The sequence below is a fragment of the Papaver somniferum genome, chromosome 6, assembly GCF_003573695.1.
Source record: "Papaver somniferum cultivar HN1 chromosome 6, ASM357369v1, whole genome shotgun sequence".
NCBI classification, from domain to species: domain Eukaryota; kingdom Viridiplantae; phylum Streptophyta; class Magnoliopsida; order Ranunculales; family Papaveraceae; genus Papaver; species Papaver somniferum.
Window position 1 is genome coordinate 148,788,339 of NC_039363.1, and position 72,089 is coordinate 148,860,427.

Consider the following 72,089-nt stretch of genomic DNA (forward strand, 5'->3'; position numbering starts at 1 on the left):
TTATTTCTTAACCATTAAACTTTGTAGATAAGACATCGCCATAATCATTTGAATGTTATTGTGATTATGTATGAGTATGAGGTGAGGATTTCATCCTAGGGAACAATGTTTACATGTGTTCTAAGGAAGTAAGTTCATAAACTTATTTGTGGACCGAAAAGGAAATTGCCATGTGTTATTGGTTTTGTTATTCATTGCATATCTTATGAACAACCAATATGTGTGATAGAGTATAACCTCTCACAACTTGTTGTGTTCTTGGTAGAACTATTTACAAAGGCCTGACTTATCTATTGGAATAACTTTTATTAGTAAAACCGATCTTAAGTAATCACCTGTGGTATGATCGGATTTTGTATGTCTGACCAATTAAAAGGAAAGGGGAACTGATCCTTGTAAGGGGTGCAGTACATCAAAGGGAACCGATCCTTGTATGGGGTGCATCAAGGTTTATAACAGAAAGGGGAACCGATCCTATGGACATGTGCAACACATATAAGTTAGATACCATATATATGTGGGGAACCGATCCTAGTACCTAGTCAACCGAAGTTTTGGAAAGCTAGTGTGACTATGCACAGTACTCACATGGAGGTGGAACTGAAACTTGTTTTGGTAGAACCGTAAACCCAAGATTGTGATTGAATGTTGGTTTGATCAATCACATATTTCTTGAAAGTCAGATGAACCAATGATAAACTTGTTTCGAAGTATGGAAAATCGGTTTCAAGGTTGTAAGTGTGAAAGAGAACTTACAAAGTAAAAATGTCGACAAACTTTGAACACGTGCTGTGAATGTTTATTGCTTTAATTGTTCAAAGATATTCCTTAAGGCTAAGGGAAGAGAATCCCAGGATCGAAACATATTTAAGTTAAGAATCTTTTAATTAAGGTTATTAATCTCATTTTTTAGGAAAATTACATAATTAGTAATGTACATTTACTAATTAGATTTTCCGAGAGATTTCGATCATTATTTTTGGACAGAGCATTTCCAGGAATTATGAAAACCGAATCTGTGCCTTAATGAATATCTTGAGAATATTTTCGGTTTTGTAAATTCCTTGGTGTCCAAACTTCCTTGTCTATAAATACTCGAAATTTGCCTTTCTGGCAAACTAATATTTAGTAAACAACATATTTACTCTTTTGTTGTTGTTACTGGTGTAGCCGCCTATCCAGAGAGGAGAATAACCTAATTAGACGAAATCTCTTACGACCGCTCAGTTTAAAGTCTTCTTTGGGATTGAAAATCTCTACAGTGTACCGTTGGTGGGAAACTAGATAATTGCGGTTTATCCTTGTGGTAGATTGGATTGGTTAATTGAGTAGATCGACATCAACAAGATTCTTCGGATTAAAGGTGTTGTTGGCTTAATCTTAAACGATTACCTTTGGGTGATTGAATATAAGATAGATCTAAGGACCTGACGAAGGATTTTATGTTGAGATAAATGGAAGAGCCTTTGTCCGACTCGTATCACTTGGTTGAATTGAGTTGATACTAAAATATTTGTTGTTCCTTTACTGTTTGGAATACGAACCAAAGGAATTGTTCCAAGTACGTGACTTATTTATAAGTTGGAGGCGTGGGAATACAGAAGGAACTAGGTGAACTATATGGTTAGTTACTTGGTCTCAACTATACGAAGTTAGTGTAATTTTGTGTAGCGGCTTAATCCTGAGAGTATTCAATTGCGGTTTCCTCGTTAACAAAATCTTGCTGTGTCATTTACTTTTATATTCCGTATTATAATTGTTTTATTAAAATTAAAATAAATTACACAAACGTTAATTCCTATTTACTTGATAAGAAATCCTATTGTGTTTGGTTAAGTCCGAACCTTTGTATCAATTAAACATACTTCGTTGTTGTATTGTCTCGATCTCGTATCCATAGACGATCGCGCGAAGTGTGATCTGATTAGTTGTATTGTCTCGACTCAGTCCATAGACAATCACTTTCGGAGAAAAGACTTATAGGTAGGAAAAGTTTTAGCTTGAGGTATATTTGGGTACCCTCGCCTTTTCAATTGGTATCAGAGCAGGCAAACACGAAAAGATCTAACAATCTGTGTTTGGTGCGATCCAACCTATAAGAATTGAATCTAATGTCCGATTCAGTTAACGTTATGCAAGATTTTGAATGGTCAAAAGTTGAAGATGTTAATACTTCGTTGACTCATGATCCAGGAGTTACGAAGACATTTATGTCTTTTTCTGAGGAAAAGAAGATGCTGACAAAGAGTTGGTAAAAATCCTAAAGCCTATACAATCTTTGTCTTCTAAAGTGTTTATTTTAAAGACAGAGTCAAATCTTCTTAAGAAGGAGGTTAGAGAAAAATACATTTCAACTGAACTGTCTAGCCAAAGAGAAAATGGATCTCGCTGTCAAACTAGAAGCTCTTGGTAAATCTCTTACAGATAAAGAGACACGTCATATGATTCTGACTAATGATGCTGTTGTGATTTCTTCTGATAAGGAAACTAAAAGTCCTTGCTCGACTTTTACAGATTGTGACAAAACCGGATTAATCACATCTGAAACAGATCAAGATGATGGTAATTTGCCTAACTACATCAAGTTAGAGGAGGATGAGAAACCAGTTTCTAGATCTACTGATGATCAAACGAAATCTTGTCCAAAGGAAACTTTGAACCGATTCCGTGATGACTCTAAGGAATACAATTTTCAGTCACTTGACAGGAAACTTATACTTCTTCAACATTCGGTGGTAAAAATTTTGATAAAAGTTTCTTGTCTTAAGAAACTAAAAGATTATTCCTCAGTAGAAAGACATATTATACTACATCCCAATAAGATCAACTCAAAGGAGTCAGAGGAAAGAGTTGATAATCGCTTCTGTAAAAAGGTTCCCCCGCACCCATATCGAAACAGTTCTGGTTTTGATGAGGAACGACTTCAAAAGGAAGGGAAAGAGCGAATCTCTGCCAAAAGAAACAATCAGGATTTTCCGATAATTTTTTCAAATGATCACACTAATGTGAATAATAAGGAAGTCCTTAGAATGAGAAAATATCATGAAAATCTCATTGAAAGAATTAAGAGAGATCTAGTTGTCTCCGAGAATTCTCACATTAGTACATTTTCTCCACATGATCATATCTCTAGAGTTAGAAAAGATCATCGTCTTGGGAAAAAATATTTTGGGCAGAAATTCCCTAAAAGAAACATGAACTATGTTTCTGATATTCACTGTAAGCTAGAAAAATCTTACTCCGATGCAACTTAGTTGTATCATATGTTGTGCTTTCTCATCTTTTCGTGCTCATAATATTTGATGGGAAAAGGCACAATAAAACAGAAGCACATGTACCTTGTGTAGTAGTTTATCAGAAAAGCTCTGTGATAGTATATGGGTTGCTGCGAATCCATGGAAGTCTAAAAAATGTTCATGTTTAAACATGTTTCTCCAAATTGGAGTTATTTGGAATTTTCGGATGTTTTTAATAAACCTTCCAACTTAAGTTTCTCGGATTAAGGGAACAAAATATATTGTTCTATATTTTCGGATTTTCCAGAGGTCTTTTGTCCGAAAGTTGTCTCTTTTAAGAGGAGAAACTTTTTCTTGTCTGTATTCGAAACCCTGAGAAATCCTTTATATTTGTTCTTAACCGATCATGCCTCCAGTAGCTCGCAGTGTCTCAAAGACTAATAAGGAGGAAGCTCAAAAGGTTAAGGGTTATCAAGGAATCAATACAGAGATAAAGAAGAAAGGAATTATGTCTGGTTATGACTCTGATAGTTCAGTCTGATCACAAGATGAGTCATGTCTGTTGGCTTACAACCTTCAAGATCCAATCAAAACCAAGTGGATTCGTTCTGATAGTATGATTGACTATATCCAAGGTTTTGAGGAACTAAGAACCAATCTCATTACAATAGTTCGAAATCAAGATTGGCTCAAAGACAAGATTGATGAAACAAAAGATGATATATCTGATATGAAGATTCAAGTTTAAAGACTTGAGAAACAAGAAGTGGTTGCAGACAAGTCTCTTGAGACATGCGTTAATATTTTGAACACTGAAGAGACCTCGGTGAACAACAATAGCACCACTAGAGATTAAGTTATTTGCTGTAATACTTAATCTAGTTTAATAGACATCAATATTTGATTTCTTTCATTGATTGTAATGGTCAATTATGAATAGAATTATTTGATTAGTAATTTTTCTTGTAATAGTTTTCGGTTTACATAGCCTGTGCTTAATTGCTTTTATATTATTGCTATGTATGTTTATGATATGTTTGATTTCGGTTTTACTACCTTAATATTCGATCTCATATACTGTGAACCCTTATGGTTTGGGTGACTTTTTGATTTAGCGGGATTAAGTTCTATCCCTAGTAGGTAGGCTTTATCAAAGGATCATGAGGGGTTCCGATAGAAACAATATGTGAAAAAGTCACAATATGTTGAATCAGTTTTGGTTTAGCATAAAAGCATATGTATTTCGACGGTTTTCAACTTTTGCTTGCAATTGTTAAAACCGGTTTTCAACCTTTCTCTGGTAAAGGTTGAGGTGTGTTGTTATTCTTTTGTTTATGCATAAGGATGACAACGTGGTGATATTTCGATATCAATTCTCCCTGGATGAAGATGCTATCATATTGGAGAAGTGGATGCGAAATTTGAGGTAACAATCTTGTTAGTTAATTGTTTTCCTGTTTAAGAAAAGCCTAATTTTATATTATAAATATTTGTTGCTTTTTTTTAACAAAATTTCGGTTCAATTAATATTTATTCCATGATGTGTGTGTAGATGTGCGTTTCAATTGGTTTCGGTTAAGAAAAACTATTGTTATCTTGCTTTATTGTGTGATATCAATTGTTTAGGCTTACAAAATTTTGGTACAATTGATGTGTGAGTGATTCAATTGGTTCCGGTTAAGAAAAAATATTGTTATCTTGATTTTGTATGGTATCAATTGTTTAGGCTTACAAGATTACGGTGCAATTGCGGTGCTTTTAATGTCTATGTTGTTTCAATTGCTCCCGGATGAGGTGAATAATTATGCAAGTTGATTTATTTTGGTATGTATGAATTATTTATGGCTTAACGAAATAATTTGTGTACGGGATGAGTTGTTTAGTCCAATTCGATTCCGGATAAGAAACTAAGTTAATTCTAATCTTAGTTTGTCTTATCAAAGTGAGGTTTCGATTATTCAAGTCTAATCGAATGCATAAACAAGGAATGCTAGTTAACTAACCTAGTACTTGTCTTGTTTAAAATTGAAAGGTCTAAGTTTATGGATAATTAGAACCTGATGAGAAAAATTGAGTTTATGTTTATTTTGGCCTTATCGAATTAAGCTGTTCTTTTTGAACAATCGGTTTAGCAAAGGGACTAATGTGCTTAGTTGTTTTTGGTTTGCTAAACTAAATTGGAAAAATTGTTTTGGACAGTTGTTTCCTTGGTAACATATCAAAATGAGACTACTTGTAGTTTCGGTTTTGATATTGGTTATCAGAACGTGATGTGTGAAACCCTCGTGCCTAATTCTACAGGTTTGCAAGTCTATTCCGATATTTGTAAGATTATTTTCGTGTTGTCCTTTATTTTTTCGTTTCTTTGTCATTTTTGTGACAAAAAGGGGGAGAAATATATGGAGTAAACAGGTGATGTTGGCATTGATTTTATATTGATTGGCATCGCTAGGGAAAAGAACATTGGTACTTGAAAGTTTTATCTAACGAAAGAGTGAAAGCACAGACTAAGGGGGAGTAACATGTCATATAAATTGGTATAACAAAGACGTGCGGATTGAATATCTACCTATCTTCCTTAGGGAGAGTATTAGCTTTGTTATTATAATGTCAACAACGACATTTTCAAGGATTGAATGTAAGCAATTTTACTGTGCTGTTGAATCGGGAATCAAGCGGATTGTAATGAATTATTGTAATTTGTTTATCAATATGATGTAAGATTTATATCACTAAAACTGACAAAGGGGAGATTGTTAGAGCATTACTCGGTTCAAACCACCAAGCGTTGGTATGTCAAGTTTGGTTGTCATATTTTAGTAAATCAAAACTCATGTTAAGAGTCGCTTGATTAAGGTTATTAATTTCATTTTGTAGGGAAATTACAGAATTAGTAATGTGCATTTACTAATTAGATTTTCCGAGAGATTTCGATCGTTATTTTTGGACAGCGCATTTCCAGGAATTATGAAAACCGAATCTGTGCTTTAATGAATATCTTAAGAATATTTTCGGTTTTGGAAATTCCTTGGTGTCCAAACTTCCTTGTCTATAAATACTCGAAGTTTGCCTTTCTAGCAAACTAATCCTTCGTAACAACAGATTTACTCTTTTGTTGTTGTTACTGGTGTAGCCGCCTATTCGGAGAGGAGAGTAACCTAATTAGGCGAAATATCTTACGAACGCTCATTTTAAAGTCTTCTTTGGGATTGAGAATCTCTAGCGTGTACCGTTGGTGGGAAACTAGATAATTGCGGTTTATCTTTTGTTTTCGATTGATTTGATTGACTAACGGTGGTTGAAATCTGATTGCACCTAGTTTGTTTATTCTTGAGAATCTTCTGTTCTGATATAAGATTCACTCAAACTAGTTCAGAGTTTCGACATGGATCTTTAGACTGTTGTTAGTTCTAAAGACGATCTTGTGATAATCCATTGTTAACAGACTCCGTTCTGTGCGTGATAGATCACAAGAGATTCAAGTGATTGTGTGCAGGTTTTTATTGAAGATTTAAGAAGATTTGATGAAAAAGAAGATATTGAAGATCTGACTCGGGCTTTATAATATTTGGTGTGCACAATACTTGTTTCGGTAAAAGAGGATCCAATTAATAATCGGTTTATCTTTGTGGTAGATTGGATTGATTAATTGAGTTAATCGACATCAACACGATTCTTCGGATTAAAGGTATTGTTATCTTATTCTTAAACGATTACCTTTGGGTTATTGAATATAAGATAGATCTAAGGACCTGACGAAGGAGTTTATCACTTGGTTGAATAGAGTTGATACCAAATAGATTTGTTGTTCCTTTACTGTTTGGAATACAAACCAAAGGAATTGTTCCAAGTACGTGACTTATTTATAAGTTGGAGGCGTGGGAATACAGAAGGAACTAGGTGAATTATAGGTTTAGTTACTTGGTCTCAACTATACAAAGTTAGTGTAATTTTGTGTAGCGGCTGAATCCTGAGAGTATTCAATTCTGGACTAGGTCCCGGGTTTTTCTGCATTTGCGGTTCCTCGTTAACAAAATCTTGTTGTGTCGTTTACTTTTATATTCCGCATTATTATTGTTTTATTATAGTTAAAGTAAATTACACAAACGTTAATTCCTATTTACTTGATAAGAAATCCTATTGTGTTTGGTTAAGTCCGAACCTTTGTATCAAGTAAACATACTTCATTTTTGTATTGTCTCGATCTCGTATCCATAGACGATCACACGAAATGTTAAACGATTAGTTGTATTGTATCGACTCAGTCCATAGACAATCACTTTCGGAGAAAAGACTTATGGGTAGGAAAAGTTTTAGCTTGAAGTATCTTTGGGTACCCTCGCCTTTTCATTTACAACTTAGTTGAGGATTCCTTTTTTCTTCTTTATTTGATTTTTGGTAGGATTCGACTCCTACTAGCTACATGGTAGCTTGGTTTCCTAACTTGCCAAGGTTTGATATCGACCAACAAGGATCGAGAATTTGTGTAGGCTCCGTTTTAGGGCGAAAACCTAATTTTGTAAGCTGACATAAAATTATGTCAAAATTGATTTTTTGCGAGCTGCCACAAAATAAATCAATTTTAGTGAATTTTGCGCATTAAGACAAAATTACTAATTTTTGGCTACTTTTGCAAGTAGCACGTTTCTCGGTGGAACGACTTGCAGTGCGTCTTATGTATATTTTAATCTGAACATTAAGAAAACTCATGCTTTCAACTAAGAATGAACACAAATTTAATGTCAGTTATTTAAGAGTTCAGTCGGGAACACAACATAAGATAGACGCTCAGCAAAACCTGCATTAATGAATAATGCAAGCAGGAGCTTCGACAAAATATACAGAATATTTGTGATTCTGCAATCGACACTATTCTATTTAAATTTTGTGTATAAATAAACTGAAATTCTAAGTACATATTGGAAGCAGAGTGGCGTAAGCGCTCGTAAGCTTTGATTATATCTTACTTCTTTGCAGAACAAGAGTACATGAATTTAAGGTATTACTATTTTAGCCCTGAATTGAAAACCACCATCAACAATAAGATATAAAAAGTAATCACAAAGCTCTTCGTCTCATTCATTGTGATTCCACAATAACTTGTTCTACTACTATATAGTTTAGTTATTGTGAGGTGATTGATATTTCTAGGTTGTTCTTCGGGAATATAAGACCGGTATACCAATTGGTTCCTGTTCAACTTGATTTATCAAAAGACGAAACAAAAACTTCGTAGGTATTTCTGTGGGAGACAGATTTATTTATCAGAATAGACTTTTCTGTAGGAGACAAATTTGTTTATCAAGTCTTCGACTTTGGGTCGTAGCAACTCTTAGTTGTGGGTGAGATCAACTAAGGGAATCAAGTGCGTAGAGTCCCGATGGGATTCAGAGGCGTAAGGAAGGCGAATGTACCTTAATCGGTGTGAGACTTGGTTAGGGCTCAACTACATTCCGGTCTAAAGTTAACTTGTAGTAGGCTAGTGTTTGTAGCGGATTAATACAGTGTAGTGTTCAAAACTGGACTAGGTCCCGGGATTTTTATGCATTTGCGATTTCCTCGTTAAAAAAACTTCTAGTGTCTGTGTTATTTATTTTCCGCATTATATTTTCTATATAATTGAAATATCACAAGTTGTGCGTAGTTCAATCAGTTGATGAATCCAACCTTTGGTTGTTGATAGAAATTGACCGATACTTGAACATTGGTTTTTGATACCGTTCAAGTTATTTCTCATATATATCAGGCCCACGGATTTCTATCTGTTCGATTGCAGATTGTATTGAGAAATTGAGATATAACTCTTGGATGTTTTTCCTTGATTGAGTTTGACTGTCTAGTTGATTCTCTTGGAATTATATTGGAGTTAGTCCATACAGATTGTCGAACGAAATATTGGGTGTGGTTGTTAGACCCCCGTTTTTCAGAATGTCTTGCAAAATATTCTTATTCTTGTTATATCTTGCTGAATTTCCAGAACTGATGTATTGTCAATGTACCATATCAATATTAAAGCATCGTTTATATTCCCTTTGAAATACTTTAAATATACCGAACATGCTCTTGGTGCTAGTATAAATTAGAAGAGATAAGGTAAGGGGATTTTAAGCTTGGTTTTAGAATATTTGTAGAAGAACGAGTTGTCTCTTGTTTGAATCTTATTTGCGTTCTCTAGGTAGAATTGGGTCACAATCAAAGTTTCGCAATGCATACATAGACACAAATCGGAATGTATAAAACACAATAAGATAGTTAGAAGTTCTATACAGGTGCGCTAGTGTAATAACACAAGTACGTTGTTCGGCTATGCTTATTCCATAGAGATATTAAGTTTAGTTTTCATTATGCATGGAAAAGTATTACAAGATGTTGACTTTCGAGTAAAAGGAAAGGGAAGGAATATAAAATCATTTGGTTCTCTCTATCTATCTTTTACGTTCTCTTCCTATCTATCTGAGTTTGCCAACCCTCTTCCATTGGTCGAGTGGGGTATCTATAGAGTTTCAGTTAGGGTTCATCTCTGTTTTAACTGTCACACACCACTCCGCTCTATATACTACAGTTGACTTTCCATCATACATCATCAGACTGCGCTAATCTACTACAAGCAAAATTCTTCTCCGTACACCCACATCTAAGCTAACCACACAATGGATACCACGTACTCTATCTTTCGTACTTAATGCCGGTAGGTGGCTTATTAATTATTATAGGTCAGACTAGTGAAGCGCAAAGATTACGCAATACATCATAGCCGGCCAAGTCGGTGATCATCAAAGATGACGCGACACTGTATGGACTGTTAAGCACTAAGATAACGGGACCCTACATGGCCAAGCGCAAAGGTGGTTCTACACTCAAAATTCATTGGCTAAGCAATGAAGCTTATTGGCCGACACAATGAAGCTTCATTGAGGGAAGACAAGACAAGGCCAAGTTGACAAATGCAACATGCAATGTTGGCATTGATGCATATCCATGGAATTAAGTTTTCCCAAACTAAAGGATGATGCAAGAGTGTATAATAGGCCAAGAGTTGGCCTATGCATTAGTTCAAGGCTGTCCAAAGCTTGGGTAGTGCAAACAAGCCAGTAATGCAAGAGTGCGTATTACTATTGTCAAGCAAGTTGACCAAGTGAAGCATATGACGCATGAGTAACTAGAATGAGCTAAGGAGATGACCGAGATGATCGTAGCACAAAGTTAGCTGTACATTGGCTTAGGCAAAGACACTGTAGTGCGTATTACTATTGTCAAGCAAGTTGACCAAGTGAAACATATGACGCATGAGTAACTAGAATGAGCTAAGGAGATGACCGAGATGATCATAGCACAAAGTTAGCTGTACATTGGCTTAGTCAAAGACACTGTAGTGCGATGTTGGCCGTGCATTAGATCAATGCCAAGTTCAGTTAAGCGCAACAGTGGCGCATTATGGCTTAAGAGACGGTTAAAAGTAGGTCATTGGCTTCACAAGTGTGCCAAAGGTGTGAGACAAGGGAGAACGGTTATAGAAGAAGTTTATAGCCTAAAAAATATTTTTATAACTACTTTGGAACAAGTGTTGAAGGTTGGGACAAGTTAGGAAAGCAAGTGGCCAACATGCACATTTATTGGCGTATATGGAACTACCTTATGGTACACATGGCTGTTGTATACATGTACAATTGTTGTGCATGGTTTTTGGCCATTGTAACCACTGTATAAATAGTGTAAAGGCATTAGGAAATTAGTAGGATTAAATAGAGAGAGTTTTGTAGACATGTAGTCTCATACTTGAGAAAATAAGGCATCACCAAGAGGGTGATGGCCTGTTTAGTCCATGTGGTGTACATAAGTTTGTAATCTTCCTTTAGAGCAATAAAATAGTTTGTTGCAGTATGTCTTTGTATTAATTCTGTTGCTGATTTATGTGAGATTGTTAAATGGAATTGACGCATGGTAAACCTCTTATGCTTATGGCGGCATAAAGGGTTAGAGAGAAATAAGAAAGACTTCCATTGCGTATTGCCTTAAGAGTGAAGGCAGATGCATACTTTGATGGAAGTGTGCAAGGATGAGTACTTGTGGGTGAAGTTGATTCACTGAACCACATAGTATTTCTGGTCATGTCCCATGAAAATTGTAGGCCGTTAAATGGGCATGTGACAACAGGTATCAGAGCTGTGTTTGGGGACACAATTCTTGATTTTTCTCTCTTTTACTCAAGTTGGTGTCATTTGTTTGTAGAATTCAGTGAAGCATTGTTTGGATTTCGTTATTATGTAGACTAGAAGAAGTTGGTCTTGTGTGTAAAGATCAATTGGAAGGAACTTTGAAGCTTGAGGTAGCAACATGCTATGAAAGTTTATGACAAAGGCGTCAAAATTCCCGCCCAAAGTCTTAGACGAATAAGCAAAAATCATTGGAAACTGGGTTTTCAAGTGATTGCATGACAAAACTCAAGAGTATGCTGACTTTTACGGTGAAGGTCAAAAGTTTAAGCCCATGTTTCTCACAAGTACGCGAAGATTATGCATTTGGAATGAATGTCTTCCTAGTGTTATCAGTACCAAGTACATTATAAGTAGTAGTGGAAATTTTACGAAAATTCTTGAACTCAAAGATGATGTTGGCCTTTGCAGTGGAAAAGAGAAGCGAGAACCTATCTATGCGATAGAATTGAAAATGTCTCATTATAGCCAGTTTGGTGGAAGATTAAAGTTATCTCTCTCGATGCATATACCTTGGTGGTAATGCGAAGTATGGTTTCGAACCAGCATTTTTGTGGAAATGTGATGCCATGAAAGAATAATTGGATGGCCAATTCTTATCTAGCATGAAGCTTATGAAAAGGCTGAAGAAATAAACTTAAGTTAGGGAAAAACTGATACACCACATACTTGCTTTGCATATTGTTCTTAGTTGATGCTAGATGTGCAAAAGGAGTGTGTTTGCACCTGGTTTATGAAAGTGGGATCAATATGCTTGGACAAGGATGTCCAAAGACCTGCATTTGATCATAACCATAAGAGGATGTTCTTGTCGACTAAAAATCAATATTGCTACTAAAGCTGATTTTGGAGAAGGAGAAAGACAACAGTAAACAGTTGTGCCTGGACAGTAAAAATGACTTCCAAACTAAATAAAAATGCGGCTTGATCCAAGGAACATAGGTAGTGGGTGCCTCATTTGCAAGGATTATTGCCTTGTTGAGATTTTCCAAAAAAAAATTCCGCGAAAGTCATTTAGTAATATGACTTGCTGAGTTCTATGGTGATGCTCAGAATCACCAAGTTAAGAATTGTGCAAAGGTGCGCAAGTTTATGTCAAGAATTTGGGTGTTAACTAGCATAGTGGATATGCAACATTAGCATGCGCCAAATAGGATTTGGGCATGGCCAAGATGCATGATGCGCTTGGAGATGCAAGTTAGGAGAATTGTAGTGCATGGACAAAGAAGGAAAAAGTAGTGGTGATACATAAGGATGAATTGTGTCATTCTTGAAGAAATCTTCATGAAAGCTAGAGCAACATGATAGCCTCAGTTTTAAGGAGTATTCAACTAAGTGTCAATCATATTTTGCTTTGTTATGGGAGTGGAATAAGAACGTTGATAGTTAGAAGAGTGCATGTGAAAATGCGATTTGCAACATTGGGGACAATAGGTGCTATCTCGCTTCCTTGTTTGTTGCTTAAAATCGAAGATGAAATCAGTATTGCAAGATTTGTTAGGTATTGCAAGTTCGCAATCAGTTGGTCAAGTATTTGCTCAAGTTTGAGTATACTTTCAGTTTGGGTCGAGTGGATCTTGGTGTTGGGAATTGTCTATGTAAGGTAGTAGTGAATGAGGGTATTTGAGACGAGAGTTCTTGTCTCTTTCGCTCAAAGTAAAGATAGTTCACGTGGAAGATACTACTGTTTCTGGGTGAAAACGGTTTCTGCTGATTTTGGTAAATTCGTGTGTGTGGATGAGAAACGAGTCTAAACCCTAAATAATGTACTGCACAGGAGTACTTTTGATTCGATAGATCAATCTGTACAAATCTGGTCTAAACCAAGAAATGGCCGTTCCAAAGTTGCTTCGGTCATAAAGTGAAGGAGAAGGGTTGGTCTTAGGGAGGGAAGCGAAGAAAGTGTTGAGACCAGAATCGTCGTCCTGGAAGTGCGGGTGTTTTGTGACTTGTATCATAAAATTGGAATGCCTAGCTGAATAGAAAAGCTATCAGGTGATTTCTGGATGTTGTATTGTTCTCCTGACCAAAATTTATCGTTTGGTGGAAATAGGTGAGACCTATTTATACAAGTCGCAACAAAACGTACCCTGGTCTCGTAGGAAGTGGAGACGATTGAGTAGTGGAAGAAGGGAGTAACGGATAACGCCTGGAATTGATGTTTCCATAATGAAGGATACGTTTCACCATTACTTCTTGCCATTACTAACCGCCCCGCTTTATGACACTTTCTTGTAACAGGCGTATTGCACGCCGCATGCTGTAAACCGCCAGACCAATACCCTGATGAGTATCCCCCAGTTTGTGACATGTTTTGATGTCTCGATTGTTTTCGTGGAAAACATGTAGCACTTTGCTACGTGTAGAAAGTTTAAATTGAGAGGCTTGCCGCAGGTAAATAGCATGTGATGCTATTAGGCTCGTCTTGTCTGGTCGCCTAAAATTTTCCACAAGCTCGCCGGCTTGGTAGCGAACTTCGATGGCTGAGATCGCATATTATGAAATAAGGGTAGCCGTTGATTGTGGCTACCTTGTGTTGGCGTCTGAAGATGGCGTAGTGGCATTTTTGGTGCACACCAGTAGCAATGCGACATGGATGGCATGGCTCGTGCATGCCAGTGGCACGGTGTGGCAAGTGGCGCTTTGCGTAGCCATGGCCATTAATTTTAGGCGGTTGGTCTCCTGAAAGTTGCCACAAGTCTGTCAGCTCGGTGGCGAACTTGGATGGTTGAGATTGCATCTCATGAGGAAGGATAACCGTTGATTATGGCTACCTTTAGTTGGCACCTGGCAACTTTGTCTAAATTAGGGTTTAGCATGCCGAAACCCTAATTAGCGTATATGGCATGTCGTTTGGCATGTGCGCCTGGCAAGCGCGTTTTTGGCAAGTTAGGCATGTCGTTTGGCATGTGCGCCTGGCATGCGCGTTTGGCAAGTTAGGCATGCCGATTGGCATGTGCGCCTGGTATGCGCGTTTGGCAAGTTTGGCATGCTGCTTGGCATGTACGTCTGGCATGCGTGTTTGGCATGCTGCTTGGCATGTTTGGCATGCCGATTGGCATGTGCGTCTGACACGCGCGTTTGGCGGGTTTGGCATGCTGCTCGACATGTTTGCCATGCCGATTGGCATGTGCGCCTGGCATGCGCGTTTGGCAGGTTTGGCATGCTGCTTGGCATGTTTGGCATGTCGATTGGCATGTGCGCCTGGTATGCGCGTTTGACGGGTTGGGAATGCTGATTGGCATGTGCGTCAGGCACGCGCGTTTGGCGGGTTTAATTGCCTAGTTTGGCTAAGCATAGTTTTTCGACCAACGGGGTCTAGTGTATTGCGCGGGGCGCGAAACCCTGATTTTGCAAATTAGTCGGGTTTATGAGTTTTTTGTGAGTTATCACAATAATTGGATGGATTTTGTATGCTTCCACAAAAATCCTTATCTACAGAATGCAGTGTGCTTTCCGTCTGAGCATTTCGTGCGATGGCCTTAACTTTGGTACTTGGAGGTTCATGCTACTCCGCTACGAGTGAACATAAATCCGTCATGTCATACCGATATTAAGGGTTCTGCCGGGGAACATAGCACATGAAAGTACTCAGTGAGTCTTGTATTGGCGAGATGCCGAAATTTACAGAGCATTTGAGACGGTTGCTACATTCGCCAGTCTGGATAAATTTCATGTAAATATATTGAATGGATCAACAAAAATGCCGGTGGAGAGGTTAGCACTCACTGCACCATTTCCTTGCAGAGTGATGTCACACCAGATGCAAGGTTTTACGATTTTAACCCTAAGCTAAAAACCACCATCAACAACTACATAACATATTAAGCCAAAATATGCAATAGAATACGCTGAAAGTGAAAGAAGCAAATAGAGTTGGTGGCGTAGACGAGTTTCCTATTGAGAGTTATGTGGAAATGCGACAGCAAGTTAGCAGCGACAACATGGAGTAACGCAACAAGAATGTAGTAGTAATTCCACCAATTAAAATGAGTTGATATTGACCCATGACGTGGAAGACTATGATGTTTTCTAATACATTAAAGCGTAGCAGTTTGAAAGAACAGAGAGGCATGTTGGTTTCTGAAAAAGCGGGGGTCTAACAACCACACCCAATATTTTGCTTAGAAATCTGTATGGAAAAACTTCAATATAATTTCTAGAGAATCAACTAGATAGTCAGACTCAATCTAGATAAAAATTATATCAAAGAGTTTTTATCTCTATCTCTCGATTTAAATCTTAATCAAGCAAACTGCGAGTCTCAATTTAAATACAAGAGAGATAAACTTGGTTGGTACCAAAGACCAATATCCAAGTGTCAATCAATTTAAATCAACAACCAAAAGGTCGGATATTCTAATTGATTGAACAACGCACAACCTGTATTATTTCAATTATATAAACAAATATAACGCGGAAAAGAAATAACACAGACACCAGAAATTTGTTAATGAGGAAACCGCAAATGCAAAAAAACCCCGGGACCTAGTCAAGATTGAACATACACTGTGTTAAGCCGCTACAGACACTAGATTACTCCAAGCTAACTTCGGTCTGGACTGTAGTTGAACCCCAACCAATCTCACACTGATCTAAGGTATAGTTATGCTCATACGTCTCTGATCCCAGAAGGATGCTAGGTACTTGATTCCCTTAGCTTATCTCACTCACAACTAAGAGTTTTTACGACCCAAAGACGAAGACTTTAATAAACAAATATGTATCACAAAGAAAAGTCTATGATAATAGATAAATCCGTCTCCCACGAATATACCTATGAGTTTTGTTCCGTCTTTTGATAAATCAAGGTGATCAGGAACTAATTAATAAACCGGTCTTATATTACCGAAGAACAACCTAGTATTATCAATCACCTCACAATAGTAATAATCAACGTAACGAAAAAAGATATTATGGAATCACAAACGATGAGACGAAGATGTTTGTGATTACTTTTTATCTTTCCTATCAGAGATACAAATCTCAAGCCAATTATTACAATTGTACTCGTACGATAGAAACAACAAGATCAGATCACACAACTACAACAAAAGTAATATCGGTCTGGCTTCACAATCCCAATGAAGTGTTTAAGTCGTTAACCTGGTTTAGAAGAATAAACCAAAGGTTAAAGGAGAATCGACTCTAGCTTAGCACAACTAGTTTCACACAGAATGTATGGGGATTAGGTTTCCCAGTTGGTAGAGTTCTCCCTTATATAGTCTTTCAAATCAGGGTTTGCAATCAATGTTAGCTTAGTAACAAAGCATTCAATATTCACCGTTAGATGAAAACCTGATTAGATTCAAGCTAATATTTATCAACCGTTAGATCGAAAACATAACTTGTTATACACAAATGAAATACACGTTCCTGTGATTGTGTAACCATACCCAAACTTGTACATTAGTTGGTTCAACAATAGTTAACCAAATGGTTAGCCATATGATCACTTTCATATCAACCATATTCTTCTTCACCATAACTAGTTGAAATGACTCAAATAAACTAGTTAGAGAGTTGTTCAATTGAAAGGAAATCTTATGTACTACACAAGACACAATTGAAACAAAAACAATTTAATTTACATGAATCGGTTCATGAACTCTATAGCCATGGTTTGCAATTGCATTCCTTAGTTTATAAAGATAAGTTCACTAAACAACGTTTTTAGACATAGCCTACTCAAGTTCGCGGACTGGGTTCGCGGACTTAAGTTCCCGGATGGAGTTCACACACTCCAGCAGAAATTCTCGGGTTTGAGAACTTTGCCAGTTCGCGGACTGGATTTGCGACTGAGTTCGCGGACTTAGCTCATGCACTTCTCCGGTTCACTTGATTCAACAAAGTTCACAAACTTCGGTTCAAGCAATAAGGACTTATGCATATATGTGTTTCCACAACAATGATCATATCCTCCAAATGGTTATATAGTCTAAAATCTCATTCCAATCATTGAAACATTCTCAGAGGACGTTATATAGTTGTTATTCACAAACCATTTCTCGTCAGAGCAATTTTCAAAGTGCTTGAAACATAACATGACTTTCGTCACTAGGTAAAGATGAACTTGGCTAAAGCGAAAGCTTTACCAACACATATTTCGAGAAATAGATAGGCGAGGTAAACTCGGCTCGAAATACCAAATGTGTATAATCTAATTCTATATAGCAAAATGACTTTTGTCTCAAGATAGGAGATAAATATACTTTTGAGTGATAGATAAGTTCAAGTATCCACATACCTTTTAGTCGATGAAGATCCACCAGTTCCTTGAGTAGTCCTTCGTATTGTATGATGATTGCCATGGAGTTCTTGAGCTCAACTACACTTTCTATCCTAGTCCGAGACCTTAGATATAGTAGACTAGAAATCAATACTTATAGTTTTGACCATTAACATTGACAAACATGCTTGAGATAGAAACGCATGCGAGTTCGACCTATCAATGCTCTAACAATCTCCCCCTTTGTCAATGTTATCGACAAAACTATCAATACATGTGGAATAAAAAAAATATATAAATAAACTTTTGTAGCTCCTATTCCACACGCCTAATCTTCAACATTACTTGAAATCTTCGTCACTTCCAGGTACTCCAATGATCCCAAAGGTTGTAAGTTTAGCATCATTGTTGTTGAAAATCCGTAGCTATAACAACGAGAAAACAAGAGTTCTCAATCATTGTTATACAGTGTCATAGTATCATTACACAACGTCAAAGTTCAATTGTATCACAACTTTAACAACAATACTATGGTGATATGTCACTCCCCCTTAGTCAATACTCCATCTCACATGGAAACCACTCCCCCTTACATAATGATCCGAAAACCATATGTATTTGTAGTCTGAACTACATATTAATTTTCCCCCCCTTTGTCAATAAAATTGGGAAAGGTACAAGAACTGGATCCTAATGAAATTTCCGAAAGAGATATTTCATAACCAAAAGAAATCATATATCATCTTATTTAGATGCAATCATAAAGCCAAAGCTAAATGCATTCATCAAGGAGTCTATTAAGATACAAGATAACCCCTAAAATATTCCACAGCCGCATCTCCCCACAAAGATTTGGCAATTAAGCACAAGTTCAAAATAACTCTCCCCCATTTTATGTCATTCCCGAAAGAACAACAAGAGCGACCTTAATTTCAAAAAGAAAAGAAGGATTTCTTTGGACATAACAAATTACATACAAGTATGAATTTGAATCCAAAAAACTCAATCAAATTAATCATAAGAGAACCCCTGATTTACTTAATTGGAAATGCTCAACACAAGTAAACTTATGGAGACTTAAAAGCACTCAATTAGATTAATCACAAGAAAACCCACAATTAATCTAATCGAAATACACAACTAAAATAATCACAAAAGTAATCAATTTAATTGGTCATACTCGATATAAGAGAATCTATGGAGAAATGACTAAGTTAATCATGAAAATAATCAACCCAGTCAAAAACGCTCAAACATAAGAAAACTTATAGAGTCATAACTAAATAACCAAAAAAGATGATTAATTTAGTTCAAAATGCTCGACATAAAGTATCTCACGGAACAACAACAAAGCTAATCATAAAAATAATCAACTTGGTTGTTTAGTGCTCAACATAAGACACGTTATGGAGCCTCACAGTAATACATAAAATATGGATCAAGGAAGATCAACTATTGCGGAATACACAAGGATTCATTCTATTTTTCCATCACCATTTGCACAATGACATCCAATAGACATAATTCTTGAAAACAAAATATTTTAACCTATCTTCCATCAAAAGTTGACATAATAGGCTTAACTTTTGTATTTGTCAAAAGTCAATTCATTCTTTCATCAATACATACATATCAACTCACGAACGACTTTACTTTTGACAAAGTATGGGACAATCAAGTTCACAGAGGTAAACACACATATCCCATAACAATATTGCAATATATAAAACCATAAAGATTAATACTGCAAAAATCATCTTCCAAACAAATTTAAAATTTAAACCAATAAATCTAAAAACATGAAGATGAAAACGTTGGACATAGCTATGTGTAATCATAATAATGGCTATTCCAAACTCTAGTTATTCTTCTAAGAAAAACAAGAAAAATAGAAGATTTACTAGGAAATATAGAGCTTTCTCAAGGCATCTACCTAGAATTCCTTCTCGTTATTGAAAAACCCATTGATTATGGGATCATTCAATTCCTCCAAATCTTCAGAAATATCAGTTAACTCACTGAGTTCTCTTTTTAGATCACTCAAAGTGTTCTTGGTTAGAGACAACATTTCTTCATAGTGAGTTATCTTTTCCAAAGAGGAAACAATTTGAGATTTTAAATTATTTCTCTTGTTGATGAAATCTTTCACCATGCCTCTAAAATTATTATCAAAAAGACAACGAGATAAGAGAAAGTTAGAGGAAGAACCTTCTCCATTATTTGTAGCCGTTACTCTCTTCATCCTTGAGGAAGAAATTCCTTTACACAGATACACGTTAGCTGCTTCGACTGCATCTCTGCTTGTGGTGCCTCTAGTTACAAGAGCCATGAAACTGTATCTTTAAGAAAAAGGAAGTCTACAAACAATTTTATAGATAGACTAATGAACGACTAAACCTCGAAGAACAACTCTTTTGAGGTTTAATGATCAAATATCTATATTGTTAGGAGAATATTTTCTTAACAATAAATACAATACTTGAGCCACAAAGATGCAAAGCCTTATTTTATCAAGTTAAAGATGAGGATGCGAACGTCTCTGGGACTAGACAAAGATGTTGTGAGCCAAATGCTCCCCTTGTTTATCACATAGTGATTTACCAAGGTTTGTTATATAAACAGGTTTCCTACCTCTTCTGGTTCTGGAAGCATTGGTCTTATGAGACATATGTTGATTATCCAGATTCATCTTTCGCATGTTCTTTTGCAGTCTGGACATTCTTTTGTTGTTCCTCTTGAACCTCCAACACGTGCTTTGAACATGATTCACATTTCCACAAAACAAACAAATCGAGGATCCTTTGTCTTGTTGAAGTACCTTCTGTTTATCACAAATGTCAACCTTTAATTTCCCGTGACATTTCGAAACAAGGTTAACAATACTTGCAGTATTGCTTTTAAATCCTAAACCATTTGTGTTTCCAAAGGATTTCTGACCAAATAACATTGCTGAGATTTTGTCAGAATTTCAAGACAATCGTTGTAGATCATCTTTGAGAGTATCAATCTCTTTTTCCTTTAGAACAATGGTTCTGGTGAGTTTATCATTGAGACAGTCTATCTCAAGATCTTTCACCTGGATTAATGATTCTAATTTCTTCAATGACGCTTTTAATTGAAGATTTTCTTGAAGAACCTCTTTATTCAAGAATTCCAAAATCTTCGTGTCAGACTCAATTTCTGAATTAGACTTTGAGTATATGGATGTTTCTGCTGCAAGAGCTGTGGGTTCATCACATCCAACAGACGTATTCAAAACGTTGATACTTAAAGATTTTTCTTTCTCGGAATCATTAGCAGCAAAAGCTAACAGAAGATGTTTATCACATCTCATGCTTCTTTTTACAAAATCCTTGATCCTTTCTGTTATCAATGGTTTATCGAACCAATCACCATTTGAACAGCATTCATCAGCCCAAGACAAGTTAGAGGTTTCACTTGTGTCATAAACAACATTGAATGCACAGGTTTGAACAGACTTTGGATCAAGTATTTTTACCTTTCCAAAAGAGGTATTTTTGGAGAGGGTGTTGAGGTTATTTCCTCTTTCGATGACATGCTTCTTAGAAACGTATCTACTGTCTTCAAATATAGTTTCCAAGATATCCCAGGCATCTTTAGACTTAGTGCAAGTAGACAATAATACTGAAGGTCTGGGGTAATGGCTTGTCTGATAGCATTTAACCCATCAGAGTTATGTATTGTAGCAAGAGACTCTTCATGACTATAGATACCAACATTCTTAGGTATAGATACATCATCGCCTTTTGTATTAACCGGAGAATCATTACCATTAACTATACGAGCCCAGGTTCGAAAATCACGAGCTTGAAGAAAAGCACACATAACAACTTTCCATCCTGGTTAGTTTGAGCCATCGAAAACTGGTGGTACGTTGATAAAAATAGCACCTCTGTCCATAGAGTCAGATCGCTACAAACACAGACTTGTAAGGTCTTAAATGTGTTTGCGTGCTCTGATACCAATTGAAAAAACGGGGGTCTAACAACCACACCCAATATTTCACTTAGCAATCTGTATGGAAAAACTCCAATATAATTTCTAGAGAATCAACTAGATAGTCAGACTCAATCTAGATAAAAAGTATATCAAAGAGTTTTTATCTCTATCTCTCGATTTAAATCTTACTCAAGCAAACTGCGAGTCTCAATTTAAATACAAGAGAGATAAACTTGGATGGTACCAAAGACCAATATCCAAGTGTCAATCCATTTAATTCAACAACCAAAAGGTCGGATATTCTAATTGATTGAACAACGCACAACCTGTATCATTTCAATTATATAAAAAAATATAATGCGGAAAATAAATAACAAAGACACCAGAATTTTGTTAACGAGGAAACCGCAAATGCAGAAAAACCCCGGGACCTAGTCCAGATTGAACATACACTGTATTAAGATGCTACAAACACTAGATTACTCCAAGCTAACTTCGGTCTGGACTGTAATTGAACCCCAACCAATCTCACACTGATCCAAGGTATATTTATGCTCATACGTCTCTGATACCAGAAGGATGCTACGTACTTGATTCCCTTAGCTTATCTCACCCGCAACTAAGAGTTGCTACGACCCAAAGTCGAAGACTTTAATAAACAAATATGTATCACAAAAAAAAGTCTATGATAATAAATAAATCCGTCTCCCACGAATATACCTATGACTTTTGTTCCGTCTTTTGATAAATCAAGGTGATCAGGAACTAATTAATAAACCGGTCTTATATTACCGAAGAACAACCTAGTATTATCAATCACCTCACAATAGTAATAATAATCAACGCAACGAAAAAAGATATTGTGGAATCACAAACGATGAGACAAAGATGTTTGTGATTACTTTTTATCTTGCCTATCAGAGATACAAATCTCAAGCCAATTATTACAATTGTACTCGTACGATAGAAACAACAAGATCAGATCACACAACTACAACAAAAGTAGTATCGTTATGGCTTCACAATCCCAATGAAGTCTTTAAGTCGTTAACCTGGTTTAGAAAAAGAAACCAAAGGTTAAAGGAGAACCGACTCTATCTTAGCACAACTAGTATCACACATAATATGTGGGGATTAGGTTTCCCAGTTGGTAGAGTTCTCCCTTATATAGTCTTTCAAATCAGGGTTTGTAATCAATGTTAGCTTAGTAACAAAGCATTCAATATTCATCGTTAGATGAAAACCTGATTAGATTCAAGCTAATATTTATCAACCGTTATATCAAAAACATAACTTGTTATACACAAATGAAATACACGTTCCTGTGATTGTGTAACCATACCCAAACTTGTACATTAGTTGGTTCAACAATAGTTAACCAAATGGTTAGCCATATGATCACTTTTATATCAACCATATTCTTCTTCACCATAACTAGTTCAAATGACTCAAATGAGCTAGTTAGAGAGTTGTTTAACTGCAAGGAAATCTTTTGTAATACACAAGACACAATTGAAGCAAAAACGATTTGATTCACATGAATCGGTTCATGAACTCTATAGCATGGTTTGCAATTGCATTCCTTAGTTTATAAAGATAAGTTCACTAAACATCGTTTTTAGACATAACCTACTCAAGTTCGCGGACTGGGTTCGCAGACTTAAGTTCCCGGATGGAGTTCACAAACTCCAGCAGAAATTCTCGGGTTTGAGAACTTCGCCAATTCGCGGACTGGGTTTGTGGACTGAGTTCGCGGACTGGGCTCATGCACTTCTTCGGTTCACTTGATTCAACAAAGTTCGCAAACTTCGGTTCAAGCAATAAGGACTTATACATATATGTTTTTCCACAACAATGCTCATATCCTCCAAATGGTTATATAGTCTAAACTCTCATTTCAATCATTGAAACGTTTTCAGAAGACGTTATATAGTTGTTATTCACAAACCATTTCTCGTCAGAGCAATTTTCAAAGTGATAACATAACATGACTTTCGTCACTAGGTAAAGATGAACTTGGATAAAGCGAAAGCTTTACCAACACATATTTCGAGAAATAGATAGGCGAGGTAAACTCGGCTCGAAATACCAAATGTGTATAATCTAAGTCTATATAGCAAAACGACTTTTTTCTCAAGATAGGAGATAAATAGACTTTTGAGTGATAGATAAGTTCAAGTCTCCACATACCTTTTAGTCGATGAAGATCCACCAGTTCCTTGAGTAGTCCTTCGTCTTGTATGATGATTTCCATGGAGTTCTTGAGCTAAACTACACTTTCTATCCTAGTCCGATACCTTAGCTATAATAGACTAGAAATCAAGACTTATAGTTTTGATCACTAACATTGGCAAACATGCTTGAGATAGCAACGCATGCGAGTTCGACCGAGCAATGCTCTAACAGTTTCAAAGGCGCGTGAAGAGGATACCTTGTCCAAAATGACGGTGTGATGTCCCGGGTAATCCTAAGTCATGACTATACCAAAGTAATGCATTTCAATCAAGGTGTTGCGATGATGTAAACAAAGAACAACAAGGTGCTGGTTCTATAACATACAAATTATGCAAGTCCCAAAGGTAAAGTTTGCAATATGATTTGAAGGGGAATATCTAGTAAAAGTTCTAATGTTGACGAAGTGCAGCAAAGACTATGGGATTGGCGCATACCAGAGTGGTATCGAATCATAACTTGCATACCTTAAGGCATATCATGTTTGGTGAAGACGCAACATGATTGAAGCATAAGACCGAGTCTTGTATAAGTCATGTAGCATGGTGCAACTAAAGTCAGAAAGTGAAGGCATAAGACTATGGAAATGATCATTGCGATCATTTGGGAAAAATAATTACTTGCGTACACTTAGGCGCAAATGATTTAAGTGAAATTCAAGCCTAATTCAGGGAATTGGCAAGAGGAATTTTCAGGTTGCATTTGGGTGTTGATATGCGATTGTAGTGAGAGTTGGAGCATAGGCCAACATGACGACAACAATACAAGTCAGTAGGATCAATAACAAGGCAGTAAGCTAAGTGATGGCATATGGTATCAGGCATAAAGTTTTGGTAAATGAGGCCAAGCAAGTTTGGTGATTTCTGAGATAGGCTCGGAAGTGTACAAGGCCAAAGAACAAGTATAGCGAGTATACTTTGTTGCGTTCAACGAGGACATCGAACAAGTTTGGTGGGGGAGGTCTATTACAGGTCAGGATAGTGAAGCGCAAAGATAACACAATACATCATAGCCGGTCAATCCAGTGATCAGCCAAGATGGCGCGACACTGCATAGACTGTTAAGCGCTAAGATAATGGGACCCTGCAGGCTAGTGAAGCGCAAAGGTGGCGCTGCACTGAAAAGGCATTGGCCAAGTAATGAAGTTTATTGTCCGACACAATGAAGCTTTATTGAGGGAAGACAAGGCCAAGTTGACAAATGCATCATGCGATGTTCGCATTGATGCATATCCATGGAATTGAGTTGTCCCAAACTCAAGGATGATGCAAGAGTGTAGAATATGCTAAAAGTTGGCTTATCCATTAGTCCAAGGCTGGCCAAATCTTGGACAGTGCAAACAAGCCAATAATGCGAGAGTGCACATTACTATTGTCAAGCAAGTTGGCCAAACGAAGCATATGACGCATGAATAACTAGAATCAGCTAAGGAGATGACCGAGATGATGGTAGCACAAAGTTGGCTGTACATTGGCTTAGGCAAACACACTGCAGTGCCATGTTGGTCGTGCATTGGATCAAGGCCAAGTTCAGTTAAGCACAACAGTGGCGCATTATGGCTTAAGAGACGGCTACAAGTCGGTTATTGGCTTCACAAGTGTGCCAAAAGTGTGAGACAAGGGAGAACGGTTATAGAAGAAGTTTATAGCCTAAAAAGTGTGTTCATAACTACTTTGGAACAAGTGTTGAAGGTTGACTCAAGTTAGGAAAGCAAGTGGCCAGCATGCACAATTATTGGCGGTTATGGATCTACCTTATAGGACGCATGGTTGTTCCATACGTGTACAAGTGTTGTGCACGGTTTTTGGCCATTGTAACAACTGTATAAATAGTGTAGAGGCATTAGAAAATCAGTAGGTTTATCTAAAGAGAATTTTGTAGACACGTAGTTTCATACTTGAGAAAATGAGGCATCATCAAAAGGGTGATGAACGTAAGGTTGTGATCTTCCTTTAGTGCAATAAAATGGATTTGTTGCGGTAATGTCTTTGTGTTCATTATGTTGCTAATCTGTGTGACATTGTCAAATGGAATTGATGCATGATAAATCTCTTATTGTGCAGCTTAAAATCGCTTCCAAGTTGAAAACTAGGTAGGTTCACTATCCCGATTCCAGCTTAGTAAACACTTCGCCGTGTTAGGTAGTAATAAAGGACACTAGTCGAACAACCAAGACTCCCAGCAGTTCCAGTCACGTGACTATAATCATGACGCGATGACGCGAGAGACACTTGCTCAACATGTAAAGCTCTAGCTCATCAAGGCATGGACGATTTGTTGCAAACTAACTTTGAGATCGTTTTGTTGGACAAAACTCAAAGCCGACAGTAAGTAGAATGATTCGAGATCATTATAATCTTGGATTAGTGTCTCATTGTTGTTGTGGGACTAATTCAACAGTTTGCTTAGCATCCCAGCCCTGTTACAACAGATACTTCAACCTCGAAAATTATACCAGCAGCTAAACGGATAGCATCACATCTTATCCATATAACATTTGACAGAATTGACCATATAGCGTACTGAAACCGATCAAAAATAAAACAAAAATCACATACCACACTGAAAACAGCTACTAATGTATTTGATCATATCTATACTGAGAAAAGCTACATTTTATAGTTTCTACAAGCAACAAACCAGTTACTAGATATAGGAAATCAAACATGAAATTGTTCCAACTGAACATCTTTATCCCTAATCAAAGGAACATAATCCCCCAAGTAATAGACCTCCAAATGTTCCGCTAAGCCAGACTTATCGATGTTCTCATGGTGGTACGATTTGCAGACAAAATATATGACAGTCTGAATCACAAGTGCAAAGTGAATCAAAAGAGTCAATAAAACGATGAACAATATCCCCAAACAAATTCTACCCCAAATTCCAAATGAAACCCTTGTCAAAAAGAAATAGAAATCTCCAAATGAATTCCCATGAACAACCAACGCCTTAAACGCCATTAGGATACCGATAAACAAGATTTGAAGCTTTATAAAAATGAAAGATGAAACCCATATTTTCCCCTTAATCAAAGCCCTACTCTTGAGCATAGCCTTAATACCATAACTTTCTTCCATGACCGAGACCACACTAGCAAGTTGCCATACGACGCTAATATAAACCAATCCGACGAAATAAGGTATCAGTATGATAATAAGAAGTGTCACAGTGGTTTTCACATTTTCTCCTTCTGGTCCGATTGTAAGAACAACGACCGAATAAGATAAAAAGATGGCCAGGAAATTGTAGACTACCAAGATGAAGAAATTCCACATGAAAGTGATCATAAGTCTCTTCCATACTTTGGGCACCACACTCATAACCGTCTTGAATGTGAGATCTTTCGCAGAATAGATGCAAGCAATCGTGTAGACAACAGCCGAAGTCGACAGAAGAGAGAATATGAGGAGGAAAAGCAAATAAACGGCTTTGAATATACCGAAAGCAACCCATTCGGAGATGATATGAGCATGGATTTTGTCGAACCTTGCTGTTCCTCTAGTAGCCGTGTCTTGAACTTCTTCACTATCATCGATTTTGGATAAAATTGCTTCTGATATCTGGATTTGAGCCAAGTAAATGAAAGACAGAGGTAGGATAAGAGAAAGAATGATTCTTGAGAAGATTTTTCTCCATGCTACTGTTATCTTAAAGGATTCTTGATAGATCCCAAAGAATCCTAAGAATTGAAGCTCCTCTGGTTCTCTATCCATGTTGATTATTCTCCAATTGTTTGTAAGAGAGTCTGAGAGAGATGAGTTGGATTTAATCTTGAAAGAAAAGACCTTTGTTGTTAAGGATGAGGTTTATATTCTGTGTTGCTGCAGCTGAAAGTATGCAATTGAATTGACACCAATCCACTTGCAAGGAAATATCCTGGGCAGGTAGGTCAAGAGACGTGTTTTCCACCGATTGACTTGGCTCTGGCTCAGTCTCTTAGTCTTGAACTCGATGCTCCCTCCATTAATGCCTTTGAGAAAAATCATGCTTTCTTGACTAAACCAAGAATCTCTAGTCAATAGACATCGTAAACGTGAAAATCACAAAACAATTTACTCTAAGAGAAGTCAATTACCAGCCAACCGGGTTGTATAGGACGGAAATGATCTGACAAATGTTAACGGTCATGCCACTCATCCCTTATGCGTGTCCGCATAAAAAGTAAAAAAGGATAGCAACAAGAAAAACAAATGGTCGCTATACGGCGTCACGTCGTACTCCCGAAATTGGACAAAAAGATGAGTAAGTTTTCTGTACCAGCAGCTACCAAGTCCTGGACTCATTAATCTCATAACCTTCCACTACTCCTAATTGAAAGCAAACTCTCTTTAATGCCCTATTGATATCAACATGTCCCACAATAAAGTCATGTACTAACTACTACTCCTAACTCTTTACTCTTTACATAGAAATTTCTCAGAAACTTCTCATCCATTATCAGTGTAGCATTTGGGAAGTTCCTCTGCAAATGGAATTACTTTCTTCAGTTGCATTCAGAAGGATCTACTGTACATACTGGAAGTAGAAGAATTTAAGTTAAAGTAGTGCACCCAAAGTTGAAACCATTCCGAGTAATCTCACTTTTTTATCACCTTTATACATCTGGATTCCACCCATTCTTTCTCCATCACTACTAATTTTAGTTTCTTTTCAACAATCTTCAATTCTCTCTAGGAATTAAACAACCATGAATATAGAACCAGCAAACAAATCGATGGGGTTCTTTGCCATTTACAAAGAAGCCTACAAACTCACAACATTTAACAAAAAAATCTTTTTACAGATCACCTCAACTATACTTTTTCCGTTAGCCGTCTTTTACTTGTCTGAGATACAAATCTCCAATTTCATCCACACCAAGACTTACCCGAAAAAAGAAACATCTCGATGGATCGCTTACGGTATAACACAATTTATTTATTTGATCTTGCTGCTGTTTTTCACTCTTTTGTCAACTTCTAGTGTCACCTATACCATTGCTTGTTTCTATACTTCCAAAGATATCACTTACAAGAAAGCCACCGGTGTACTTCGAAATTGTTGGGGGAGACTTATTGTGACATTCTTATGGTGCTTCTTTATCGTGGCTGTATACACCTTTGTGGCTCTCTGTTTGTTGTTATGGTTTTTCGTCGGCGTGGATGGCCCCGAAGGTGGAGGGGGGATTAAACTTCTGGTGTTTATAATGTGTCTGTCGGTTCCTTTCTTTACCGGATTAATTTACATGATTGTTGTTTGGAATATCGCGACAGTAGTTACGGTATTAGAAAAGGATTATGGTAGAAAAGCTCTGGCAAAGAGTATGAGATTGATTGTAGGCAAGGTATGGGTTTCTTGCGCTGTCTTTGCTTTGCTTGAAATTGCATTTACAGGTATAATTTTCACTTTTTCTTACCTTGTGGTTTATGGAAACAAAATGAGTTTGGTGGGTAAAATATTTGTGGGAATTGGTTGTTATTTGTTGATGACTATTTGGATTCATTTCTCGCTTGTTGTTCACACCGTGGTTTACTTCGTCTGCAAATCTTACCACAACGAAGACATATCGGCTGTTACGACTCAATCAGAGGTCCCTGTTATACAATTAGGTAGGCAAAACGACGTTCAATTAGAGCGAGTACCGGTTTGAAGAATCGGCTAATTTGCACGGTTACTGTTTACATGAATTGTTTGTATCAATCACAATTTAGTTTGTAGGAATAAATTGTAAATGTCTTTGATATGTTTTCATGAATTCACCTTATTATTAAGAAGATTAATGACAATTGCAGCTCCATTGAGTTAATAGTTCGGGGATGCTAGTAGCCAGCTTAAATTCACCATCCTCATTTTCTCATCAGTTGTTAGGGACGGCTATCTACATTGCATCATATGACATTGGATACCTAACGACAGGGCAGTAAAAGCAGCAGCTTCAATTCCGTCTTTATCAGCTTCAACAAATTGGAGCTCACTTTCACTGTGGTGTTCACCGGGTCCATCTCTTTTATTAGGTAAAAGTATAACCATGCGCCACACACATTATTTTTCACTCTTTACTCCGACAACAATAGTGCAAGTCTGCCAGAGCCCTTGCATCCAACACTGTCTCTCATGCAAGGAATGCAGAGATCTCCTTGAGACTGACTGGCTGATTTTGTCTAAGTTCGATTACATACTACCATATATATCCACTGCACAGCTTGCTGACATTCTCACAAAAAGATTGGCTTATCCCATCTTTTCTGTCTTGGGAGGCAACTGATGCTTGTTGCTACTACTCTGTCTGTCTGAGAGGGTCTATTGGAGATTAAACTAGTCTTTCACTTATTTAGTGCATTGGTAGGAAATTTTGAATTTGACTACCGACACTAGTTAAGATTAACAGTTTAGGAAACTCTTGAGATTTTATTTTCTGATAAGCTTTGGCGCCAGTCCAATATGAATTCCTAAATGTTTCGGTGCATCAACTTTTTAGCTGCCTATGTAAGAATGGATGTTGTAGCGTCATAATTAGCACCACACATTCAAGATAAGATTGTAAATCACACCGAATATGCTTAACAAATTAAATCAATGTTGAATTAGCATACCACTGCGGTTCGTTTAACTAGAAGCATAAGGGACTACTGATACAGTGTTTTGAGCACAGGACAACCAAATTCAACAACAGCTCAAACGAAAATAAACAAGGCTCATGATAACCAAATTTCATTGTAACTAGAGTAATTACATTATCTGATTACAGAAAAAGAGCATTAGACATGAACTTGTTCTAACTGAACATCTTTCTCCCTGTCCAAACGAACATAACAAGCCTCCAAATGTTCAGCTAAACCAGACCTGTCAATGTTCTCATGATGGTGAGATTTGCAAACAAAGTAGATCATAGTCTGGATTACAAGATAAAAATGAATCAGAATTGTCATCAACAGGTAACAAAGTAACCCCAAAACCATTTTACCGAAAATCCCCACTGAACTCCCATGTATAACCACTCCACTAAACACACCCAATATACCAAAAAACGAAACTTCAAGCATAACAAAAATCACAGAAGAAACCCATATCCTCCCCTTAATCAAATTCTTACTCTTCTTCAAAGCTTTCAACCCATAGATTTTCTCTAATACTGATATCACACAAGCCAAATTCCAAGCAGCACCAATATAAACTAAACCAACTAAGTAAGTTAAGGAAACAATTCCAGCGAGCACAAGAAACAAAATTGCCCTTCCTTCTCCTTCATCTGGTTCTATGATAATGAATGCTAACAAAACAATTAACCCAACTGTTAACAATGTGTACACAAACACTATGAAGAAACTCCAAAAGAAAGTAATCATAAGTCTCATCCATACTTTAGGTACAACACTCATAATTTTCTTGAAACTGATTTCTTTAGAAGTATAAATGGAAGCCATAGTGTAGACAACAGCAGAAGTGGAGAGTAAAGAGAAGATGAAAAGAAAGAGCAAGTAAATAGCTTTTAGCAACCAAAAAGTAGTCCATTGAGATGAAATTTTGTGATGGATTGTACTATAGAGTGGTGTGCCTTTTTGAGTATCACGCAAGGTGTGTTTGTTACGGTTGATTTTGTTGAAAAGTATGTCTGAGAATTGGATTTGAGATAAGTAGAGAATGGATAGTGGAAGTACGAGAGTTAAGATTAGTTGTGTAAAGATCTTTCTCCATTTGATTGTGATTTTGTAGGATTCCTTGTAGATACCACAAACACCTAGGAATTGAAGCTGTTCTTGTTCTCTATCCATGGCTACTGAAATTTTAGTGTGAGAGAAAGAGATGGGATACGAAGTTTGAACAGAGAAAAATAGAGTACGCTGCCAAAATAAGTGAGGAAGGGGGAGAATCCGAGTGAGAACAAACAGTGGGCAGATCTCTAAGTTTGATTAGTAACGTACGGACATCATCAAAACCTTAGGTGAGGTTTGTAGTTTAGCTTCTGCCACCTCTGGCTTATTTAGGTGAGTTGTCGTTTTGGTCTTTTGGCTACCGACTTACTTTTGAATCTTCTTTTGGTGTCGTTTTTTCTTTTTCTTTATGAATTGATCCGTTGGGTCACTTGGGGAGTATACAAGGCAATTTTTTTTTATTTTTTTTTTTTTTTTAAGGAAGTCCATTAGGATTTAGGACCGTGATGACTACGATGATTCACTGTCCTTTGGGTGAGTATACAAGGCTTCTTTTTTTTTTCGAAGGAAGTCCACCGGGACTCACGACCATGACTGTGAAGCTTCACAGTTCACAGTGTTAGGTATACTTGGCCCATACTAACCTGGCGAGATTGAGGTATATCCCGATTAATTGGGTATACTCATTTTGCTTCCATCCAAGATAATGTATTAAGGGGTGTCTAAAAGATGCTAAAAGACCAAATTATCTTTATTATTAATACCCGGCCGACTGATCACCCAAATAATTTTCAGAACTCTAACCTAATGTGATGAAATCAAAAATCAAAACGAAACTAAGGATAAAAATTGTAGCTAAAGTCGGCAGGGTATTTTTATGTCGACACTGCCGACTAGTATTAGTTATCTTCCTAGGTTGAATATCGTGACGACTTTTCGTCTCTGAAATTAGCATTTACAGGGTCGTCACGGTATTCATCCCTTATACCCTGCCGACTAAAGTTTAGTCGGCAGGTTATGAAATTAATACCTTGCCGCCTAATCATGCATTTGTAACACCTTTCTCTGTATGTCTAAAATTCTATAGTCGGCAGGATATTTTATTGTCGACCTTGCCGACTATAAGTTAGCTGGCAAGGTAAGAAATTAGTAAGATGCCAACTAGTGAAGCATTTACAACAGTCTCCTGTGTGTCACAAATAATAAAGTCGGCATTGTTATTTAGAAATAAGCATGCCGGCCAAAGTTAGTCGGCATGTTCTTCGTTCGTCGACCTTGCCGACTTTTCATAATTTCAGAATACAAAGTGTTGATTTCTAGTTTAATTTTGAGTATGATTTCATACAACAGCTTTGCAATCCCCGTTTTAGAAGTGTTTGGGTAGTGTGTTTCCATTTCCTTTGCAAAAGATATTCTCAAAACAAATTTTTTCATCAAAAATCTTCCCACTGTTCAATCAAAAAAAAAAATTCATAACTTAAATTCATAAGTTTTAATCTACTCAATTAATTAATCTAAACCCAAATAATTTAACCTAATCAGATTTTTTTAGTGTTAATTAAACGAGGATATATTAGCCATTTAGAAAATGCATGGTTAAGGGATGTCATGTTTTACTTCAAAATAACCTAGGTTTTGTCTCATTAGGTATACCCCATTTAATCTGGGTATACCCCAATCTCGCTAGATAAACTAAGTGCAAGTTTCTTTTATCTTTTAATATATATTCGTATAACCTATAAATACTGGATCTCTAGACTTTTTCTATGGACATTTCATATGCCTTAAAAAAAATTTAACTCATTGTTACATGGTATCACATATTTTGTTCCATGTTTATTATCATCACTTTTCTTGATTTTCATTCTCTCTGTATTAAGAAAACTATTAAACTACTCAAATCTTTAGCCGAAAATATTTGTAATTTTGTTTTGCTAAAACCTGGTTCTACCAATTATCTTTTGTGAAAAAATTACTTTGAATTAATTTTGATTAGCACAAATATTCTTCGTTTTGTTAATGGATCTTATGTTGAACCTGCATCTCGGATTCTTGACAATGAAAATCTTGTTACCAACTAATATGGATATGTTTTTCGGAAACCGATGGATCGATTTTTCATGTCGTGTCTTAATGCTACTTTCTTTAGATCTATTTCTTGTGGAACTCTCATATTGAAATCTTCGGAGTAATTTTGGGATTATCCGCAGAATGAGTTTAATGATCAGTTCGTGGTTCGGAAATCTTTGTCGAGGAGTCAACTGTATTCAGTTATACAAGGTAATCTTTCAGTTTCAGAATTCTTGAGTAATGTCAGAGAAATAATTGATACTCTAGCCACGATTGAAGATCAAGTCTCGGATTATGATATTATGGTATATTTACTTAACGGTACTAGTTGAGAGTTTAATAATAAAAAATTATTATTGCTCAACATCAAGAAACATTTTATACTTTTAGTGAGTTAAGATCAAAATTGATTAATCATGGGTAGTGGTTAAAAAGTTGAGCTCAAGAATCTTTCGTTTTTGTTGAATTTACAAATGCTTATGCAACTTGCTTTACCGAGAAAACCAATTCTAGTTTCATGCTAAAATTAGCTAGTGCAAACCCATCTAATTTGCTAAATTATAAAAGTAGGAATTACCAATAGGTACTATTATGGTAGTCTTAGTTAATGGCAGGTCCACCCATTAAAGCCCAGTAACCAGAGGTCCATAATAAAAGGAAAAAGAGAAAATTGGACCAAAATTTTTATCCCCTGGTCCGGTACACGTGCGGGACCGGTAATGCGTAATTTCGAAATTCCCAAATTAACCTTCCACCTCTAGATATTTAATCTTCAGGTTCTTATCGTCACATTCTCTTTCAATTTTTGGTTTTGCTCCAAAGAAGCTTTCACGCTGGAGATTTTTTTGATTTCATTAATTGAGTCGCCAATTCGATCCCAAAGCTATCGTTTTGTATATTATAGAAGAACTCCTCCGGTGAAGATTTTTGCAAGATATATAGGTTGATTTTCTTCCTGTTGATGTTAGTCTAGTTTTTTTTTATAATCAATTTTCATCTAGTAATGTTTATTTTAGGGCTCTAATATTAATCGTTTAATGGATGTTTGATTATGTTTTGATCTCCTTGTTTGATTGTTTATTTTATTTTATTAAAAAATAGTTCAGATCTATATGGATAATCATGTTTTTTGTCAATTTCTTCACTAGATCTGATCATATCAGTTTGATTTTGTTGGTTTTAGATGTGTTTCGGTTTATTTTTGTGTATGAACCAACAGTATGTATCTGCAGTACTGACAGAAACCTAGTTTTGAAGACCTTTTTTTATTTGATTCAGAAGTACATATATGGAATATTGAAATAGAAGTGTTTCAATACTGTTTTTTCACGGATTCGTTAATTATTTTTGACATGCAGTTGATTGTTGTGTATGAACCAACAGTACGTATATCCCGTACTGACAGAAACCTAGTCTACTTTTAAGAAGAAGAAGAAGAAGAAGAAGAACAAGATGGTGCATCGTTATGATTTACGAGGAGAATATTTGTTTTTGTTTCCAGGTATGCTTTCTAATCATCTTGTTTGATTATTTTGTTCGGTTTTTCTTCTTTTGATTTGTTTTTTTGATTGTATTCTGATAATCAAATCGATTTGATTGACGCTTTTATGGTTTTTAGGTTTGTTACAGTTGTTTTTCGTGTATGAATTGACAGTACATATATGGCGTACTGATACAAAACTCTTCTAATTTTGTTTTATTTGAAGTTATTCCAATTTTTTTGGTTCGATCCATGAGTATGTATGTATAATACTGATAGGAAGTGTTATTTGCTGTGTTTTTGCTCCTTTTTTAATCTTACCCTTCAGTACTTATGTGAAATACTGTAATATGTCTTTCGATTCTCTTATTTTTCATAGATCTGTCACCTGTTGTTGTCATACTGTTGATTTGTAGTTCATGAAAATTCAGTACATATATCGCACACTGATAGGAAGTTCTCCTTGTTATGTTTAAGGAGAAGTGAAGAAGATGCAGGCATACAGTGGAGCTGCAATAATGGGTGCTGCTGTACAACAACCCAATCTTTTTACTAAAGGTTCTTCAACTTTTTTTCCCAAGTTGGGTACTACTACTGCGGATAGATTACCTTCTCAAGTTAGGCAGACCCTGAAGTACGTTTAATAATTGATAGTGAGAAGAATCGTCAGTTTAACAGCTTGGAGCTCATTGCTTCAGAGAATTTTACATCTCGCGCAGTGATGGAAGCTGTGGGTTCTTGTCTCACAAACAAGTATTCAGAAGGGCTTTCTGGTAAAAGGTAAAGATGGTGCTTAATGTTGTATTTTTTCCCTGTATTTGTATTGAAATGCATTTGATCATTTCATTCTGCAATGTAGATACTATGGTGGCAATGAGTACATTGATGAGCTAGAGACACTTTGTCAACAAAGGGCTTTGTTCATGTAACTGGCACAAGGTCTGGATCTTCCTCATGGAGGTCACTTGTCACATGGATTTATGACTCCTAAAAGACGGGTATCTGGGACTTCGATTTATTTTGAATCGATGCCCTACCGTCTTGATGAATCAACAGTTGCTGCTCTGCATTCTTATATTGTGTAATGACTATGTGGTCTATTGTTGTTCATTTATAATTCGTTGATAATTTGCATTCATCACCAAATTCACTTGCAGGCCTTATTGATTATGATATGCTTGAGAAAACTGCCACCCTCTTTCGACCAAAACTCATCATTGTTGGTGCTAATGCTTATCCTCGTGATTTAGATTATCCTCGAATGAGAAAGGTATACACATATCTTTTGATTGTCAACAGTTGTTATTCTTAGTGATCAGAGAATCAGACTAGTTAACCCATTACGCACACCTAATTCCCTTTCCTGCTATGTTTCTTGAATATTGCAGATTCTGTTGGGGCTTTTCGCATGATGGATATGGCTCACATAAGTGGTCTCGTTGCTGCATCTGTACTTTCCGACCCATTTGAATATTGTGATGTTGTAACAACCACCACTCACAAGGTACACCTAGTCCCATTCATGAAGTCTGCAAGACTGCAACTACTGACACCAACACAAGCAGCATTTGTTTTTATTGGTTTAGGTTCAAGGGTCATGTTGTTTACTATGTCTTCTGTTTCAATTTGCAGTCATTACGAGGTCCCAGAGGTGGCATGATTTTCTTCAAGAAAGATCCTGTTCTTTGGGTTGATATGGAATCTGCGATTAACAATGCTGTTTTCCCAGGGTTACAGGTAACTAAAACTGTAGCAGTTATTTGTGATTTATCATTGGTTCAACATTATAACATTTTTTAGGTTTGTTACAGTTGTTTTTCGTGTATGAATTGACAGTACATATATGGCGTACTGATACAAAACTCTTCTAATTTTGTTTTATTTGAAGTTTTTCCAATTTTTTTGGTTCGATCCATGAGTATGTATGTATAATACTGATAGGAAGTGTTATTTGCTGTGTTTTTGCTCCTTTTTTAGTCTTACCCTTCAGTACTTATGTGAAATACTGTAATATGTCTTTCGATTCTCTTATTTTTCATAGATCTGTCACCTGTTGTTGTCATACTGTTGATTTGTAGTTCATGAATATTCAGTACATATATCGCATACTGATAGGAAGTGCTCCTTGTTATGTTTGATTCAGTACGTATATGAAATACTGAAATAGATGCTCTTTGTTATGTTTGATTCAGTACTGGAATTGGATATGGAGATGATCTGGAGATGCAATTCAGAACTTATTGCAAGAAATGACAGATTTTGAATGATAGGAACAAGAGTTGTTGTTGGTTCAGATTTGCAAGCTTGTGAAATTGGTGGTGGTCTTGATGAAGTTACAAATTGGTTGTGACGTGTGTTTGAATGAAGGTGTGCTGCAAATGGATTTGGAGGAACATAGAAGGTTGGGTTTCTACATTGTATAATCCTACAATGTATGTGATGTAATACGTTTTCTAATTTATTTATCATTGATTCTTACAGATTTGTACTCTACCTGGAAGCAGTGCAGCAAATATGTACTCGAATTTGTAAGCATTCAGATATATAATCGGATTTGTAAGCAGTACGACAGATATGTACTCAGACAGATATGTACTCAAATTTGTAAGCAGTGTAGCAAATATGTACTCGAATTTTTAAGCAGTGTACCAGATATGTACTCAAATTTGTAAGCAGTGTAGACACACACGTTTGGTAGTAATGGGCATTATGGACAGTTCCATGTTTTAATTAATTTTGGACCTCCGGATAAAAAAAAATTCCGGTTGGACCCTACTATAAATAACTATATGGGCCTAGGACCAAACAAGAAATTTTCCATTATAAAACTAGTTATGTGCAATTTTCTGAGAAAGGAAAACACATTTACTTTCGATTCCAATTAAAGTAAAGAAAATGTTTCCCAGTATTAATTAGGATCTAGCCTTTGATAAGGATCTAGTCTTGAGTATTAAAGTAACAAATATAAACAATAATATATTGGAATTAAATTTATGTTCAATATAACCCGACATATAAATTTTCTTAATCCAACTTGCTCATCTTTCGAGTTTTTAAAAATTAAGGATGTAATATAGAGATTTCGAAATTCACAAGCTTGGGATCGATCCTAAGAGAGATCGGTCCTGAATCCTTTTAGACATATAAATTTAATGGGATTTTAAATAAACTTCAAACCATATAATAAAAGGATTTTTTGACATGAATTTAAAGTCTATATTCACCACTAAATAAACATATTTCTAGTTTATCGAAAGTACAACACTAATCCAACATGAAAATGGGGGGACCAAAATACACCATCAATTTTTTCTTAAAAATGTGTATAGACTAAACTCAAATATAATTTCGATAATTACACTGAAAAGGCGAGGGTACCCAAATATACCTCAAGCTAAAACTTTTTCTACCTATAAGTCCTTTCTCCGAAAGTGATTGTCTATGGACTGAGTCGAGACAATACAACTAATCGGTTCACACTTCGTGTGATCATCTATGGATACGAGATCGAGACAATACAACAACGAAGTATGTTTACTTGATACAAAGGTTCAGACTTAACCAAACACAATAGGATTTCTTATCAACTAAATAGGAATTAATGTTTGTGTAATTTACTTTAATTATAATAAAACAATTATAATGCGGAATATAGAAGTAAATGACACAACAAGATTTTGTTAACGAGGAAACTGCAAATGCAGAAAAATCCCGGGACCTAGTCAAGAATTGAATACTCTCAGGATTAAGCCGCTACACAAAATTACACTAACTTCGTATAGTTGAGACCAAGTAACTAACCCTATAGTTCACCTAGTTCCTTCTGTATTCCCATGCCTCCAAATTATAAATAAGTCACGTACTTGGAACAATTCCTTTGGTTCGTATTCCAAACAGTAAAGGAACAACAAATCTGTTTGGTATCAACTCTATTCAACCAAGTGATATGAGTCGGACAAAGTCTCTTCCGTTTATCTCAACATAAACTCCTTCTTCAGGTCCTTATATCTATCTTATGTTCAATCACCCAAAGATAATCGTTTAAGATTAAGCCAACAACACCTTTAATCCGAAGAATCATGTTGATGCCGATCTACTCAATTAATCAATTCAATCTACCACAAGGATAAACCAATTATTAATTGGATCCTCTTTTACCGAAACAAGTATTGTGCACACCAAAGATTAAAAAACCCAAGTTAGATCTTCAATATCTTCTTTGTCTTCAAATCTTCTTAAATCTTCAATAAAAACCTGCACACAATCACTTGAATCTCTTATGATCAATCACGCACAAAACGGGGTATGTTAACAATGTATTATCACAAGATCGTCTTTAGAACTAACAACAGTCTAAAGATCCCTGTCGAAACTCTGAACTAGTTTGAGTGAATCTTATATCAGAAGAGAATATTCTCAAGAATAAATAAACTAGGTGCGATCAGATTTCAACCACCGTTAGTCAATCAAATCAATCGAAAACAAAAGATAAACCGCAATTATCTAGTTTCCTACCAACGGTACATGATAGAGCTTCTCAATCCCAAAGAAGACTTTAAACTGAGCGGCCGTAAGATATTTCGCCTAATTAGGTTACTCTCCTCTACGAATAGGCGGCTACACCAGTAACAACAACAAAAGAGTAAATATATTGTTATGAAGGATTAGTTTGCTACAAAGGCAAACTTCGAGTATTTATAGACAAGGAAGTTTGGACACCAAGAGATTTTCAAAACCGAAAATATTCTCAAGATATTCATTAAAGCACAGATTCTGTTTTCATAATTCCTGGAAATGCTCTGTCCAAAAATAATGATCGAAATCTCTCGGAAAATCTAATTAGTAAATGCACATTACTAATTCTGTAATTTCCCTACAAAATGAAATTAATAACCTTAATTAAAAGATTCTTAACTTACTTATGTTTAGATCCTGGGATTCTCTTCCCTTCACCGTTAAGGAATATCTTTGAACAATTAAATAAATAAACATTCACATCACGTGTTCAAAGTTTATCGACATCTTTACTTTGTAACTTCTCTTTCACACTTACAACCTTGAAACTGATTTGCCACACTTCCAAACAAGTTTAGAATTGGTTCATCTGACTTTCAAGAACTATGTGATTGATCAAACCAACATTCAATCACAATCATGGGTTTACGGTTCTACCAAAACAAGTTTCGATTCTACCTCCATGTGAGTAATGTGCATAGTAAAACTAGCTTTACAAAAATTCGGTTGACTAGGTACTAGGATCGGTTCCCCACATATACATGGTATCTAACTTTTATGTGTTGCACATGTCCATAGGATCGGTTCCCCTTTGTCTAAAAACGTATTGCACATGTCCATAGGATCGGTTCCCCTTTCTTATATAAACCTTGTTGCACCCCATACAAGGATCGGTTCCCTTTGATGTAATGCACCCGTTACAAGGATCGGTTCCCCTTTCCTTTTAATTGGTCAGACATACAAAATCCAATCATACCACAGGTGATTACTTAAGATCGGTTTTACTAATAAAAGTTATACCAATACATAAGTCAGTCCTTTGTGAATAGTTCTACCAAGAAAACAACAAGTTGTGAGCGGTTATACTCTATCACACATATTGTTTGTTCATAAGATATGCAAGAAATAACAAAACCAATAACACCTGGAAATTTCCTTTTCGGTCCACAAACAAGTTTATGAACTTACTTCCTTAGAACACATGTAAACATTGTTCCCTAGGATGAAATCCTTACCTCATACCCATACATAATCACAATAACATTCAAATGATTATGACGATGTCTTATCTACAAAGTTTAATGGTTAAGCAATAAACCTCGTATTGTATTCCTTAATACTATGTCTATCTAGAGTTCAAATATGCTTCACAGTTATTGATGAGTGCCAAATATTGTATATATTTGCACCTTTTTATTGGCATTTAACTCATCATTTGTGTACTAACGCCCCATTTTATCCCATATTTTGTGTTTTCGTTGTTTTCAAGAATAAATACTTTTCTCAATTAATTTTGAATTTTTAGGTACTAAATAAAGCCTGGTTAACTCATGGAGCGAAAAGAGCAAAGAAACGGAAAAGACTCCCGCAGAAAGGTAGCGAAGAATGATGTTTGCAAGAGCCGGATCAACTAGAAGTGGGCTTGAAGAGGAAGAATTGTCCTTAAAGAAGATATGGGATTGGCATACCCAAGGCCCAAAACCTTTACCCAAATCCATTTCCAATAGTGAAAAATACTAGAACCCCCTACTATATGGGTTCAATATATAGAAGCCCCACTAAATGGATCATATATTGTCAACTCCATACTTTCAGAAAATGATATTACTAGCCCAAAACATCAAATTTTCTTCAGATCTGGCCCATAATTAATTATTATGAATTTTAATAATGGCAACACTACCCTTTAGTATATATACAAGAGGAATATATCAGAAGATATTTCATTTCTTCATTCTCTTTCTCTTTCTCTTTCTTCTCCATCTCTTTCTCTCTCGGCTCCAGCGTTTCGGATCTGTGAAGAAGAAGAAGACGAATCGATCCAGTAGTTTTTGCAGCTGATCATCAGTTAATCTTCAAATATGAACCAATCATTCAATCGATTTCATTTGAATCTAGGTTTTAGTTGGTTTTTAAGCTGCATCAGGTTAGGTTTTCGTTGGATCGACTGTTTTTTTTGAAGATTTTGAATCGAATCTAAGTTTCAGTCGATTCAAAGCAGCAGAAATCATTTCCGATTAGGTTCATCATTCTTACTTTTCTTAGTTCGATTAATTCGATTAGGTTTTTGATTTTTATTTTGATTGATTCTGTTCATATATGAGAAGAAGAAGAACCTGATTTTTTTTTGAATCAATCGAAGATCTTTAATGTAGTTTTAACCCTAATTACTTACTTTTTATGCAGATTCAACAATGGAACTAAGAAGATCTTCAACAGCAGCAGAAATGAATTCGTCGTACGAGAAAATATCTGAAAATCAATAAGATTTCTCTCGTTTTTAATTGAATCAACAAGTTTTAAATCTAGGTATGCGTTTAGGATATTGTTGTTTCTGTTGTTTTTGTTGTTGTTGTTGACTTGTTTTTGTTTTTATTTTGCTTATCTCGCCTACACATCGTTTGATTGATGAATCTGTGGCAGTGTTGGTGGTGGATATGCAGGTTCTGGTGGAAGATGAGGAGGTTGTAGTTGTTGAGTTGGTGGTATTGGAGAAGTTTTGGAGGAGGATCTGAAGTCAGTGGTAAGTAAGCTGATTCTTTCTTTCTTATTTGACATAACTTGCTTTATTTTCAACATTTTTTATGAATAGATGTATTTTGTGTACAAATTTATAGCAATATGATATGTTTTGTGTTGTTTCATTAATTTTGTATTCTGTGTACAAATTTATAGCAATATGACATGTTCTGTGTTGTTTCATTAATGTGTATGGATAGTTTGATACTTAGAAATTACTGTGCAAGTGTATGAGTCTTAGAATTCTGATGCACAACATGTGTAACTTGCGTCTACACATCCAAATTTCATGTATAACTTGCGTATACACATTTATAACTTGCGTATACACATGTGTAATTAGGAGTTATACATGCTAATTGAATGTGTAGCTTATAGTTACATATGTGTTTTCATTGAACTGCTGGATACACATGTCATATATGGATGTGTAATTCTCAGTTACACTAGTCAGGTGCATGTATAACTCCTAATTACACATGCTAAGCAAACAAAAGCACCCAATTGTTGAGACAAAAGCAATTGCAGGCACTTTCCTCCCCCCATTGTTGAGACATTACTTCCAAAACACCCAAGGTCTTATCTTCGTGTAACTGCTAGTTAGTGGTGGTGTTTTGGTATGAATCTAAGAGGTTTAGTATGGATAATTTGTATTTGGAGTTAGTGGTGGTGTTTTGGTATGAAGCTTAGAGGTTTGGTATGGATGTTGGAGCTGTGTTAGACACTGTAAGTTGGATCTACTTTACATTCTGTTTGTCTTAGTAGTGGTGTTTTGGTATGAAATATATTTGTATGCACATCATGTTTTAAATATGTTAGCCATCTATAATCTCATATTTTATCGACTCTGAGAAGGATATCATGCGATTTCTATAACCATATCCTTGTTTATCAGTTTGCAGCTATGTGTACTCTACGTGACAGTCTGCGTGTTTAACTAGCATTGGTAGACTATGGATGTGTAACTAGTAGTTACACATGCTAATTAAATGTGTAACTTATAGGTACACAAGCTAAATGGATGTGTATCTACTAGTTACACATGTTAATTAGATGTGTAACTATAAGTTACACATGCTAATTTGATGAGATATGCATATACAGTTCTTAGAAAATATTGAATGGTGCTGGCAATAATTTTGATTATTTTATTTGTTCCTGAATTTTTCTTTTGTAGTGGATTGACTACGTTAAACTACATAGAGCTTGCTTAATTGTATCAGAAGTGCAAGGATGAAGGTTTGTGTTTCGATTTTTAAATGCCAGTACCTTTTGTTATTTGTCTGAAACTTTTACAAGTAATTCACTGGACTTGACTGATAGACTAGATTTAGAACTTGATATCATCAAATATATTGACATATTTAAACTGAACCAAGAATGATGTTCATGTGAAACCAATCCTTTTTTAGCTGTTTGCTCCTGGCCTGTAGTTGTATGTTTTATTTGATGTTTGTGAGTCTTCGTTTATATCTGAATAGGTACTTCCTTGGCCTTCTACAACTGAAGTATCTAGTATTCATGTATTGGAGGTGATTTTTATATGAGCATCTAGGAAGATGCTCATGATTTTGCTATATTCAGTTGTCAAATATACAAGTGTGGTGGCTGTGGTAGGAAGTGCAGGTGATGGTGCTTACAGAGTGATGGCTGGTGCTATACTGAAGAATGATTGCAGCTGCTGGAGTGACTACCAGAGCCACCACACCTTATATGACATGTGTAACTGTTGATTACACATTTCATATGCATGTGTAACTCCAAATTACACATTTTATATGCATGTGTAACTCCAAAGTACACATGCATTTTATGTGTACTAGATGATTATACATGCTTGTTTATGAGTGTTTAGTTAGCTGATTATACATATGCTATGATTTGATGAAATTTGTAGTGGAAGGTATGCTGATCTTTTGTAATGAAATGGTACTGAACAGGTTATGGATGTGTTGATTTCAGAGTATGAAAGTTCATAGAGAGCTGTAGGAGTGTGCAAGTTGTACAGATGCAGATTTGGCATTGGTTTGTAATGAACGAGTATTGTTATTGCTATCATATAGCTCAGGTATGTACTGGTTGAAGAATCAGAATGGTTTGAGTTAATGATGCTCAGGTAGATTTATGTTAGGAGTTAACATTACATGTACTGGTGCAACTACAGTTAAGACAGTGGTAATGGAATAGAGGAAATGAAGCTGGATGGTGCTGAGATTTGTACTCAGTTGGTGTTGGTTGCAGTTGCAGGACATGGGTTCCGATGGAATTGATATGTGGTAAGTTATGGCCTGAGCCTGAGAACTCAATATTGCATGCTAGATGCATGTTAGGATAAACAGGTGCAGAGTTGCCAATGTATGTTGCTATTGCAGTGGATTTGTCAGGAATTGATGCTGGTAGAGAATGATGAAATGAGTCATGGTGGTAGCTGTAGGATAAATGTTGTTGAAAGTGTGCATAGTGTTGTGTAAATTTCAATTACACTAGATAGATGCATATGTAACTCCCAATTACACTAGACAGATACGTGTGTAACTAATGCTAAGAAATTATTGTAAATAAATCTTAAAGTGTAATACATGTATTTTTTTTGTGTTTACTTTTTTATGTCTATTTTTTTATGTGTAACTTCTCATTACACATGCCATATGGATGTGTAACCGTTGGATACACATGTTATATGCATGTGTAACTTCTGCTTACACATGTCGTACACATGTGTAACCCTTTCATGCCATACCCATGTGTAACTTCTGGATACACATGCTCGTTGCATGTGTAACTTCAGATTACACATCCATATATTATTGGTGGGAGGCAGTGGTCAGCGGTGGTGGCCGCCGACGACGGAGGTGGTGGTTGGTGGTGGCGGTAGTCGGAGGTGGTGGTTGGTGGTGGTGGTCGGAGGCGCTGGTGGTCGCCGGCGGAGGTGGTTGTTGGTGGTGGTGGTTGGTGGTGGCGGTCGTCGGAGGTGGTGGTTGGTGGCGGCGGTCGTCGGAGGTGGTGGTTGGTGGTGGTGGCGGTCGTTAAAGATGGTTGTGACATCATGTTTAGTATATTTTAATATTTTGAGCTTAAATTTAAATTTTATTTAATTTGGGGTTTGGAAATATAAAAAAGGGTATGGATGTCTTTTAATAACTCGGGCCTAGATTTGAACTTCTTTTAACTAGGGGCCTCATACTATGGGTTATCCATGGGTTGGGCCTTAGCCTAATTTTCTCTTTCCAATATCCATACCCATTTTCATGAGGGCCGTCAGATTGGATCCATCACATCATCCAACGTTCGCCTCATCACCGAGCATCAAATCTTGAAGTTCCTGTCAAACATCATAGTACCTAACTCCAATCTAAGCCGTCAGAATTGTTGTATCACGCATCCAACGGTCGCTCCACATCCATTCCATCGCGCCGTTGGATCACTCCATCACCTTTTCATCCTACGCTTTTCATCACTGCTCATCAAATTTTGATACACCCGCTCAACACCCTAGCACCAAATATCTTCTCCCAAAACCATCGACTTCTCCTCTTCTTCCCAAATTACTCCTTCTTCCCCGAACAACAGACCTGTAACATCATTCTTCCCCTTCTTCTCGAGCTTCACCATCACTACCTTCACCCGACACCACAACAAACTAACCCTAAACCCTAGACTCTCTCTAGCTTAGTTTTAGCTTCTCGCAAAGACGCTACAACCAAGAAAGAGAGAACTAGGGTTTGTAGCAGAGGCGATGTAAGAGATAATTGGAGCATGAGGAGTAGCATAGACGGAAGACAAGACATGGGTCGAGGGGGGGACAACAAAAGCAGAGACAGATGAGATTTAATTTTAATTTTCAATGTAAACCCTAAATTGGGAATTTTTGGGGAAACTTTTAAGAACCCTAATTTTGGGTATAAATAGAACATGGTATTGTGTGTGTATGGGGATGCCCGGATTATCCGGTGCACCAAGAAGTAGTTCATGTTTGATTTCATTATCTCCATGATGTTCTAATTTCATAGTTAGGGTTTAGATGAAACCATTAATCCATTGCTACATTTGGTTCATGTATTGATATTGTTCTTGTTGTGCTATAATGTTTTGGATAAATATAATCTGAGCCTTCAGCATTTTGCTTTCACAGTGTATGCCATGTATCCATTGTAGTTAGAGTAACACTATGTTTATTGTGCTACAACTCATGCTTAATTGATTGTTGTTCGATCCTTTGACTAGTTGTGCCCTGAAAAGACAGTTAGTACTTTGGAGAAATACCTTAGTTGCGATTAGAATATCCATATCAGGGTTGTTTAATTATCTAAGTGGTTGATCTGCGGTTAGTTTGTCTTGTGAGAGGGCAGCTAATACTAGGGTTAGGAATCATCTTAGTGACACTAAACTATCCTCCTGAAACTGCCCTGGATAGGCGGAATACCACCGGTATCCATTATAAGGGACTAGAACATTGTTGAGATTGAATTGAATTGGTGTGGTTAAGAGGTGGATTCGACTGCCCTAGCATCATATTTATCTGCTTGTTAGATTACTTTTGTTTTCGTTTTTGTTATCTCTGTTACTACCATCATCTCTGTCTTATCGACAAAACAAAACCCCCTTTTGTGCTACTCTTGTTTCGAATCAGTTATAGTTAAAACCATAGTTTCAAATCTACACCCACCTTGTCCCTGTGGATCGACCTATGCTTGCCCTGTGTTACATTGTGACACTGTGCACTTGCAGTTAGACATAGTCGTAGGTACTCTTTCAAGTCCTACCAAGTTTTTGGCGCCGCTGCCGTGGACTCGGTGGTGGCGCATATGTTGTTCACTCTTTGCTCACTGTTTTCTCTTGATCTTGATCTTTACTGTCATGTTCTTGCTGTACATTCCCTTGTCTTGCTGTTTCTTGCATCTTATTTGCATTATATCATCTTGCAGTCTTCACTGCATCATTTTCTTGCATCTATTCATCCCATGCTTCTATTGCATTCTGGTAGCATATTCTTTACTGTTTACAAAAAATCATTTCATTTCATTTAGCATAACTTGTAAATACATTTGCATCATTCCTGCATAACCTGCTGTTTCTTTCACCTTCATCTCACTTGCTCCATCTCACTCCTGTCACTGCTTGCATCTTCTTTATCCTTGCTCTATTGTTCACTGCATAACTGTCACTACTTGCATCTTCTTTTGTTGTTGCATTTTGCTCTACTTGCATCCTGTTACATCTTGCATCCCCTTCATTACATACTCTTCATCTGTCATTTGCACTGTCAACTTGTTCTTGCACTGTTTTTAACTCCATCTTAGCAGTGCATCTCCATTCTTAACTCTTAAGCTGATCTTGGTCCTTCTCTTCTGCTGTTGGGCCAAAGACCATGACCTGTTGCTGCTGTGGGCTGTGAGCTAGCTTACTGCCACTAAATAGGTGATCCTGCTGCTGTTGGAGTTGAAAGATTGAACAAGGCCCAACTGGGATGTGCAACAAAAGAAAAGGGGATAAAAGCCCAACTGGGCTTCCCTCCAAAAACAAGTAAGCCTGAACCCATTAGTAAAGCCCAACTGGGCCTTCTTTATTGTCTGTTGGGTTTATATTTTTTCTGGGCTTGTAATATTATTTTAAACTCAACAGTGGGCTTGTGTTTTTGGACTTTTGGGCTTGTAATTTTAATTGGAATGTGGGCTTATAACTTTGAACATTAACTAGGCCTTGTACTCAAAACAACAACTTTGGAACTTTGAGAACAGTGGGCTTAAAATCTTTGAAAATCTATCAAGTTTTCCAATTTCAAACACTCCTGTTGGGCTCCTCACTTTCCAAATAACCTGTTGGGCCTCCTGAAGACTACTGGTCTATGCTTTGGGACCTGTTAAAATACCAACTGGGCCTGTTCAAACTTCATCCAAATTCACAGCTGTAGGCTGTTTTTCAAACTGCCTAGTGGGTTGTGCATTGTCCCACCAATGTGGGCTTGCTCCCAATTTTAAAACCAAATTTGCTCCCAATAACCAAAATTTTTCTCCCACATTCAAACCAAATTTTCTTTTCAAAACCCAACCAATCCAAAAATTTTCAAAACCCCTCAAAACCAAATTTTTCTGAAAACAATGGGCGAGTATGTGAATAAACCCCGTAGTCTCCATGAATACATGTACTCTAACAGAATAAGTCAGTTATCATGTATCGTCTTACCCCAGACTGATGGCCCATTTTAACTAAACGCAAGCATGATACAAATACTTCCTATATTTCGAGGGTTCGATTCTGAGAATCCCTATAATCATGTAAGAGAGTTTGAACAAATTGTCCGGGCTATACAACCTGACTATATGTCTGAAGACTCTTTGAAATTGCGTTTGTTTACATTTTCTTTAAAGGAAAGGGCTAAAACATGGTTTTACAATCTGAGACCGCAGTCAATCACCACTTGGGACCAACTCACAAATCAATTTGTCAAAAAGTTCTTTCCCCATCATAGGACCATCTCTATTCGTCAAAGTATTAATTGTTTGGTCCAGTTAGATGGAGAGACACTTTTTCATTATTTTAAACGGTTTAATGATTTGTTGTTTGAGTGTCCTCACCATGGCCTTGAGAAGTGGAGACTGGTCGCCATTCTTTATGAGTGACTAGACTTTAAGTCTCGAGCCTTGGTTGAATCTATGTGTAATGGTGAGTTCATTGATAAAACGGTGGACGATGCATGGTCATTTCTAGATGAAGTTGCAGAGAAAACCCATCAGTGGGAAACCTATAGGGAAACTAGGACCATGCCACATGATATGGGTAATCACCATGAGTCAGATGTTTATTTTCCCAATGAGCTTAATTATGGATATAGTGTTTCATACCCTATTGCTGAAAATGTCAATCCATATTCACCTATTTTAGAGGCAGATGTATGGACGAAAAACACTAATGGTTTTGACAAAGTAGGATTTTCATGTATTTGTGATGATGATGATGATGTTATGTTAGAATAACATGTCTATGCTGAAAATGTTATGGAACCTTTGGGTTCAAATACATTAGGATTTTCTACCCCGACCTTCATGAATGATGTTTCTTCTAGTATTCCATATACATGTGATGAGGCTACTGATTTAGATATTGTGCAGTTATCCTGTGAAGAGCATGACTTAGGTAATGTTGAATCTTCTGTTGACACTAATGATCCTATGCATGAAAATATAGTTGATGTGTCTGATTCCATACTTAAGTCACAATATATTGCTTCTTTTGATGCTGATTTGGATATTTCGGATAACCATGATTCTGAATTTGGACTTGTGCAATTGTTTTGTGATGATAAGAATGCTACACAACTTGATTTTGACTTAGAAAATGCTGATGTGACTGATAATATTGGTACTCTTGATCTCATGCATGTGAGAAACTTAGATGTCGCCTTCCTACTTAAGTCACAATCTGATAGCCTTCCACCCAACCTAGATTTGGTTTGTAACAATATTGTAAAACCAACTTTTCTGAGAATACCTAATCTAGGCCTGGAACTGTGTGCCTCCCAAGTCCTCTTGGACTATTTTGCATCTAAATACAATACCTTTAAGGAGCCACAGTTGGAATATGCATGTTTGCCCGTCCCTAGCAAAGTCCATTTCGAGTTAGACCTTGTGCATGATGAACCCCAAAAACTGCGAGATTTTGTATCCAATAGTATATCTAGTGTAAAATCCAGGTTTAGGGGTAGCTCATTTGGTTTTTCACTCTCACTCGCATTTCAGTCCAACTATAGTTGTTTGAAATTGTCTATGTTTCAACACTTTGTCTTTTGGGTTGATCCTCAACTCTTTAGACTGTATGTATATAGTGAATTGTTTGTATATAATCTGGTAGGTAATGTTTAGTGGAATCATATGTTTCTTGTATATATTGTGCTAGCCCAATGTGAATTCAGTTGAGTTACTGTTGGGTTTTGCCTTGAATAATGGAGTTCAAAACTTGCTTTCGCCAATATCCGGTAATCTCTTTCCTTTTTCTACACTTAGCATCGTTCTCATGGTATATGTTATAATCATGTTTATCTTTTGAAACATTGAGGACAATGTTTAGTTTAGGTTTGGGGGTGAAAAGTAGATACTTTGATAACATGCTATAATTGAAAACAAAATTCTTTCTTTTTGAAAAAAAAATGAAAAAATCAAAATTAAAAATTAAAAAATTCGAAGAAAAAAATATAAAAATGGAGCTCATTTACCTTGAAATGTTGACTCTTGTGCATGTATGTAAACATAAGGATTCTTAGTCTATATATTTAGGCACCCTGATTCTAGCACAATTCACATAGTGATAAGAAACTTGCACGCGCACGATCTACCAATACATGTATAGCCTCATCCTTGAGGTGTTCTATCGGAAGTCACGATTTCCAATCACTTTAGAATACCTGAACGAAACTTGACTAGCTTGTTCTTTGGTTGGTTGGGATAGAAGGTGGAGGTTACATTAAGAAAGACAACCATCGAATTTAACTGGGTGCATCAAAAAGGGCTACCTCTTGCAAAGTGTCATGTAATTTTTTGTTTCTTTTTGCTTATGTATCAAAAGAGTTACCATGTTGTAAATAATTTTTTTCAAAAAAAAAAAAAACGATGTATATATTCAGAAAAATATCAAAAAATAAATAAAAAAATAAATCAAGTATTTATCAATTCCATCCTCTCTTGTTCCAAAAATAAAAGAGAGTAGTCAATGTAAATAAGAGTCATGTAAAGAGTCATCTTTTGTGTTTTTGTGTTATAAGCAAGGAAGGGTGAATGCCATTGATGTACAACGCGAGTAATTGTGAAACACCTCCAACTCATTCACATTCTCGTAAAGTCTGGACAACTAGCTATATTTCGACCTCGGTTCTTAGCCTGAGAAACTATCTCTTGGTGATTAGTAGTCATAACATCCGATCTTTCTTTACACATGTGTAGATACACTTTACACTCTTATCACATGTCTTTATTTGTTATCAGTGCTAGGATTGTGCCTTTGATAGCTAGATTGACATCTCCATTTTGCTGTGAGCTTCTACTGTCTTGCACATGTCACATTTCATGGAATCTGAGCTTATATTTTGTCCTAGAACTTTGTAGGTACGTTCTAAGCAAACCTTCACGAGACTTCAACTCGTCCACTAGGGACACTTAGTGGTTTAAAAGGCTTATTGCATTCTCTAAATGCAATCGAGAGACCAGCGACAGTGGTATATGTAGGATTTCCTTAGTTTTGTTTTACTTGAGGACAAGTAAAATTCAGGTTTGGGGGTATTTGATGAGTGCCAAATATTGTATATATTTGCACCTTTTTATTGGCATTTAACTAATCATTTGTGCACTAGCGCTCCATTTTATCCCATATTCTGTGTTTTCGTTGTTTTCAAGAATAAATACTTTTCTCAGTTAATTTTGCATTTTTAGGTACTAAATAAAGCCTGGTTAACTCACGGAGAGAAAAGAGCAAAGAAACGGCAAAGACTCTCGCAGAAAGGCAGCGAAGAATGATGTTTGCAAGAACCGGATCAACTAGAAGTGGGATTGAAGAGGAAGAATTGTCCTTAAAGAAGATATGGTCTTGGCATACCCAAGGCCCAAAACCCTTACCCAAATCCATTTCCAATATCCATACCCATTTCCATGAGGGCCGTCAGATTGGATCAATCACATCATCCAACGTTCGCCTCATCACCGAGCATCAAATCTTGAAGCTCCTTTCAAACATCATAGTACCTAACTCCAATCTAAGCCGTCAGAATTGTTGTATCACGCATCCAACGGTCGCTCCACATCCATTCCATCGCGCCGTTGGATCACTCCATCACCTTTTCATTCTACGCTTTTCATCACCGATCATTAAATTTTGATACACCCGCTCAACACCCTAGCACCAAATATCTTCTCCCAAAACCATCGACTTCTCCTCTTCTTCCCAAATTTCTCCTTCTTCCCCGACCAACAGACCTGCAACACCATTCTTCCACTTCTTATCGAGCTTCACCATCACTACCTTCACCCGACACCACAACAGACTAAACCTAAACCCTAGACTCTCTCTAGCTTAGTTTTAGCTTCTCGCAAAGACGCTACAACCAAGAAAGAGAGAACTAGGGTTTGTAGCAGAGGCGATGTAAGAGACAATTGGAGCAGGAGGAGTAGAAGAGACGAAAGACAAGACATGGGTCGAGGGGGAGACAACAAAGCAGAGACGGGTGAGCTTTAATTTTAATTTTCAATGTAAACCCTAAATTGGGAATTTTGGGGAAACTGTTAAGAACCCTAATTTTGGGTATAAATAGAACATGGTATTGTGTGTGTGTGGGGATGCCCGGATTAGCCGGTGCACCAAGCAGTAGTTCATGTTTGATTTCATTATCTCCATGATGTTCTAATTTCATAGTTAGGGTTTAGATGAAACCATTAATCCATTGCTACATTTGGTTCGTGTATTGATATTGTTCTTGTTGTTCTATAATGTTTTGGATAAATATAATCTGAGCCTTCAACATTTTGCTCTCACAGTGTATGCCATGTATCCATTGTAGTTAGAGTAATACTATGTTTATTGTGCTACAACTCATGCTTAATTGATTGTTGTTCGATCCTTTGACTAGTTGTGCCCTGAAAAGAAAGTTAGTACTTTGGAGAAATACCTTAGTTGCGATTAGAATATCCATATCAGGGTTGTTTAATTATCTAAGTGGTTGATCTGCGGTTAGTTTGTCTTGTGAGAGGGAAGCTAATACTAGGGTTAGGAATCATCTTAGTGACACTAAACTATCCTCCTGAAACTGCCCTGGATAGGCGGAATACCACCGGTATCCATTATAAGGGACTAGAACATTGTTGAGATTGAATTGAATTGGTGTGGTTAAGAGGTGGATTCGACTGCCCTAGTATCATATTTATCTGCTTGTTAGATTACTTTTGTTTTCGTTTTTGTTATCTCTGTTACTACCATCATCTCCGTCTTATCGACAAAACAAAACCCCCTTTTGTGCTACTCTTGTTTCGAATCAGTTATAGTTAAAACCATAGTTTAAAATCTACACCCACCTTGTCCCTGTGGATCGACCTGTGCTTGCCCTGTGTTACATTGTGACACTGTGCACTTGCAGTTAGACATAGTCGTAGGTACTCTTTCAAGTCCTACCAGTTATGTATTCAATATGCACGACATGAAATATACGTTAGGGAATGAAACAGTTCAAGTCAAGTATCACTAACCTCAAGTGGAAGGATGATTGTTGTCGTTGTAGCTCCTTGCTTCTTCACATCTTCAATACTTCACATCTTCAATATGCCACAGTGCTTTAAGTGTAAAGGTTTTGGCATTTTCCAAACGAGTGCCCAAATTGTAGAAATACACTGGGAACAAAGGTCTTGTTGTAACACTTGATTAGATGTCTGAGATCTATGATTCTGATGAAGATAGGAAATCAAGTGTTGGTCTTCCATGTGAAAACATTGATTTTTATAATTGTAGCAATACATATATCAACCTTGATGGTTTCAGTGAAGAAGAGAATCCAATCAAGCTGGAAGAATCAATTGACCCATCCTCTGGAAACTCTGGTTATAATGTTTCAGGATCTACTATGTATCTGGTTGCTTTCACACCACAGATGCCTGAATACTATCCAAGTTTGACGTGCTCTCAGAAGGGTCATGAACTATCAAGATGTTACAAGTAAAAACATCAAGTGAGGCACGCCAAAAAACTTCAACGAAGATCAAATCGATTGGCAAGGAAGCTTAAACTTGCTCAGAAGACTGCTGAGGTATGTAGGATTTTATCTTCGTCTAAGAAGTTGGTTTCCAAAGACAAAATAAGACCATTAGAGAAGAAGGTATGGTCAAATCGCTTTGATAGACAGAAGTCTGAGGATTCCTCACAAGAGGAAAATGGTGGACAAATTTGCTCACCACAGCACAAATTAATTGTGTTGTTTGGTAAATCTTGTCTCATGTGCCTGATCAAAAAGAGATAAGATTGTGTACCGCTCATGCTTTTGGAAAAGTTTTTTTCTTAGGTTTGTTTTTCCTGTCTATCAAATAAAGTAAAGGGTTATTATCGACAATTCTACTCTTTATAGGGTTTAGAATTGGGCGTCCACGAACCTGTTTAAAGGTTGTGAACCCTACATTCCTTTTTCCTCCCTGATATCTTTTATATCTTAAGAGTGCTTAATGAGATTGTGAATTCTACTCACAAAAAAACCAATTGTTTATAACTGTTCTCTAAGCATCATGTCTTTGGATGGGAAAGATGTCAATATGATTGTTAAGCCATCAATCAAGGAAAAACAGAAATCTCCAGTAACTCCTTCCTTGAAAAGAAAGAGGAGGAATACAAGAAAGCCAAGGGATGTCCCTTCTAACTCTCAGAAGTTTTCTGATGTTCTTGATGAGTTTAAGGAAGTAAGAAAGGATATTAGTTAAATAAAGGCTTGCGTTTTAAGATCTTTGGAAATTCAGAAGGCCCTGGTTCGACATCATCAGCCAAGACAGTTTGTTGTTATTGACTCCTTCCCCCATAAACCTTATATTCCAATGGCTGTTGACGACAAGGAGTTCGGGAATGATAAGGAATTTCTCAAAGATATTGTTGCCTAGTATGTCTTCTTTTTGGTTTAGTTGGAAGAATAACTAGTGCTTGAATAGCAATGATTGTGACTACACATAGCTATTATTTTTCATCTTCTTGTTTTTTTTGGGTTTATTGGTATTAAATTCTAAAAATATTTGGAGGATGATGGTTTGCGGTATTTAATCTTTATGATTTGTTATATTGCAATTTGTTATGGGATATTGGTGTTTACGTCCGTGAACTATGTTGTCCCATATTTTTTCAAAAGTAAAGTCGTTCATGATCAGATTCATGTATTGATTTAAGGATGAATAGACTTTTGACATATACAAAAGTTAAATCTATATTGTCAATTCTTTGATGGAAGATAGGTTAAAATCTTTTGTGTTCAAGGAGCATTTCTATTAAAAATCGTTATGCAAATAGTGATGGAAGATAGAATGAATCCTTGTGTATTCCACAGTATTGATTTTCACTGATCCATATTTTATGTAATATTGTGAGGCTCGGTAATGTGTCTTATGTTGAGCACGATACAACCAAGTTGATTAATTTTTTATTAGCTTTGTTGGTTGTTCCGTAAGGTACTTTATGTTGAGCATTTTTGAACTAAATTAATCATCTTGTTTTGTTATTTAGTTATTGCTCCATAAGTCTTTTTATGTCGAGTAAAACAAATGACAATTAAATTGATTACTTTTATAATTAGTTTGATTGTGTATTCCAATTAGATTAATTACGGGTTCTCTTGTAATTAATCTAGTTGAGTATTTTCTTACTCCGTAAGATTCCTCTTATATTGAGTATATGAACGACTATCCTATTCATTTTCTAATGAGTATGTTAGTCGTATGCTCCGTAAGTTCTCTTATGTCGAGCACAATCAATTAAGTTTGATCACTTTTATGTTTAATTTGATTGTGTATTCTGATTAAATTAATCATGGGTTTACTTGTGACTAATTTGATTGAGTTTTTGGATATAAAAAATCATTCTCATGGTTTTTAGTGTCCAATAAAAATCCTTCTTTTCTTTGAAATTAAGGTCGCTCTTGTTGTTCCCTTGGGAATGACATCAAATGGGGGAGAGTTCTTTTGAACTTGTACTTAATGGTCATATCTTGAGGGGTGTGCGGCTGTGGAATTTTAAAGGGGTTATCTTGTATCTTTTAAACTCCTTGATGAATGTTATTAGCTTCGGCTTTATGATTGCATCTAAATTAGATGGTATTTATTTTATTTTTCTAGTCATGAAATGTCTCTTACGTAAATTTCATTATGATCCCGTTCTTGTGCCTTTGCCAATTTTATTGACAAAAAAGGGAAGAATTAATATGTAGTTCACACTACAAATACATATGGTTTTCGGATCATTGTGTAAGGGGGCGTGGTTTCCATGTGAGATGGAGTATTGACTAAAGGGGAGTGATACATTTCACCATAGTATTATTGTTGAAGTTGTGATACAATTGGACTTTGAAACTGTGTAATAATACTATGACACTGTATAACAATGATCGAGACCGATGCTTTCTCATTGTTATAGCTACGGATCTTTGGTAGACACATTTTTGTGTTTAATTTGATCTCAATACTATATATTGTTGGCACTCGAGTTTGTACTAATTTTGGTGTTTTATGTGTTTGTAGGCACCTTTGGAAAATAAACATTTTTTGGAAAATTCGGCTCGAAAAGTTGGTAAAAGCCCCGGAGGACACGTGTTATTCGGACTCTCACCGCTGGATAAGGGGCACCTCAATTATTAAGGGGCACCCCAGGTCACCCCAAAAGGCATCTGCTATTCGCACCCCATTACAGGATTAGGGGGAGTTCATCTTTTCCATTTGAATTTTGTTTTTGCCGGGAAAATGGAGAACACTTCTGCAGATTTTTGAACGTGTTCTAGGGAGATTCAATGGCTGGTTTTTGGTAGATAGTTCTGATATGGCCTATTAAGCACACTGTGGGCGTTTGGTTCGACCAGAATTGGCTAGAATCAGCTAAACAATTCACGGGTTTAAAACATGGCAGTTCGTGTATATCACGGGTTTCACGTGATTTGGAGAAGATTCAACGTGTTTTGTGCGTGCATGGAAGACCCTCACAGCCTGTTGGAGCGTGAAGGAGTTAAATATGGTAATTTGGAGGCTTGAAAACGCGTGAGAAGATGAAACAGGAAAGAAAATATTCCCAGAAATATTTTCTTTACTGCCGAGTTAAAGAGAATTATATGGAGTGAATGAGCGATATTCGATGGGTCTGTTGGTTATAAATAGGTTGTTGGGGTTGAGTAGAAAGGGTGTCGAGAGTTTGGGGTTGAGAGGAGAGCTCAGGAAGCAGAAATCACGAGTTGCAGAAACTCGGTTCCTGCTGCTGCTGCTGAAGAACGCGAAGAACATGAAGAACGAACGTCCAGGAACCGTCGTTCTTCAACAGTGACAACGACAGGTCAGCGTAGGTCATAGGTGTGGGTCTTAGAACCACAGCGACAACAACACTTCTCTTTTATCGTTCTTTTGTGACGCTTCCTGTGGGTCGCACATTAGCTGTTTACACCATTTTCTCTTCTTCTCTTCATTGTAAACACCATTTGAGCAATAAATAAATATTTTGAGCGTGTTATTATCATGATGAGATAAACCCAACACTGGGACGACGGAGGAGGGTGAATTTCATACACGTGTAAATTTATTTTATTCTTTTTAATGACTTTTGCATTAATTTAAAATTGAAATATGATTTGAATTAATTGGTTGTTATTTAATTTGATGATGTATGCTTAGCTTAGGTGTTTTGATACATCATTCTTAGGACTTACAATCGATGTTTTGAGAATCTATCTTGGCAAAATCAGAGTCCATGTTAATTTTATTGAGTTTTAAATTGTCAAAGAATATATGAATGAACCCTGCGTAGTGAATTCGGCCAAATCCTTAGTCCCAATACCTCTCGCCCATTGTTAATATTTTTGTATATATAATTTTATTAAATCTAAAATTCCATTTCCTTCACAAGTCTGAAACGAATCTTTTTACCACTATCACACCAACACTTTTGAAAACCCACCAAATTTTGGCGCCGCCGACGCGGATTTATGCTTAGGTAGAGTTTTTAGGTTTTTATTATTTTTTATTATTCCGTTTGTTCTTTTTACGTCTCTTTGGTTGTGTCTTTGTATTACAGGTTTGAAGTTGGATACTAAAGACCTTGGAATCAAGGCTTAAAGCTAAAAGAGAAGGAAAAAAGACAAAGCAAAAAAATAAAGAAAAAAGAGAGAAAAAAAAGAGAGAGAATTATTTTATTTTTTTTAAGAGACTTTCCATTTTTTTTGTAATTATTATTTTTTGTATTTCTTTTCATTGGACTGGACTTTGGACAATTTATTTTAATTTCAAACCCTACGGAAGGGTTATATATAAAAAAAAATTAAATATAAATTATTTGCAGGGAAGGACGACGATTACAATATCGTCTCGGCCCCTCGGGTTCGCACACTAACACCGGAGTCAGTGGCCCGAGTCGACTACAGCGGTTCTTCGCCCGTCTGGTACGGGAGGTAAACTTTTAAACACCCGCGAATCTCCTGTCAGCGGGTTTACTGTCTGCCTTAAGGTGATTATATGTTGAGGACTGAACCAGCTGCTTTAATTTCCTAGTAAAGGGCAAGAACTGGCCATATAAGATAAGGGTTCGGATTTCATCACTGTTCCCTTCTTTCCCGCCTTAGGTAAACGAAACCTAGCGCGAACCCAAGCTTAAAATTTGATTAGAATGAGACCGATAGGGTAACGAGCTTGGTAGGAAAATCTTTCGAAAAATATTGGTTACTCTTTTAAGTATACTTCAAAGTTCTTGATGGTTTTTGTAAGTTGAATGCGTGACTGCGCCGCCTTGTAATACCGGTGAGGGTTTGGGTATGAAAGCTCCACTGAGCTTCCCTCGCCTCGATTCAACTTACATTAGCTCGGATTGATTCCAGAGGGGTGTGCTCAAATTGTAACGAATTCCTTTTCGAAGGAATAGAAGCTGGTCTAGAAAACAATCTAAGTGGAGCCATCATGCTTTTTGTTTGCTAGATTTTATAGGTTTGATTTGGTCGAGTCAACCTTGTTTGTGATTGTGTAGAATTCCCTTGCAATTAAGAATGTCGAACTGGTATGATAGAAGCCAATACAATGAGTATCGACCTGAATTTGAATATGGACATCATCCTTTTTATGACCATGTTGGGAATAGTGGTTGGGAACGCCATCCTTTGGAAGGATATGGGTCATACCCTGGTGAGCCTAATTACTATCCACACATGCATCAGTCTTACGAGCAAGAAGATTATAGTACTAGTTCTTCGTCTCTAGAGGATACAATCAAACTATTGAAAAATAGTTCTTTTTATGATCCCTCTGTTTCTATTCCTCCTTTAGAAGAGTCCCTCAGGGAGTTAGATGAGTCGGCGCGTAAGTTAGCTGAGATGAATAGTGTAATTATAGACGAAAGAACTACAATAATGAGTGAACTTTCTATAGAGGAATCCTTCGAGTGGATAGCTGAGACGAATGAAAGAATTGCTCGAAATTACTTGAATTGCCAATATAGTGTATCCAATAATACCCTTGAGAATGAAGATAGTTATTTACATAATCAAGATAACAAGGTTAGAATTGGTAGCGCTACTTGTTTTGATGAGGTTCAATCATCTTCGTACTATCATGATGAGGGTAGTAGTAATGAAGAATCTGAAATCTGTAGGCATAGTGATGAGGAATCTATTAATCCAATTGAGATTTATAATGATTCTATTATTTCTAGTTCAAATCCAAATAATTTTTATGATTATTCACCTATTCAAAAGGACGAGGATTTGATTAGGGATACCACCGTTTTAGACGATGTAGTTTTTTCTTTTGATTACGAAGCCGATAATGCTTTAGAGGAACGGGTTTATTCCGAAAATGCTGTTTTAGAGTATAGCGACTTAGAAACAATAGTCTTAGACGAAGAAAATGAACTCGTAGAGCTATTAAATATGAGTGAGGATGCGTCACTTGAGTATAACCTCGAAGAAGCAATTGACTATTTTCAGGATTCCAATGATCAAGAAATTAAGGAAATTGTAGCTAGTCTATCTAGAGATACCCAAAAATCTAAGTTTGGGGGTGATTATCATTCTCCTTGCGCCATACCTTTAGCTCTTACAGAGATCCCTCATTTTGGACTTGATATCTCTGCCTCGACCATTTTAAAAGATTACCTTCATACTCGTTTTCCCGAACCTAATGATGTCCAGGAAGAAGTTCAGTCGTTGGAAACCCATCCTCTGGTTGATGTGGTTTGCCCAGGCTATGATACCCAGATTGACTTTGTTTTCCCACCAAAGAGTTTTCTTCCAAATGTGGGAACGTTTATATTTCAAATGTGTCGAATATTAAGTTGTGAGACTAAACCTAAATGCTTTAGGAAATTAGAATCGACACATTTGCTTAAGAGTGACCACTACTCTCATTGTGGTCAATTTTGTAAGTCAAATATTATTGACTTAGAGGATCCTCAGTTATTTAGGTTATTATTGTGCGCTTCTAAGATCATATTTGAGTTTTTCCAGACTCTAGGACCTAATGATTCGGATCCCACCTATGAAGAAACGCAACCAATGCAAATATTTTATTTAGACCCTTTCTTAGAACCTGAACCTGAACCACAATTAGATATAAATATCTTAATCAGGAAATTAGATAAGGGCATGCTATCCTTGTTCACTTTCTTGGGTTATTGTAGTTTCCTTTGGTCAGCTCTTTTTGGTTTTGAAGACCCACATTTATTTCGGCTGTTACTTTTTGATTCTATGAGGTGACTAATTCCTTCCGATGTCTGGCTGAAGACTTTAAACTTAGCACTTCTTGGGAGGTAACCCAATCTTATGTGACACAGTAATATCTTTCCTTAACTCTTTTTCTTCAAATGGTAACAGTTTCTCCTTGTTCATATGCTTTTAATTTTATCTTTAGAACATTGAGGACAATGTTAGATTTAAGTTTGGGGGTATGGGAGAAACTTTTTAGTTGCACTTTTGAAACTTCTAGCGTCACATGGTATCCGGTTAGCTAAGTTTACATACTGTTTCTCACCGAAAAGATAGAAATTGGAATGCTAGAGATAACAACTTATTGAGACATTAGAGAAAAAGACATTGAGATCCTTGAAATTCAGGAGAGAACTTGTTCCTTTTAGAGGGTAACTGTGATGGACCTAACCATACATGATGGAAAGGCAAGTAGGTCAGGGAAATGCCAGAAAGACAAAGCAACCTCACAATGTAGTCTTAGTTACTGGATTGCGACTCTCTCTCAGTAGAAACTTATCATCATCAACAAGCGGAGCGACATCAAAATTTATGAAGAAAGTTGAAGACATTTTAGGTTTAGAAGCAACAATAGAAGAGAATAATTCAAAAAATCAAAGTTGAAGTTATAAGAGCAAATGATATAAGTTGTTAGAATCCATGATACCAAGACATCACAAGTTGCGAAGATCCAAGTTTTGAAAGTCCTTCTCTCATGGCCATGTAAATTTTTGTCTTGTAATTTTTAGTTTTCAAGAAAAAAAAAATGAAAAATGAAAAAAAAAAATCTTTCTAGCACTGGTTTAACTCATCACACGTAATTAGTCCAGCTGTGTAGTAGATGTCCCTCTCATTTTTATCTCGCTCCTAATCTTATCCAGCTGTAAAGCAGCGGACGCATCTTACAATGTTTATCTAGCTGTGTAGCGGATATCTCTTTATCTAGCAGTGGTGTGGATGTGTCTCCCCTTTCTTCAGTCAGCTTTAGAGCTGACACCTTTAATTTCTCTGGAATTCTACTTACTTGGAGATAGGTTGAGAATATGTATGTCCTCATAGCTCTTTGGATACTTGTGACCAATTAGGAGTAAAGGTTTTGTGGGTACACCTCTGGTAAACCCTCCGGAGACAACACTCCGCCGCTAGGTCCACCTAGCGGTTTAACGGCCTGCTGCACGTGCTAAGTGTAGTCTTTTTATCTTTTCACAAATAAATTTTGCTCGAGGACTAGCAAATAATAAGTTTGGGGGTATTTGATAGACACATTTTTGTGTTTAATTTTATCTCAATACTATATATTGTTGGCACTCGAGTTTGTACTAATTTTGGTGTTTTATGTGTTTGTAGGCACCTTTGGAAAATAAACATTTTTTGGAAAATTCGGCTCGAAAAGTTGGTAAAAGCCCCGGAGGACACGTGTTATTCGGACTCTCACCGTTGGATAAGGGGTACCTCAATTATTAAGGGGCACCCCAGGTCACCCCAAAAGGCATCTGCTATTCAAACCCCAGTACAGGATTAGGGGGAGGTCATCTTCTCCATTTGAATTTTGTTTTTGGCGGGAAAATGGAGAACACTTATGTAGATTTTTGATCGAATTGTTGAACGTGTTCTAGGGAGATTCAATGGCTGATTTTTGGTAGATAGTTGTGATATGTCCTATTAAACACACTGTGGGCGTTTTGTTCGACCAGAATTGGCTAGAATCAGCTAAACAATTCACGGGTTGAAAACAGGGCAGTTCGTGTATATCACGGGTTTCACGTGATTTGGAGAAGATTCAACGTGTTTTGTGCGTGCATGGAAGACCCTCACAGCCTGTTGGAGCGTGAAGGAGTTAAATATGGTAATTTGGAGGCTTGAAAACGCGTGAGAAGATGAAACAGGAAAGAAAATATTCCCAGAAATATTTTCTTTACTGCCGAGTTAAAGAGAATTATATGGAGTGAATGAGCGAGATTCGATGGGTCTGTTGGCTATAAATAGGTTTCTGGGGTTGAGTAGAAAGGGTGTCGAGAGTTTGGTGTTGAGAGGAGAGCTCAGGAAGCAGAAATCACGAGTTGCAGAAACTCGGTTCCTGCTGCTGCTGCGGAAGAACGCGAAGAACATGAAGAACGGACGTCCAGGAACCGTCGTTCTTCAACAGTGAGAACGACAGGTCAGCGTGGGTCATAGGTGTGGGTCTTAGAACCACAGCGACAATAGCACTTCTCTTTTATCGTTCTTTTGTGACGCTTCCTGTGGGTCGCACATTAGCTGTTTACACCATTTTCTCTTCTTCTATTCATTGTAAACACCATTTGAGCAATAAATAAATATTTTGAGCGTGTTTTTATCATGATGAGCTAAACCCAACACTGGGACGACGGAGGAGGGTGAATTTCATACACGGGTAAAATTTTTTTATTTTTTTTATGACTTTTGCATTAATTTAAAATTGAAATATGATTTGAATTAATTGGTTGTTATTTAATTTGATGATGTATGCTTAGCTTAGGTGTTTTGATACATCATGCTTAGGACTTACAATCGATGTTTTGAGAATCTATCTTGGCAAAATCAGGGTCCATGTTAATTTTATTGAGTTTTAAATTGTCAAAGAATATATGAATGAACCATGTGTAGTGAATTCGGCCAAATCCTTAGTCCCAGTACCTCTCGCCCATTGTTAATATTTTTGTATATATAATTTTATTAAATCTAAAATTCCATTTCCTTAACAAGTCTGAAACGAATCTTTTTACCACTATCACTACAACAATTTTGAGAACACATCAATCTTCAACAATGGTGATGCTAAACTTACAACCTTTGGGATCATTGGAGTACTTGGAAGTGACGAAGATTACGAGGAATATTGAAGATTAGACATGTGGAATAGGAGCTACTAAAGTTTCTTTATCTTTTTTGTATTCCATATGTATTGATAGTTTTGTCACTAAAATTAAAAAAAGGGGAGATTGTTAGAGCATTGCTCGGTCGAACTCGCATGTGTTGCTATCTCAAGCATGTTTGTCAATGTTAGTGTTCAAAACTATAAGTCTTGATTTCTAGTCTACTATATCTAAGTCTCGGACTAGGATAAAAAGTGTAGTTGAGCTCAAGGACTTCATGGATATTCATCATACAAGAAGAAGAACTACTCAAGGAACCGGTGGAACTTCTCGACAAAAAGGTATGTGAAGACTTGAACTTATCTGTCATTCAAAAGTCTATCTACTCTATCTCCTACTTCTTGAGACAAAAATTCGTATGTTATATATAGAATTAGATTATACGCATTTGGTATTTCGAGCCGAGTATACCTCGCCTATCTATATCTCGAAATATGTATTGGTAAGCGTTTCGCTTCGACCATGTTTATCTTTACCTAGTGACGAAAGTCATGATATATTTCAATCACTTTGAAAATTGCTTTGACTAGAAATGGTGTAACAACTGTATAACGTCCTCTAAGAATGTTTCAATGATTGGAATGAGAGTTTAGATTACATAATCAATGATGGACATAAGTATTGTTGTGGAAACACATATGTGCATAAGTCATATCCCTTGAACCAAAGTTTGCGAACTTTGTTGATCAAGAGAAACCAGAAGAATGGCTTGTTTCCAAGTCCGCGAACTCAGTCCGTGAACTGCCGAACTTCTCATCCCGAGAAATTCTGCTAGAGTTGAAAAACTTATTGCGTGAGTACCAGTCCGCGAACCGGCAGAAAGTCTTTGCCGAGACTTTCTGTTGGAGTTTGTAAACTCTGCCTGGTTGCTTAATTCCGCGAACCTAGTGTGCGAACTTAAGAAGGTTATATATCTGAAGATGATTTCTGAACTTAAACTTATAAAGATTAAGGAATGAAAATTGCAAACCGTGGCTATAAAGTTCATGAACCTATTCAAGTGAATCAAATCATCTTTTCTTCAATTATGTCTTGTGTCGTACATAAAATTTCTTTGCAATTGAACAACTCTCTAACTAGTTCATTTGAGTCACTTGAACTAGTTATTGTGAAGAAGAATATAGTTGGTATGAAATGCTCGTATGGCTAACCTTTTGGTTAAATATTTTTGAACCAACAATGTACACGTTTGGGTACGGTTAACAAACCTAGGAGCGTGCATTTCATTTGTGTATAAAAAGCAAAGTTTTCGATCTAACGGTTGAGAAATATTAGCTTGAATCTAATCAGGTTTTCATCTAGCGGTGGATAATTTTTGCTTTGTGACCAAGGAGAAACCCTGATTTGAAATACTATATAAGGGGACATCTAGAAACTCTGCAAAACTAATCCCCACACCTCACGTGTGATACTAGTTTGCGTGCTAAACTCGTTTCTCCATTAACCTTTGGTTTTCTTCTTCTAAAACCAGGTTAACGACTTAAAGACTTCATTGGGATTGTGAAGCCATACTGATACTACTTTTATCGTAGTTGTGTGATCTGATCTTGCATCTTCTATCGTACGAGTACAATCGGATTTATTGGCTTGAGATTAAAATCTCCGATAGGCAAGATATAAAAAGTAGTCACAAACATCTTCGTCTCATTGTTTGTGATTCCGCAACATCTTGTTTCGCTACCATACGATTAAGATTGTTGTGAGGTGATTAATTTATCTAGGTTGTTCTTCGGGAATATAAGACCAGATTATCAATTGGTTCCTGTTCACCTTGATTATTATCAAAAGACGGAACAAAAACTTTATGGTTTTCTCTGTGAGAGATAGATTGATCCTTTAATATACTTGTCTGTGTGAGACAGATTTTTTTATTGTCAAAGCCTGCGATTTTGGGTCGTAGCAACTCTTACTTGTGGGTGAGATCATCTAAGGGAATCAAGTGTGCAGTATCCTGCTGGGATCATAGGCGTAGGGAGTACAACTGTACCTTGGATCAGTGGGAGACTGATTTGGGTTCAACTACAGTCCAGTCCGAAGTTAGCTTGGAGTAGACTAGTGTCTGTAGCGGCATAATACAGTTTGTGTTCAATCTGGACTAGGTCCCGAGGTTTTTCTGCAATTGCGGTTTCCTCCTTAACAAAATTTCTAGTGTTTGTGTTATTTCTATTTCCGCATTATATTATTTTATCTTTATAACTGAAATAATACAGGTTGTGCGTTAGATCATCAATTAGAGAAATCCAACCTTTGGTTGTTGATTGTCATTGATTGATCCTTGGATATTGGTCTTTGGTACCATCCAAGTTATTCCATGTGTTTGATTAAAGACTCGCTGATTTCTATTAGCTTGAGTAAATCAAAACAAGAGAGAGATATTAATTCCTTGAGATACTTTTACCTAGATTGAGTCTGACTATCTAGTTGATTCTCTAGAAAGTATTTCGGAGTTAGTCCATACGGATTGCTAAGTGAAATATTGGGCGGTGTTGTTAGACCCCCACTTTTTCACGAAGGATTAGTTTGCTAGAAAGGCGAAATTCGAGTATTTATAGACAAGGAAGTTTGGACACCAAGGAATTTCCAAAAAATAAAATATTCTCAAGATATTCATTAAAGCACAGATTCGGTTTTCATAATTCCTGGAAATGCTCTGTCCAAAAATAATGATCGAAATCTCTCGGAAAATCTAAATAGTAAATGCACATTACTAATTCTGTAATTTTCCTACAAAATGAAATTAATAACCTTAATTAAAAGATTCTTAACTTACTTATGTTTCGATCCTGGGATTCTCTTCCCTTAGACATTAAGGAATATCTTTGAACAATTAAAGAAATAAACATTCACAGCACGTGTTCAAAGTTTGTCGACAGCTTTACTTTGTAAGTTCTCTTTCACACTTACAACCTTGAAACCGATTTGCCACACTTCCAAACAAGTTTAGAATTAGTTCATATGATTTTCAAGTACTATGTGATTGATCAAACCATCATTCAATCACAATCATGGGTTTACGGTTCTACCAAAACAAGTTTCGGTTCTACCTCCATGTGAGTACTGTGCATAGTCACACTAGCTTTCCAATAATTCGGTTGACTAGGTGCTAGGATCGGTTCCCCACATATATATGGTATCTAACTTATATGTGTTGAACATGTCCATAGGATCGGTTCCCCTTTGCCTAAAAACGTGTTGCACATGTCCATAGGATCGGTTCCCCTTTTTGCTATAAACCTTGCTGCACCCATACAAGGATCTGTTCCCTTTGATGTACTGCACCCCTTACAAGGATCGGTTCCCCTTTCCTTTTAATTGGTCAGACATTCAAAATCCGATCATACCACAGGTGATTACTTAAGATCGGTTTTACTAATAAAAGTTATACCAATACATAAGTCAGGCCTTTGTGAATAGTTCTACCAAGAACACAACAAGTTGTGAGCGGTTACTCTATCACAAATATTGGTTGTTCATAAGATACGCAAGAAATAACAAAACCAATAACACATGGCAATTTCCTTTTCAGGCCACAAACAAGTTTATGAACTTACTTCCTTAGAACACATGTAAACATTGTTCCTTAGGATGAAATCCTCACCTCATACCCATACATAATCACAATAGCATTCAAATGATTATGGCGATGTCTTATCTACAAATTTTAATTGTTAAGCAATAAACCTCGTATTGTATTCCTTAATACTATGTCTATATAGAGTTCAAATATGCTTCGCAATTATGTTTTCAATATGCACGACTTGAAAGATACGTTAGGGAATGAAACAGTTCAAGTCAAATATCACTAACCTCAAGTGGAAGGATGATTGTCGTCGTTGTAGCTCCTTGCTTCTTCACATCTTCAAGACTTCACAATACTTGTAATGTCTCATATCCTATTACTTTCAAGCTAACCTATACGAAGTTGACTCTAGTAAATAATCAAGCGAATCTTAACATGAGTTTTGATTCATTAAAATATGACAACCAAACTTGACATACTTGGTGGGTTCAACCGAGCAAGGCTCTAACATACACCTTAATGAATCTCGATCAGGAATTATATGAAGAGTTTATATCTCTTTCTATCACAATCAATATGTATTCAAACACAAGTTCATGAACCTGGTTATAGCGTGATAGTTCTTGAACGGTTCCAAAGATCAATTTCCAAGATCAATCAAGTCGTACCCAAAAATTATGATGGACGTATCTACTTAGATTGATTTACGTACAACCTGTGATATTTCAGTCGCGCACCTTACGCCTCTTGAATCTCGCAAGACTCCACCCAATTTATTCCCTTAGCTGACGTCCTTTACAGCTTAAGAGTTGCGTCAACTCAATTGAAGACTTTAAACCAATCTGCCTCCCACAGATAAGTCTATATGTGATTTTCGTTCCGATCAAAGATGAAGGTGACATAGGAAATCGATTGCAATATACAAAGTCTAGCAAACCTCAGATCCACTACTTACGACTCCTGAAGAGCATTCTAGATTATTAATCACCTCACAAGTAATTCCTACTCTGATTTCAACAAAGAATCGTTCTCGAGAAATATACCTGTGGAATGACAAAGCCTGAGACGAAGAACTTTGCGATTTCTATCTATCTCTAGTGTTGGAGATAAAGGCTCAACAATTATTAGCAAGATCACGATACACGAACTATTAAGATAAAGAAAGTTGGACCTGACTTCACGAATCCCTATGTGAATGTTTTTAGTCGCTAAACCTAAAAAGGTTTAAAGGAGAGGACGAATCTAGTTTACAAATAGGACACACAAGAATAGTGTCAGGGATTCAAAGATCCCAGTTGTTTGAGGTTCTCTTTATATATACTTCCAAGATCAAGGTTGCTTTAGATTTAAGCTAAGGTACGTTTGCCGGGTTTGCATACCCTTAAGACAAAAACGGGTTCAGGAGTCAACATATGTTTTTCGGTATACACACTGGGTCTGCGTACCATCCTGGTTCTGGAGTCATAGATCTTTTCCGGTTTGCATACTCGGTATGCGTACCATCCTGGTTCACGAGTCAACAAACTTTTTATGGTATGCATACCGGATATGCGTACCAAAAGTCGTTGCCGAAATATGACTACGCCGGTACGTGTACTGGATACATGTACCGCCGCTCCGGACCTATAACAGTTGTCTCAGTATGTTAATTGGTATGCATATTATCATGTATCCAGATTTATAGTAGTTCGATACATCTCTCTAATAATTAATTTGAAACATTCCCGAATAACATCAATGACACATATCACTGTTTCAGGCTATTTTAAAATGATTAAATCTTAAATCATAATTTTGGTTATAAACAATAAATTTTCTCTAACCAAATTCATCAAGTATGAACAAATTTTCTTAAGATTAGTCAACATATTTCGAGAACGATTAACAAGATAAACTTGACTCGAAATTTTTATTATGCATATATCTATTTAGTCATGTGACGCTGTCTCATAGATAGAAAGGTGAAAACTTGAGAAATAAGGTATTTTTATGTCGACACTGCCGACTAGTATTAGTTATCATCCTAGATTGAATATCGTGACGACTTTTCATCTCTTAAATTAGCATTTACAGGGTCGTCACGGTATTCATCCCTTATACCTTGTCGACTATAGTTTAGTCGGCAGGTTATGAAATTAATACCTTGCCGACTAATCATGAATTTGTAACACCTTTCTCTTTATGTCAAAGATCCTATAGTCGGCAGGGTATTTTTTTTCGACCTTGCCGACTATAAGTTAGCCGGCAAGGTAAGAAATTAGTAAGATGCCGACTAGTGAAGCATTTACAATAGTCTCCTGTGTGTCACAAATAATAAAGTCGGCATTGTTATTTAGAAATAAGCATGCCGACCAAAGTTAGTCGGCATGTTCTTCGTTCGTCGACCTTGCCGACTTTTCATAATTTCAGAACACAAAGTGTTGATTTCTACTTTAATTTTGAGTATGATTTCATACAACAGCTTTGCAATCCCCTTTTTAGAAGTGTTTGGGTAGTGTGTTTCCATTTCCTTTGCAAAAGATATTATCAAAACAAATTTTTTCATCAAAAATCTTCTCACTTAAGTTCAATCAAAAACAAAATTTCATAACTTAAATTCATAAGTTTTAACCTACTCAATTAATTAATCTAAACTCAATTAATTTAACCTAATCAGATTTTTTAGTGTTAATTAAACGAGAATATATTAGCCATTTAGAAAATGCATGGTTAAGGGATGTCATGTTTTACTTAAATATAACCTAGGTTTTGTCTCATTAGGTATACCCCAATTAATCCGGTTATACCCCAATCTCGCTAGGTAAACTAAGTGCAAGTTTCTTTTATCTTTTAATATATATTCGTATAACCTATAAATACTGGATCTCTAGACTTTTTCTATGGACATTGCATATGCTTTAATAAAATTTTAACTCATTGTTACATGGTATCACATATTTTGTTCCACGATTATTATCATCATTTTTCTTGATTTTCTTTCTCTCTATATTGAGAAAACTATTAAACTACTCAAATCTTTAGCCGAAAATATTTGTAAATTTGTTTTTCTAAAACCTGATTCCACCAATTATCTTTTGTGAAAAAATTACTTTGAATTTATTTTGATTAGCACAAATCTACTTCGTTTTGTTAATGGATCTTATGTTGCACCCGCATCTCAAATTCTTGACAATGAAAATCTTGTTACCAACTAATATGGATATGTTTTTTTGGAAACCGATGGATCGATTTTTCATGTCGTGTCTTAATGCTACTTTCTTTAGATCTATTTCTTGTGGAACTTTCGGATTGAAATCTTCAGAGTAATTTTGGGATTATCCGCAGAATGAGTTTAATGATCAGTTCATGGTTTGGAAATCTTTGTCGAGGAGTCAACTGTATTCAGTTATACAAGGTAATCTTTCAGTTTGAGAATTCTTGAGTAATGTCAAAGAAATAATTGATACTCTATCCGTGATTGATGATCAAGTCTCGGATTATGATATTATGGTACATTTACTTAACGGTATTAGTTGAGAGTTTAATAATAAAAAATTATTATTACTCAACATCAAAAAACATTGTATACTTTTAGTGAGTTAAGATCAAAATTGATTAATCATGGGAAGTGGTTAAAAAGTTGAGCTCAAGAATCTTTCGTTTTTGTTGAATTTACAAATGCTTATGCAACTTGCTTTACCAAGAAAGCTAATTCTAGTTTCATGCTAAAATTAGCTAGTGCAAAGGCATCTAATTTTCTAAATTAGAAAACTAGTTATGTGCAATTTTCTGAGAAAGGAAAACACATTTATTTTTGATTCCAATTAAAGTAAAGAAATTGTTTCCCAATATTAATTAGGATCTAGCCTTTGATAAGGATCTAGTCTTGAGTATTAAAGCAATAAATATAAACAATAATATATTGGAATTAAATTTGTGTTTAATATAACCTGACATATAAATTTTCTTAATCCAACTTGCTCATCTTTCGAGTTTTTTAAAACTAAGGATGTAATATAGAGATTTCGAAATTCGCAAGCTTGGGATCGATCCTAAGAGGGATCGGTCCTGAATCCTTTTAGACATATAAATTTAATGGGATTTTAAATAAACTTCAAACCATATAATAAAAGGCTTTTGTGACATGAATTTAAAGTCTGTATTCACCGCTAAATAAACATATATCTAATTTATCTAAAGTACAACACTAATCCAACATGAAAATGGGGGTACCAAAATACACCACCTACTTTTTCTTAAAAACATGTATAGACTAAACTCAAATACAATTCCGAGAATTACACCTTAATGAATCTCGATCAGGAATTATATGAAGAGTTTATATCTCTTTCTCTCACAATCAATATGTATTCGTACACAAGTTCATGAACCTGGTTATAGTGTGAGAGTTCTTGGACGATTCCAAAGATCAATTTCCAAGATCAATCAAGTTGTATCCAAAAGTTACGATGGACCTATCTACTTCGATTGATTTACGTACAACCTGTGAAATATCAGCTATAAAGATTAACAATATAATACAGAAAAAATAAATAATACAGACACCAGAAATTTTGTTAACAAGGATAAACCCCGGGGCCCAGTCCATATTTGAACACCAAACTGTATTAAACCTCTACAAACACTAGCCTATACTATCAAAACTTCGTACTGGAATGTAGTTGAGGCCGAATCTACCGTCACAGTGATTCAGTTACAGTCGCGCACCTTACGCCTCTTGAATCTCGCAAGACTCCACCCAATTTATTCCCTTAGCTGACGTCCTTTACATCCTAAGAGTTTCTTCAACTCAGTTGAAGACTTTAAACCAATCTTCCTCCCAAAGATAAGCCTATATGTGATTTTCGTTCCGATCAAAGATGAAAGTGACATAGGAAATCGATTGCAATAGACAAAGTCTAGCAAACCTCAGATCCACTACTTACGACTCCCGAAGAGAATCCTAG

General features: G+C 36.4%; 2 protein-coding genes and 1 pseudogene across 2 annotated transcripts; 1 reads left to right on the plus strand and 2 right to left on the minus strand.

Moving 5' to 3' along the window:
- Positions 1–26,275: 26,275 nt before the first annotated feature.
- On the minus strand, positions 26,276–27,586 carry LOC113291640. The gene is made up of 2 exons (XM_026541151.1): positions 26,537–27,586; positions 26,276–26,392 (listed from the first exon to the last, which is right to left on the minus strand). The coding sequence occupies exons 1-2, from the start codon at positions 27,584–27,586 to the stop codon at positions 26,276–26,278; spliced, it is 1,167 nt and encodes a 388-aa protein (XP_026396936.1).
- A 3,024-nt stretch (positions 27,587–30,610) lies between these two features.
- LOC113291641 lies at positions 30,611–31,276 on the minus strand. The gene has a single exon (XM_026541152.1). The coding sequence runs from the start codon at positions 31,274–31,276 to the stop codon at positions 30,611–30,613; it is 666 nt and encodes a 221-aa protein (XP_026396937.1).
- A 4,406-nt stretch (positions 31,277–35,682) lies between these two features.
- Positions 35,683–36,785, plus strand: LOC113286540 (annotated as a pseudogene).
- The last annotated feature ends 35,304 nt before the right edge of the window (positions 36,786–72,089 follow it).

Excerpts from the sequence above, each read along its gene's own strand:
- LOC113291640 (XM_026541151.1), bottom strand. The coding sequence starts at position 27,586 with ATGGATAGAGAACCAGAGGAGCTTCAATTCTTAGGATTCTTTGGGATC. Across the intron at positions 26,393-26,536 it reads TTCAGTTGGAACAATTTCAT|TACGCTATATGGTCAATTCT; the intron begins GTTTGATTTCCT and ends GATCGGTTTCAG.
- LOC113291641 (XM_026541152.1), bottom strand. The coding sequence starts at position 31,276 with ATGGCTTCCATTTATACTTCTAAAGAAATCAGTTTCAAGAAAATTATG.